Here is a 72089-nt window from a genome sequence, read left to right on the forward strand (position 1 = left end):
ATTTGAATGTCAAATATTCAAAACCAAACTGTAGGTTATGTCGCCATGGGCATCGCACCAGCTAGCACTGAAATTCGACAGTGTAGCAGTTCACCAAGACAGAATTGCAAGCTTTGCTAACCCTTGCTTTGTTACTTAGATAGCAGAAGCACACACAAAGCTCGTTTCAATTGTGTTAATGTTTTTTTTTCCATTTTGAACTTGTATGCCAGTTTTCCCTATTCATCCTCCTTACACTTACAGCTATGCCTTTCCTTGAGCCGAGAAGGCTCGCAGCTAGGTAGCCTGCTACAGCCAACAAATGCCAAAACTGCGTGGAACCGAAGAACAAAGTTCATTTGTACAGGAATGCTCAAGGTTTCACAATTGTGTCTAGAATATTCATACTATGGTTGCTGAAATGGGAATATACTGTAACAATTTCATAAACCTAGAACTTACCTCGATGTGTTTCTTTAGATTGGACGGGGAGTTTCTATAAGATAGAATTTCCATGTTTTTTGGAAGGCATAAGAGGCACTTCATTCGATAGGACGAATCTTTCACATCAACGTAAGAGAACATTGTGTTCAAATATGGCCAGGGGTGCTCATCATCAGGTTCCTCTTCATTTGTAGCCGAAGTAGCTGCTGTCTCCGTCTCCTCTTCCATCAGGGCTGTTGATTGCGAAGCTAGCTTTCTACTTACTGCATGAAGCCAACAGGTGTAGCCTATTGGTTGTCATGCGCAAGTGGTGAACAAGCCCAGGCACGTCCTGACTTCGTTGCAGTCAGTGGGGTTAAAACATGTTTTTTTTCCTTTCTTTTTTTGTAACGAGTAACTAAACGGCTCTTTGAAAATGTATCGGAGTAAAAGTATGCAATTAAGTTAAAAAATATAGTGAAGTAAAAGTGAAAGTTCTCAAAAATTTGAAAACTCAAGTAAAGTACAAAATCTCCCAAAATGTACTTAAGTACAGTAGTGAAGTATTTTTACTTCGTTACTATACAACACTGTTAGTTACACTAATAAATGGTTTTCTTTATGGCCATACAGGTGTTTAGTCCCAATCCTGTGAGTTCTTGTCACATTGTGAGTGTGGAAATGCTCTTAATTTCACTATTAAACAGGGTTGTGAGTTCTACTGTAGATTTTTTTTATGATTTGACTTCACCAAACATTTAAGTGATCTCTGATCATGGTCAGGATCTTTTTCCAACCACATTTTTTTCCACGAAGTTTACGGTTCATCTCTATCCTTCTAGGTTTTAATAATGCGTTGGTCAGTTCTTAATCCAATTTCAGTCATTTCAGCAATCTTCTTAGTTGTTTTCTTTGCTTGATGCAGGTCAATAATTTGACCATCCTGAAACACAGTAACGTCTTTTCCATGAGCATGGGACACATCTTCCAACATGTTTGTTTAAAAAAATGAGAAGCTACTCACTGCATCAGTTAGGGTTAAAAGAATTGTTGCCAGCTGAAACACATTAATCACTGCAGTAATTATATAATCAAAGGCAAATAAGCATTTGCTTATTTAAATCCAAATGGCAACTTTTTTTGGCTGGGCAGTGTTGAATATTAATCAAAATTTTCTGGCCAATCAGAATTTAGAATTCAACAGCGCTATGGTTTATGTATTATTAGAGTTCATATCTAAAAAAGTAAGCATTAAATACTCTGCTGTAATGCATTAATGAACTGAGTATTTGTAAATAGCATGGCCTGTTTGGCAGGAACTGATGTCATCTGTGGCATTTGTGTGTGGTGGGTGCTTCTTGGCGGATATCCACAGATTGTGCTTGTGAACCCTCGAGACTTCTTTTCTTCAGGTCTGCAGTCTGTTGCATGAAGCCCTGAAACAGAAACGTGTAATGTTTAACAGCGACTCCATGAATGCATGCACAAATTTCATCACAACAAAACTCTGCATGAGAGAAAATTCCAGAAAACAATGCACTAAAATATAAGCTTCCTCATTTCAAATGGTACATTTGGTTGCCATGGTAACTGACCAAAAAACATTGTTCATCTTTTTGTACAATGGCAACGGCACCTAATATCGACACTTTATCTCGAAATTTATGTGAAACCTTTGAACAGTGAAAAAAAGGATTATTTATTAAAACATTGTGTTGATGTTAATGCTATATATTTGACTTTCAGGCATAATTTTCATGCTACGTAATGAAACAATTTTATTTCTTGTGATCATCCAGAGAAATATCAGCGCAGATTTTTAGCTAGCTGGTATTTCACTAATGCCATGAACTAAGTGTTGTGATGATTCAGGAAATAAAACTGATTGATTATGTAAAATATTGGCTACTTTCAAAACATATACCTTAAATTAAAGTGTGGCATCAAGAAATAAAGAAAAGCATAATTTTATTTCATCAAAGTTTCATCATTTAAAATAAAAGTTAGTTGACTGAAATTTTGGTGCATCTCTAATGCTAAAATATTTATTTTTATACTGTATATTTATACATTTTAAAAACGATTAAAATATTCATGAAAACTGACATTTGCAAAAACTATATTACAGATGCTTTCATGCTTTAATGATTTTATTATGTTTTATGTTATTTGTATATTTTCTATTTTGCATATTTGTTTTACTTACATTTATTTACACATTTTCTTTTGGAGAGTGATGTCCTGCTTAAAGGAGATTGCAACATTAATTAATTAATTGACTGATTGATTTCCCTGAAAAGAAAAACAGTCCCAAAAATGTATGCAACCATACAAAAGGCTAAATAATAATAATAATAATAATTATTATTATTATTATTATTATTATTATTATTATTATAATCCAGAGCTTGGTTTTTGGCTTTTCAGTCTATTTATTTATTTATTTATTTAGTCTGGTGTATCCTGAATTTTTAATTTAAGATGGAATTTCAGAAGCACTCCAGTCACACCTCTCAGACCATTAAAGGAAATGAAGATTGAAGATTATATTCAGTCGATATCAGGTGTCGTGTCAGTACATTAGCATGCTATATGCTGTTATCCAACATGACAATGTTGTTTCTCTCCACAGTGGCGGGCGGACGGTTTCGCGTGGACTGGAGTGCTGAGAGTTCCTTATCCGACCTCGCACTTTTGGGCAGTAGCACACGCAGTGGTTTGTCACATCTCCTGAGTGTACCTTTCGAGGAGCTGGACCATTACCTCGAGGTGCCAGTGTTTCATTTTCAAAAGCTTTGTGTGTGTCAGAGTATCTGGAAATAGCAGCATCCTGAACTAGTGTTCTTTCAGCCGCCCACCACCAAGCCTCAAAGAGCTCCAGGAGCTGAGAGAACCGAACAAGTAGAAAAAGAGAACATCTCCCACACACCACTCGAGCCATTACAAAGAGCCACCAGAAATAGCAGTCTTTGTTATCTCACTGTGTGCACCAATCATGTGTCATTTTTGTTGTTCTGTAGTTAATTTATTTGCTAACGCTAACTTCGACACGTGATCAGTCACACTTACTGTTTCCTAGTAAACTACAAAAATAATTATTTGCTAAACTAAAAGTAGAAATTAATGAAATATTAGCTAAGAAATCGAGTTTAAAGCAAACACAGCACAGGAGATTTAGTAAACAAGATACTGTGTGTGGGCAGCATGGTGGTCTAGTGGTTAGCGCTGTTGCCTCACAGCAAGAAGGTCCGGGTTCGAGCCCCGTGGCCGGCGAGGGCCTTTCTGTGTGGAGTTTGCATGTTCTCCCCGTGTCCGCGTGGGTTTCCTTCAGGTGCTCCGGTTTCCCCCACAGTCCAAAGACATGCAGGTTAGGTTAACTGGTGACTCTAAATTGAGTGTGAATGGTTGTCTGTGTCTATTACCCCTTTTCCACAAAATCAGTTCCAGGGCTGGTTTGGGGCCAGTGCTGGTTCACAACTCGTTCAACTTGCAAGCCAGCTGAGAACCAGTTTGCTTTTCCATAGCTCGCGGTGCTAAGGAAAGCCACGTCAGTTACGTCATTGTATATGTCAGTTATGTCGCTACGTTTGCATAAACCTTGGCGCGAATATCGAAGCGAAAACAACACGGAAGAAGCAGCAGCAGCAACAACAATAATAATAATGGATGACTTCGCGTTTGTACAGCTGCTGCTTCTCATCGCTTAAAAATGGCAACCTTTCACGGTCTTGTTGTTGGTCTTAACAACTCGCCCCCCCCGCTGATGTAAGCAGTTCTTTCCTCTGGCCCAGCAGAGAATTGGTGCTAGCCTGGAACCGGTTTTTCTGGCCCCAGAGCCAGTGCTTTGTCAGTGGAAACAGAAAACCCGGTTCCAAACTAAGCACTGGCCCCGAACCAGCCCTGGAACTGCTTTGGTGGAAAAGGGGCATATGTGTCAGCCCTGTGATGACCTGGTGACTTGTCCAGGGTGTACCCCGCCTTTCGCCCGTAGTCAGCTGGGATAGGCTCCAGCTTGCCTGCGACCCTGTAGAACAGGATAAAGCGGCTAGAGATAATGAGATGAGATGAGATACCGTGTGTCTCAATTCACATACTCCTGTACTTACACTTGCTATTTTGAGTGTATCAGCGCAAGTATGACAAGTATGGAAACATGCCGTACCCAGATGGCGTACTCAAAACAGTCAAAATGTGTTGCACATTTCTCTCCCTCAGTGGTCACCATCTTGGCTACATAGCATAAGTGGAGGGACCATCTACTTATTTTCACTTGGTGGAGGGGCGTATTATCAACAATGATATCAACTTAATTTCCATGTCATGGGAAATATCTATACACAATACTAAATTATCATGTGATTGCTAGTAAATACCACATGATTTAGTGTTTAGCCTAAAAACCATAACACAAGAGACAGTTTATGGTTTAGTGCTTAGCCTAGCAAACAACAATATCATTTATAGCAACAGACAGTTTAGTGTTTAGCCTAATAAGTCAAGTTTATTTTTATAGTCCTTTTAACAATAAACATTGTTGCCAAGCAGCTTTACAGAATTAGAATGACTTTAAACATGAACTAATTTTATCCCTAATCTATCCCCAATGAGCAAGCCTGTGGTGATGGTGGCAAGGTAAAACTCCCTCAGATGGCATGAGGAAGAAACCTTGAGAGGAACCAGACTCAAAAGGGAGCCCATCCTCATTTGAGTGATAACAGACAACGTGATTATAACATTTTGAACAGTTTTAACATGAAGTCTGTTTTGTTGAAGTTATAAACTCTTCATTGATGGAAACTTGAGTGCAAAACTGTTCATGACAACTGCAGTCCTAAAGTTAGCAAGTCAACTGTAGTCCTCAGCCATAAAAGCATTACTGTAAGTGTCCAGAGCATCTTCTAAGTGTGACTTTCAACTGTCCAAATGGGGCCGTCCTCCACAGGGGCGATGTGATGAAACTCCAGCCAGACGTAGGGCATCAGGATGGATCAGGCAGATCCGAGGAGCAGAAGAGTCAGCATTTCAATCTCAGGATTGACATGTAACTCAGAGGGACGGGGGGGGGGGGACAGGTTGTTAGGTATGGCCAGTGTCACTGGATGAGTAAGAACAGTATACATTTTGCACTGAGCGCAAGCAGGGACTCAAGCAAAACTAACTATGACAGCATAACTAAAAGGGGAGAGCCACAGGCATGAGGGCGCCCCGAGACATAAAGCAGCCAGTCACTACACTGTCAACAAACTCAAGTGAGGGAGTGGGGGACTGACAGCATCCATACATCCCAGCTTACCAAAACACTCTATGCCTGAGGACCCTCCAGATTAGGGATGTTAACCGATGACCATTTGACCGGTGGTTGACCGAATCAACGTCAACCGGTTAATTTTTTTTTGGTTCTCGGTTAAAAAAAAAAAAATCAATCGTTTTGAAGCTGCTGATTTTGGAGCGGAGAACCTGGAATTCTGTGGTGTAAACGCTTGGGGCATGCCATGCGATGTAAGGACGACAGCTGACAAATCAGAAAAACCCATTCAGTCATGTCCCGCCGCCACTCGGCGAAAGAAAAGTGTAGACACAGGCTTTTTAGCTTACAAATTACTATTCTGTTTTTTTTTTTAATTATTATTAGAAGGCACATCGAGTTTAGTCCTGCCTTGGCCAGTGCATTCTGAAAGTATGTTTCGGTCTGTAGCCAACAATGCATGTTATTGCAGATCATATCTCTCCACACAAACTAAAGGCGCAGATGCCGACTTTTTCACGGCTCGGTGGTCGGTCAAGATTTTTTTTAGTTTTCGCCATCCCTACTCCAGATCTACTCCTTTACCTAATAGAATTAACAAAAAGCTTGACAAAACAGATATGTTTTCAGCCTAGACTTAAATGCTGAGATCGTGTCTGATTCCCGAACACTACTTGGAAGGCTGTTCCATAACTGTGGGGCTTTTTAAGAAAAGGCTCTGCCCCCTGATGTAGCCTTCACTATATGAGGTATCAGCAGATAGCCTGCACCTTTTGATCTAAGTAGGCGTGGTGGGTCATAAAGGACCAGAAGTTCGCTCAGGGACTGTGGCATGAGCCCATTCAGTATTTTATAAACAAAACAAAATTTGATTGGGAGCCAATACAATGTGGATATGACAGGGGTGAAGTGGTCATATTTTCTAGTTCTAGTAAGGACTGTTGCTGCTGCATTTTGAACTAACTGGAGCTTGTTTATACACTTATTGGAACATCCAGACAGTAAGGCATCACAATAATCCAACCTGGAGGTAATAAAAGCATAAACTAGTTTTTCTGCATCGTGTAGTGACATTAAATTTTTTAGCAATATTTCTGAGATGAAAGAAAGCTATCCGGGTAATTTTATCGATATGAGTTTCAAATGAAAGACTGGGGTCAATAATCACCCAAGGTCTTTTACTGTTGCACGTGAAGAAACAGAAAGGCCATCCAGAGTTACTGTATAATCAGAAAACCTACTTCTAGCTGCATGTGGTCCTAGTACAAGTACTTCTGTCTTGTCAGAGTTAAGCAGAAGGAAGTTAATAAGCATCCAGTGTCTCATGTCCTTTGCAAATTCCTCAATTCTACTGTTTCTCATCTGATTTTGCAGAAACATACAACTGTGTGTCATCAACATAACACTGGAAACTAATACCATGCTTACGAATAATATCACCCAGAGGTACAACCCCGATTCCAAAAAAGTTGGGACAAAGTACAAATTGTAAATAAAAACGGAATGCAATGATGTGGAAGTTTCAAAATTCCATATTTTATTCAGAATAGAACATAGATGACATATCAAATGTTTAAACTGAGAAAATGTATCATTTAAAGAGAAAAATTAGGTGATTTTAAATTTCATGACAACAACACATCTCAAAAAAGTTGGGACAAGGCCATGTTTACCACTGTGAGACATCCCCTTTTCTCTTTACAACAGTCTTGTTAGGGTTTTGCTGGGATTCGAACCTGGTTCGTTGGTGTGATAATCCAGCAAACCCCCACTAGGCCACCAGGGGGATGACTCAAATGCAGAGGCGTGAGGCGGAAGTAGAAAAAGAATCAAAAGGTTTATTTAAACTATATACACTATATACAGGGCAAAACAAAAGACAAAAAAAAACCAAAGAGTATAATCCAAAAGAAAAGCAAAGTGCAAAAATACAAAAGCTAAGAAGATCAAAAAACACAGTACAAAGGAAACTGGAGATAAACATAACAGCACAAAGACTCCGTGACAAGAGGACTGAACTCAGGGGTATAAATAGACAAACTAATTAAGGACACAGGTGAAGATAATTAGGCAATTAACACAAACTCAAAACACAGGAACAGTGGCGGCCTCTAGAGGCCAAAATGAACACGACATGAAAAGGAAATAACAGCGGCCTCTAGAGGCCAAAACAGTCCTAGTCCTAACAGGACCCCCCCCTCTAGGAGCGTCTCCTGACGTTCCCAGGGCGATCCGGATGGGCCGAATGGAAGTCCCGACATAGTTCTTTATCAAGGACATCCCGAGCAGGAACCCAGCAGCGCTCCTCAGGACCATAGCCCTCCCAGTCCACCAGATATTGCAACCCGCCGCGGACCCGGCGGGAGTCAAGCAGGCGATTCACAGTGAACACAGTCTGCCCCTGGAAGATGCGGGGGGGTGGGGGGTTCCTAGGGGCAGGGGCATACGTAGACGTCAGTACGGGCCGTAACAGGGAAACATGGAAAGTGGGGTTGATCCTCAGAGTCCGGGGCAACTGGAGCCGGTAGGAGACAGGGTTCACCCTGCGCACCACCTTGAAGGGGCCAATGTAGCGAGGAGCAAGCTTGCGGTTCTCCACCCGCAGTGGAAGGTCCTTAGTGGACAGCCAAACACGCTGCCCAGGGCGGAAAGCGTGTGCAGGTCTTCTATGGCGGTTGGCCTGAGTCTGGTTGGTTCTGGAGGTCTGTATGAGGGTCTTCCTGACCTTGCTCCAGGTCTTGCGACACCGTCTCACATATTGGTTGACCGAGGGCACCCCCGCGTCCTCCTCCTGGTCCGGGAACAGAGGTGGCTGGAACCCGAATTGGCACTGGAATGGCGACAGCTTGGTGGCCGATGACTGCAGGGTGTTGTGGGCGTACTCCGCCCATGGCAGCCAGGTGCTCCACGATGTCGGGTTATCCATAGCCAGGCCTCGCAGGGTGGTTTCCAGGTCCTGGTTGAGCCTCTCCGTCTGACCATTGGACTGTGGGTGAAACCCAGAGGAGAGGCTGGCAGTGGCTCCGATGACCTTGCAGAACCCGTGCCACACTCGGGAGGAGAACTGGGGCCCTCGGTCTGAGACGATGTCCTGTGGAAGACCAAAGACTCGGAAGACATGATTAAACAAAAGTTTCGCAGTTTCAAGAGCAGAGGGGAGTTTGCACAGTGGTATGAAGCGGCAGGCCTTGGAGAATCTGTCAACTAAGACCAAAATGACCGTGTTACCTTGTGACTCAGGGAGACCCGTGATAAAGTCGACTGCCACGTGGGACCAGGGACGCCGGGGAATGGTCAGAGGATGCAGGAGACCCTGGGGACGCTGTCGTGGGTTCTTGGTTCTGGTGCAAACCTCACAGGACAGGACAAATGACCTTACTTCCTTTTCCATGTTAGGCCACCAGAAGCGTCTTTTCAGGAAGTCCAGGGTCCTCCGAGCTCCCGGGTGGGCGGTGAGAGGGGAAGAGTGACCCCACTGGAGAACCTTGGCCCGGGCTTGATGTGGGACGTACAAGAGGCCTGGTGGCCCCGTCCCAGGACCGGGGTCCTGGCGTTGGGCTCGTCGGACAGCCTCCTCAATACCCCAGCGGACAGGGGCCACAATCCGGGACACAGGGATAATAGGCCCGACTTCATTCTCCCTGTTAGTGGCAGAGAACAGTCTGGACAGTGCGTCAGGTTTGGTGTTCTTGGAGCCGGGGCGGTATGAGAGGGTGAAGTCAAACCGACTGAAAAACAGGGCCCACCTAGCCTGTCGAGGGTTCAGTCTCTTGGCTTGCTGGAGGTACTCCAGGTTCTTGTGGTCAGTCCAAACCAGGAATGGATGTTGTGCTCCCTCCAGCCAGTGCCTCCACTCCTCAAGGGCCAGTTTGACCGCTAGCAGTTCTCGATCCCCCACATCGTACCGGGACTCAGCAGGACTCAGGCGGTGGGAGAAGTAAGCGCAGGGGTGCAGCTTTCCTTCCGAACGTTGAGAGAGCACCGCGCCGACACCACTGTCCGAGGCGTCCACCTCCACGATGAATGGTTGGGAGGTGTCCGGGAGAACCAGAATGGGTGCCGTGCAGAAGCGGTCCTTGAGGTCTTTGAACGCCTTTTCTGCCTGAGGAGACCAGCCATAAGATCCACCTGTCCCTTTGGTGAGGTCTGACATGGGTGCTGCCACAGAACTGAAGTTCCTGATGAACTTGCGGTAGAAGTTAGCGAATCCTAAGAACCGCTGAACCTCCTTAACGGACTTGGGAGTAGGCCAATCCCGGACGGCCAGGGTCTTGGCAGGGTCCATTTGGAGTTGGCCTGTCCGTACAATAAATCCCAGAAAGGAGACCTCGGGAACATGAAATTCGCATTTCTGGGCCTTGGCGAACAGATTGTTCTGTAGCAGCCTCTGGAGAACCTGGCGGACATGGTGGCGGTGCTCCTGCACGGTCTTGGAAAAGATAAGGATGTCGTCGAGGTAGACAAAAACGTATAGGTTAATCATGTCCCTTAAGACGTCGTTGATTAGGGCCTGAAAAACAGCTGGTGCGTTGGTGAGTCCGAAGGGCATCACCTGGTATTCGTAGTGCCCAGACGGGGTGTTAAAGGCAGTCTTCCACTCGTCTCCCTGTCGGATACGGATGAGGTGGTATGCGTTCCGTAGGTCCAACTTGGTGAAGACGGTGGCGCCTTGGAGCAGGTCGAAAGCTGTGGACATCAGCGGAAGGGGATATCGGTTGCGTACAGTGATCTTATTCAGGCCCCTGTAATCAATACATGGTCGGAGCCCCCCATCTTTCTTGCCGACAAAGAAGAAGCCGGCTCCAGCAGGTGAAGTGGAGGGTCGAATAAACCCAGAGACCAGGGCATCTTTGAGGTATTCCTCCATGGCCTTGCGTTCTGGCTGAGAGAGTGAAAACAGTCTGCCACGAGGAGGGGTAGTCCCAGGGAGCAAGTCGATGGCACAGTCGTAGGCCCGGTGCGGAGGAAGAACAGCGGCCCTGCTCTTGCTGAATACCTCCTTGAGATCCCAGTACTCTGTGGGAACTTGAGATAACTCGGTGAGATCAGGGGGCTCGGCAGGAGACACAGGAGAGCTAGAGAGCAGACAAGAGGCATGGCATGCAGGGCCCCATTCCACAACCTGGCTTGTTACCCAGTCTATGCGAGGGTTGTGGCGAGTAAGCCAAGGAAGGCCTAGAATAACTGGGAACTCAGGTGAAGGAATCAGGTGCAGGGATATTTCTTCCTTGTGACCTTGAGACTGGAGGAAAACTGGAGAAGTAACTTGGGTGACTCTTCCATCACCTAACGCTTGGCCATCGAGGGCAGACACAGACAGTGGGACTTCAAGAGGTGCAGTCGGAATATTGATGCTTTGGGCGAAGTGAATATCCATAAAGTTCCCAGCCGCCCCTGAGTCTATCAAAGCTTGGTGGCGTTCTCTCATCCTGTTGTCCAGACGAATAGCATGTGAGATGAGGGTTTCGAGGTCACTTGGGCATCCAATAGAGGCCAGACCGTCCTTGATGGGGTCAGACAGACCATGGTGGAAGGCTGACACCAGGGCAGTCTCGTTCCATCCACTTACTGCTGCGAGTGTTCGGAACGAGATGGCGTAATCTGCGACGCTTCCTCCTTGCCAGATGGACATGAGCTTTCGGGCTGCGTCGGTACTGATGTCTGCCTGATCGAAGACCCGAAGCATCTCTTCAGAAAACAGCTGGAAATCAAAGCACTCAGGTCCCTGTCTTTGCCAGATAGCAGTAGCCCAGGCTCGCGCCTTACCAGCTAATAAGGTGATCACAAAGGCAATCTTGCGGCGATCCGTAGTGTAGGTGGTAGGCTGAAGCTCAAAGGTGAGTTGACACTGGGTAAGGAACTCTCGGCACTCACTGTGCTTGCCGTCATACCTCTGTGGTGCAGGAAGGCTGGGTTCGCGAGGTGAAGAAGGCAGCATTGCAGGAGGCACTGGAGCAGGAGTGGGAGCTGGATCAGGAGCAGGAACTGGATCAGGAGCAGGAGATGCAGGCAGAGATGTCAGCTGTGCCAGGGTTTTCCCAATTTGCTGAAGCAGTTCCTCGTGGCGAGCGAGGGCCTCACGTTGGCTGGTGAGCGTACGTCCATGAGCGTCCATGGTCGCTCCGAAGCGTGTCAAAGCTGCCATAATTCCCTGAAGGTTGGCCGGGTAGACAGTTGAAGCAGCCTCTGCTGAGTCGGTCATGACGGAGTCTTTCTGTTAGGGTTTTGCTGGGATTCGAACCTGGTTCGTTGGTGTGATAATCCAGCAAACCCCCACTAGGCCACCAGGGGGATGACTCAAATGCAGAGGCGTGAGGCGGAAGTAGAAAAAGAATCAAAAGGTTTATTTAAACTATATACACTATATACAGGGCAAAACAAAAGACAAAAAAAAACCAAAGAGTATAATCCAAAAGAAAAGCAAAGTGCAAAAATACAAAAGCTAAGAAGATCAAAAAACACAGTACAAAGGAAACTGGAGATAAACATAACAGCACAAAGACTCCGTGACAAGAGGACTGAACTCAGGGGTATAAATAGACAAACTAATTAAGGACACAGGTGAAGATAATTAGGCAATTAACACAAACTCAAAACACAGGAACAGTGGCGGCCTCTAGAGGCCAAAATGAACACGACATGAAAAGGAAATAACAGCGGCCTCTAGAGGCCAAAACAGTCCTAGTCCTAACAAGTCTGTAAACGTCTGGGGACTGAGGAGACAAGTTGCTCAAGTTTAGGGATAGGAATGTTAACCCATTCTTGTCGAATGTAGGATTCTAGTTGCTCGACTGTCTTAGGTCTTTTTTGTCGTATCTTCCGTTTTATGATGCGCCAAATGTTTTCTATGGGTGAAAGATCTGGACTGCAGGCTGGCCAGTTCAGTACCCGGACCCTTCTACACAGCCATGATGCTGTAATTGATGCAGTATGTGGTTTGGCATTGTCATGTTGGAAAATGCAAGGTCTTCCCTGAAAGAGACGTCATCTGGATGGGAGCATATGTTGCTCTAGAACCTGGATATACCTTTCAGCATTGATGGTGTCTTTCCAGATGTGTAAGCTGCCCATGCCACACGCACTAATGCAACCCCATGCCATCAGAGATGCAGGCTTCTGAACTGAGCGCTGATAACAACTTGGGTCGTCCTTCTCCTCTTTAGTCCGAATTACACGGCGTCCCTGATTTCCATAAAGAACTTCAAATTTTGATTCATCTGACCACAGAACAGTTTTCCACTTTGCCACAGTCAATTTTAAATGAGCCTTGGCCCAGAGAAGATGTCTGTGCTTCTGGATCGTGTTTACATACAGCTTCTTCTTTGAACTATAGAGTTTTAGCTGGCAACGGCGGATGGCACGGTGAATTGTGTTCACAGATAATGTTCTCTGGAAATATTCCTGAGCCCATTTTGTGATTTCCAATACAGAAGCATGCCTGTATGTGATGCAGTGCCGTCTAAGGGCCTGAAGATCATGGGCACCCAGTATGGTTTTCCGGCCTTGACCCTTACGCACAGAGATTCTTCCAGATTCTCTGAATCTTTTGATGATGTTATGCACTGTAGATGATGATATGTTCAAACTCTTTGCAATTTTACACTGTCAAACTCCTTTCTGATATTGCTCCACTATTTGTCAGTGCAGAATTAGGGGGATTGGTGATCCTCTTCCCATCTTTACTTCTGAGAGCTGCTGCCACTCCAAGATGCTCTTTTTATACCCAGTCATGTTAATGACCTATTGCCAATTGACCTAATGAGTTGCAATTTGGTCCTCAAGCTGTTCCTTTTTTGTACCTTTAACTTTTCCAGCCTCTTATTGCCCCTGTCCCAACTTTTTTGAGATGTGCTGCTGTCATGAAATTTCAAATGAGCCAATATTTGGCATGAAATTTCAAAATGTCTCACTTTCGACATTTGATATGTTGTCTATGTTTTATTGTGAATACAATATCAGTTTTTGAGATTTGTAAATTATTACATTCCGTTTTTATTTAAAATTTGTACTTTGTCCCAACTTTTTTGGAATCGGGGTTGTAACATATATAAAGAAAAAAGCAGAGGGCCTAAGACAGAACCTTGTGGAACACCAAACTTTACTTCAGTATGTCTAGGAAAATCACCATTTACATCAACATACTGATAGTGATCAGTTAAAAAGAGCTGAGCCAGGAGAGGGCCATTCCCTTAACTCCCACAACATTTTCTCGTCTATCCAAAAGAATGGAATGATCAATGGTATCAAATGCTGCACTAAGGTCAAGCAACACAAGCAGCAAGACACAGCCCTGATCAGATGCCAATGGTAGGTAATTTACTACTTTAACCAGTGCTGTCTCTGTGCTATGATTAGGTCTAAATCCTGACTGATACATTTCATGGATGTTATTCCTATGTAAATATGAGCATAACTGCTGTGCCACAGCTTTTTTTGGATCTTGGAGATAAAGGGGAGGTTTGATATTGGCTGATAATTGGGCAGCTGACAGGGATCAAGGTCAGTTTTTTTTTTTATCAGGGGTTTTATAACTGCAAGTTTAAAGGATTTGGGTACATAGCCAATCCTAAGAGAATAATTTATTATTTTTAGAAGTGGTTCAATTACTTCAGGTATTATTTGTTTGAATAGACGTGTAGGTAAGGGATCTAGTACACAAGTTGAGACTTTTGATGCGGAGATTAATGAAAGTAGTTCAATTTCTCTAAGGGGAGTAAAACATTCTAATTGCTGATCTGATACAGTTATATTGTTAACTACAGGGTCACTTACATTGTCTGACCTTAAATTAGTAGTTTAAATTTATTGTTGGATATTTTCAATTTTGTCATTAAAAAAATTAATGAAGTCGTTGCTACTACATACTGCAGGTGTGCATGTGTCTGTAGTGGACTTATTCCTGGTTAATTTTGCTACAGTATTAAATAAGAATCTAGGATTATTTTTGTTATCTTCTATTAGGGGAGAGCGATATGTTGATCTAGCAGCACTAAGAGCTTTTCTATACTTCAGGAAGCTCTCCTTCCAAGCTAATTTGAACGCTACCAATTTTGTTTGACACCATTTACATTACAATTTTCATGTAGTCTGTTTTAAAGTGCGAGTGTCATTATTATACCAGGGTGCTAATTTTTTCTCTCTGATCATTTTCCTTTTAAGAGGAGCCACACGATCTAACGTATAGCGGAACTTTGATTCTAAGCATTCAGCTGCCTGATCAAGTTCTGTGGGGGCTGACAGTGACCCAATCAAAGTTGATAACTCTGGGAGATCATTTATAAAGCTCTGTGCAGTAGTTGATGTGAATGTACGTTTAATACAGTAGAGTGGTGAGGTGCATATATTACTCAGACATATTTTAAATGAGATGAGATAATGATCTGAGATTACTTCAGACTGTGGAAGTGTGACTATATTTTCTATGTTTAACCCGAATGTTAGTATTAGATTGAGAGTGTGGCCACCATCATGGGTCGGTCCTATGACACTCTGATTAACCCCTACTGAATCTAAAATGGACACAAGGGTTTTCTGGGTTATCAAAGTGAATATTAAAATCTCCCACAACTAAATCTTTGTCTAAGGAAATAACCAGATCTGAGATAAAATCTGCAAATTCAGAAAGAAACTCAGAATATAGCCCCGGGGCCTGTAAAAAATAAGTCATGGAATTAACTGGGTAGACTTATTTTTCAAGGCTACGTACATTATATTAGTATGAAGAACTTCAAATGTATTAAATTTATAACCAGGTTTTTGTGTTACACCTGGATAATCATTATAAATAACCGTGACGCCTCCTCCTCTGCCAGTTAGATGAGGCTGATGTATATAACTGTATCCAGGAGGACTAGCTTTATTTAATGCTTTATTTAATGCTTTTATTCATTTGGCTTCATCCATGTTTCAGTCAAACACAGTACATTGAACTCCTGATCAGTAATAAGTTCATTCACAATTAGTGCTTTAGATGTAAGAGATCTAGTATTTAATAGCCATACCTTTAGATCAAAGGTGCTGGCAGCAGCTGTACAGTCAGTATGATTTAATTTTATATTGATTAGGTTACTGGAACAAACTCTCTGAAAATTTCTACCTTTTTGTTGAGCTTGGGGAACAGACACAGTCTCGATGTAGTGGACCCTGAGTGACGACTCTGTGCAGCTAGCAGACAGTTGATTTAGTCTGTTCATCTGCTTCCTGGCCTTGGCTCTGGATTGTCAGAAGTTAACTAGACCTGTTCTGAGACTATGAGCTATACTGCAGAAAATGAGAGCAGCACCTTCCCAAGTGGGATGGATACTGTCCCGCCCTAACAGGCCAGCAATGCCCTTAAAATTAGTCCAATTGTCTATAAAGCCCACACTGTTTTCAGAGCACCACCTGAACAACCAGCAGTTTCGTGACCATAACCTGCTGTAAGCTATATCGCCACACCACATTGGGATGGGGCCAGAGCATACTACGGCATCGGACATCGCCTTCACTAATTTAAACACCTCTACAAAGTTACTCTTAGTAACCTCAGACTGATGAAGGCATATATCATTCGCTCCTACATGGATAACTATTTCTGAGAACCTGTACTTGCCTGGGACCCTAAGATTACCTGCTATGTCCAGCGCCCTGGCTCCCGGTTTATACCTGACTAAAGCTGCTGGTGCCCCTAAAGGCCTAGCTACTTTCACATGCCATATGATAGAGTCCCCTATAACCAGTGCTCTTTCAGGTTTCTCAGCAGGTGCATCACTGAGGAGGGCAAACCTGTTCGACACATGAAGCGGAGAGGAGTGTTGCTTCCGTGGGTGAGCCTCAGCAGTAGCTTTGGCTCTACGCTTATACCGCCGAGTTGTCACCCATTCGCCCTGCTGTGATGGCTCTAATGCCGGAGTTGGGGGATTACTAACTCCACCTAGGGCATCCAGACTTTCCCCTGCAGAAACTACACTGTTCTCATTCTCACTAGCCCTCTCTAAAGCCTTGCCATGTAAAGCCTTGTACAATACTCAGCCCAGCATTTCTGGATGGTCTCTAAGTGTTATACCTTTGCTGTCGTTGATAACATCTGATCTTGCTGTCCATCTCCCAGGCATTTCCTTGAATAACTTGAATACCTTTTTTTAGGTTTCCTTTTTCTCGTTCCAGATCTTCACAATTGTTTTCCCGGAATTCTCGCATGTCCCTTCTTGTTTCTCGGTTGAAGTCTCTGTTCAGTTGGGTCCATTTTTCATGATCACCAGATGCTTTTGCTGTTCTCCTCTCTCTTGCTATCTCTATGGTGTTGTCCTTAAGCCAAATTTTTTCTTTCTTTTCTCCTTGGGATATATTCTTTAGCGACCTGGCGACTTGTCCAGGGTGTACCCCGCCTTTCGCCTGTAGTCAGCTGGGATAGGCTCCAGCTTGCCTGCAACCCTGTAGAACAGGATAAAGCGGCTAGAGATAATGAGATGAGATGAGATATATTCTTTAGCGACCTGGCGACTTGTCCAGGGTGTACCCCACCTTTCGCCCATAGTCAGCTGGGATAGGCTCCAGCTTGCCTGTGACCCTGTAGAACAGGATAAAGCGGCTAGAGATAATGAGATGAGATAATGAGATATATTCTTTAGCTGTCTTTTTGATGACCTCTGACATCTTGCCCCAAAGTTCCTCAGGTGTGCATTCCTCTTCCACGTATTCCAGCAGAGGACTGAATCTGTTGCAGATCTCATTATTGAATTTAGGTGGTATGGCTTGTACATCAAATCTTATTGGTATTGTTTGATTTGACTTGGTTGCTTTTAGGTGGCTCTTCAATTTTGCCAGGAGCAGTTGATGGTCACTGCCACAATCTGCACTTGGTCTGGTCTTTACATTCTCCAGAGTGGATCTCCATCTTCTGTTTATTAGGATGTAATCAATCTGATTGGTTTTTCTATTGCCTGGACTTCTCCATGTAAAAAGTCTTCGTGGATGGTGTTCGATGAGGGTGTTGCCAATCATTAAGTCATTGCTGTTGCATAAGTCGATCAGTTGTTCTCCTCAATCATTTTGATCTCCCAGACCATGCTGACTGACTGTTTGGGATGGAGTTGTTAACTTCCCAACTTTGGCATTTCAGTCTCCCATTATTATGAGCATATCTCTTGCTGGTAGATGATCGATGGTTGTCTGCAATTTCTCATAGAATTCATTCAGGATGTCTTCAGGTGTATCTGCTGTTGATGGGTAGCTTTGAACAAGTGAGATGTTGATTGGGTTTGGTTTCAGCCTTGCTGTGATGATTCTAGGGCTGATTGGGCTATAGCCAATGAGTGATTTTGCCATGGTCTTATTCAGGATGAATGCAACTCCTTCTCTCCTTGGGCCAGTGTCTTTACCTGAGTATATCATGATGTCTCCACTCTCTGTCTCAAAGTGTCCTTGGCCCATTATCCAATGTTTGGCAATTCCCAGGATTTTGATGTTCATGCATTTAATTTCACTTGTAATGATGTTAAGTTTGCCTGTTGTCAAGCTTTTCACATTCCATGAGATGTAAGGTTGTCAGAAGGCAAACCCTGCTTCTTCCTGTGCTGAGACCTTCCAGTTTGGAAATTCCCTTATTGGGCTTTGTTTCCGAACCTTCATCCTTGTCAGCCCTCTTGGAAGCAGGTGCTGCCTCTTCCCCAGTCACTCTTTGGACGTCAACCAGCCTGCAGGGCACACCGGTTGACATCATATCACAAATGTTGTGTTGAGCCTTCATTTGACTGACAAAACCAACATAGTATGGTGGGTGGTCAGGTCCTTCCATACCGCAGGCCCTCCTAACTGGGGCATGATCCTCCTTACTCGGATCTGAGATTGCTTACCATTGTCCTATATCTTGGAGGACCTCTGCCAACCGTCTCTGACATTCACACTGCTGCCTGTGTATGTACTATTTATGCCATGGCTGGCTCCCTGAGCAGGTGCTACCCCTCTGGGACAGAGGGGACCTGGGAGTAGAGGCGACTAAGGGGCCACTCCACTTTCCCCAAAGCCACAGCTGCCATACTAGGCCTCATCTCTGGATGCGGTTTAAAGTCTTACCCAGGAGTACGTGATCAAATTAAACAGTTTGTATTGGTTACAAAAGGATTATTTTTCAAAATTCCACAACATGAGTGTAGAATACTGCAGTATAAAGTTTGAGTGGAGTGTGAAGTTATAATATTTTCTACTTTTAAAAAGTAAGGAGACATGGAGAGATTAGATTAGATTAGATTAGATTAGATTAGATTAGATTAGATTAGATTAGATTAGATTAGATTAGATAAAACTTTATTCATCCCTTTGGGAGGGTTCCCTCAGGGAAATTAAGATTCCAGCAGCATCATTACAGATAAACAGAGAAAAGAAATAGAGAAAAACTTCTAGATAAATTAAGTATTTACATATACAAATATAAAAAGAATAAGATACGGTATGGGGAAGAGACGAAGGGGGAGAGAGAGGAGGGAAAAAAAGGGAAGGGGGGCAGCAGGAGAGATATTGCACTTTATATTGCACATTGTCCGGTATTGCTTATTGTTAGGCTAGGCTACTGCTCCTTCCCATCCTCTGTCCTCCTGTTACCCCTCCTCCCCCCCAGAGAGGAGTTGTACAGTCTGATGGCATGAGGGACAAAGGAGTTTGAGTCTGTTCATCCTGCACTTGGGAAGGAGCATTCTGTCACTGAACAGACTCCTCTGGTTGCTGATGATGGTGTGCAGAGGGTGACTGGCATCGTCCATGATGTTCAATAGTTTGTCCATCGACCTTTTCTCTGTCACCATCACCAGAGGGTCCAGCTTCATGCCGACCACAGAGCCAGCCCGCCTGATCAGTTTGTCCAGTCTGGATGTGTCCTTCTTGGATGTGCTGCCCCCCTCAGCACACCACGGTGTAAAACAGGACACTGGCGACCACAGACTGATAGAACATCCACAGGAGTTTCCTGCAGATGTTAAAGGACTGCAGCAGAGCTGGTTCCGACCTCCATGGGGCCCTAGGCAAGATTCTGCTAAGGGGCCCTCTTAACTGAACCCAAAAATGTTCAACAGTCGCACCTGACACCCAGTGCTTCCACTCATCCCCCCCTTTAAACATATTGCACTAGTGTCGCCACCTGTTGGTCTAACTCCAAATAAATACAGACCAAATCAAATCGAACTAAATGTGTAACAAATTACTCACCATTAAAAATGTCCCTTTCTGCACTTTCTGGATGCAAAATCATCAATAATGTCATCATATGATATTTGCTTCCCCACATCATGGTTGATGCTCATGATGGCCAAACCACTCAGACGTTCCTGAGACATGGAAGATCTCAGATAGTTTTTGATCATTTTTAACTTGCTGAAGCTCCTCTCAGCTGAGGCAACTGTCACAGGCAGAGTGACAGCAATTCTCAGGGCTATCCAAAGGTTAGGATAGAGTTCCTCCAGCTTTTTCTCACAAAGGAAAGAAAGCAGCTCAAAGGCAGTCATATTAGCTGATGGTAGGTCAGGTAAATTCTTGATTTTGTTTGCCAGATCAACTCCACTGATGTCACAGTCTTGGTTGAAGGTCAGAGTTTTCTCAAGTTCCATACACTGAGCCTTTAAGGAGTCACTGGACATCTGACATGCAGTGCTGAAGTTCAGCACTACTCCATATTTAGTCTTCACCTCAGAGCATTTTTTAAGGATTTTCCACTAGGAGACCAACTGGTCTGGGCAATACAATCACAGGCCCCAGAATCCATGTGGCTGCACCACTGCGGCATATTCTGTGATGCAAAATGGTTCACCAATCACCATACAGACAAACACACTACAGTGACTACACAGCTATCAAGAGCAATACCAAGCACAAATGTTATGTCAAAGACACTCAAAGTTACACAGTAATGACATCAGATTCTGACATCAGCCATCTCAGTAACCAAATTTTAGTTTTGTTTTTCTTAACCAACATGATCTTGTGTGTATATCTTATAACATAGATCTTCGTTTTCCTTGTTAAATGTATACTTACATGGTACTTGGTTAATTAATTGCAACTGATTGAACCAAATGATAAGACATAACTTGGTTTAAAATTTGGTCTCCCAGTGAAGCTGGTTTGGCATTGACTAGGAGACCAAATCTGGCCACTGGGAGACCATTTGGTCTCCCAGTAACTATGTTAAAAAATGCTCTGCTTCACCTGGTTCAGAGTTTCAAATCGTTCATCAATGGATGCTATTGTGGAGTCAACCACAATGTTGAAGAAGTAAAATATAGATAAGGCTACTATTAATTCAGCTCCATCAAATTGGCTGCACTTGTTTTACCTTCAGATACTGTACTTAAAATGTAGGTGATTTAGATTATTATTTAGCCTATTTAGCACCATTGTCATAATATTTCACGAGTTTTATTTATTCACTAATATATTTGCATCTATATTTGCCTGTGGGCTATCCAAGCAAACAAAATTCAATCTTAGTAAATATTTATCCATTACTTTCCATTTTGTATAAGTGCAGTTGTAACTACACTCAGAACGATTGATATAATACTGAAATTGTAGAAGCCAGCAAGACACACACGGAGACCGTCCGGGGTTCACCCAGGGCTCACCGCCTTGTTATGTAGGTCAAACACCGACTAGCCCTGTCCCTCCCACCCGGAGAGGAGAGTTACCTGACTGCTGTTCCCGCTGTTCATTTTCATGCAGTTTCTTTTTCCTTTTTTCACTCCCCAAGGGATAACTCCGCTTCATCTTGCTAGGTTGATGCACATGCACTGGGAATCTGATGTGCGCGAGCAGCGCGACGGACGGTCACGTCGTCACGTTTTTTTTCCCCCCACGGGGCCTCTATGAGTTTGCGGGGCCCTACGCAACGTGCGTAGTGTGCGTATTGGGTGAACCGGTACTGGACCGCAGCCTCCTAAGGAAGTATAGCCTGCTCTGTCCCTTCCTGTATAAGTGACTGGTGTTGCAAGTCCAGTCCAGCTTGCTGTCCAGCCACAACCCAAGGTACTTGTAGGAATCCACAGCCTCCACCTCGACTCCCTCGATCAGAACTGGTTGTGACTTTGAAGATGCAAACTCCACACAGAAAGGCCCCGGTAGACCAGAAGGTTCGAACACAGAACCCACTTGCTGTGAGGTGAAAGTGTAAACCATGCCACCCTGATTAATTATTAATTCATATAAATTAATTAGGATAGAGCCAGGAGACTTGGGATGAGGGAGACTTGGGACAGTTTGTATTCCCATAAATTAATTTCAACCAATCAAGTTTTAGATTCCATCAGAAGTTAGATGTTGCCCCTTAGAGAAACCGACTTCCTTTCGAGCCATGAAGTGTGACACTGCAGTAAGGTTTGTGCAGTTCAATATTTTATCAACCAAAAACTTGTATTTTCTCCTTCACCTCCACCTCCATTCTATGGTGTAATGTATGTTGGAGAATTGGGGATTTGTTAGGAATTAAAGTGTAGCCCAGAGTTACCAGATATAGTATAATTTATTAAACTTAAATTCTGGGGAGGAACATTTAAGGATTTATTTCATGTTACAGGTTTTTCCTTGTGGTTTGCAAATATAAAATAGTTTAAAAATGTTGTTAAAAATGTGGGCGTGTCTCTGCATAAGGATTAAACATTTCATTCCTTGAGAACGGAACTGTACTGTCTCATCAGGTTTTGGGTAAACTGACATTTTTCTCTTGCTGTATCAGCATTGTGTGTTCATACAGTTCATATGGTACAAATTTTGCTAATAAATAAAAAATTAACATGTAGGCCTAGGTATTTTATTTTTGTCCCATGTTTCCCCTCAGTGTCCCATGTCTCTCTACAAAACATAATGACAGAAAAAGTGAAGCCTGAAGGTCGGTATCTGTGACAAGCCGATAAACTAATGTTGTGCTAAGAGTGTACAGTAAATACTGAATGTGACGCTCCCTGCCAGGGCTTAATTTGAGCCGGAACATGACGGAACAAAATCCGGAACCTCCGTCGTCGGATCCGGCAGCTATTTTCATTTCATTCGATGTTCCGGCAGCTATTTAAATGGATCAGATCACCTCCATGACCATCACAAAGGGAAAAAAATCAAACAATAAATTAAATAAATAAGTAAATAAAAATGGGCGGCACGGTGGTGTAGTGGTTAGCGCTGTCGCCTCACAGCAAGAAGGTCCGGGTTCAAGCCCCGTGGCCGGCGAGGGCCTTTCTGTGCGGAGTTTGCATGTTCTCCCCGTGTCTGCTTGGGTTTCCTCCGGGTGCTCCGGTTTACCCCACAGTCCAAAGACATGCAGGTTAGGTTAACTGGTGACTCTAAATTGACCGTAGGTGTGAATGGTTGTCTGTGTCTATGTGTCAGCCCTGTGATGATCTGGCGACTTGTCCAGGGTGTACCCCGCCTTTCGCCCGTATTCAGCTGGGATAGGCTCCAGCTTGCCTGCGACCCTGTAGAAGGATAAAGCGGCTAGAGATAATGAGATGAGATGAGTAAATAAAAATGGGCGGCACGGTGGTGTAGTGGTTAGCGCTGTCGCCTCACAGCAAGAAGGTCCGGGTTCGAGCCCCGTGGCCAGCGAGGGCCTTTCTGTGCGGAGTTTGCATGTTCTCCCCGTGTCTGCTTGGGTTTCCTCCGGGTGCTCCGGTTTCCCCCACAGTCCAAAGACATGCAGGTTAGGTTAACTGGTGACTCTAAATTGACCGTAGGTGTGAATGTGAGTGTGAATGGTTGTCTGTGTCTATGTGTCAGCCCTGTGATGACCTGGCGACTTGTCCAGGGTGTACCCCGCCTTTTGCCCGTAGTCAGCTGGGATAGGCTCCAGCTTGCCTGCAACCCTGTAGAAGGATAGAGCGGCTAGAGATAATGAGATGAGATGAGTCAATAAAAATGTGTTTAGTGTTCGGTTTTGATTTTGATATCTGTTGTTGATTTCTCTCCTATGACATCCACAAAATCTATGCGGGGGGGACATGGGGTATATACTTCCGCTCAATAGAACACCGGGTTTTTTTGTAGCCGTTAGCTTGCGCTGTGGAAAAAACAAAGAAAGCTTACTAAAATTTTTCAAAGTCCCAGGACAGCCGGATCCTAAACGACCTAAAATGGACGACGTTGGACACAGTGACACTGCACTAGCACCTGCTGCAAGTGTACCAGACTCATACGTAAAAATGCATTTTAGTTGTATTCAGCGTCACTTTTTATATATGGCTCTCACGAAAATGTATTTGAAAATATGTGGCTTTCATGGCTCTCTCAGCCAAAAAGGTTCCCGACCCCTGCCTTAACGTATGTGTGGAGAGCGAGAGTGAACTTGAGTGCCTGTTTGGAGAACATTCTGAGCGTTGTCCATTGTTGTTCAGGATTTGATAACTGGTGCTGTTGCAATACATGTCATGCAATAGGCGTGTGTGCGTAAAGTTATAGTAAACCGCCTTTTTTTTTTTTTTTTTGAGTCGCCGGACCCACCCACCTCGTGCGTTCTGGCCCGGGACCTCCCACTTCACAAATTAAGCACTGCTCCCTGCACAGAATTTCACACAATCTACAAAAGCTGAAAACTGGTCCCAGGTCTCCCCGCTCTCTCCTACATAATAAAAACACGAGTCTGACAAAAAGCATCTAAAATACAGCATCAGCGTGCAGCAGGGAGCAGTGCTGCTCTCTGAGGACAGAGAGAAGAGATTTTGATTTGGAGCCAAAGAATTGAACTGGGGGTGGCACGGTGGTGTAGTGGTTAGCGCTGTCGCCTCACAGCAAGAAGGTCCTGGGTTCGAGCCCCGGGGCCGGCGAGGGCCTTTCTGTGTGGAGTTTGCATGTTCTCCCCGTGTCCGCGTGGGTTTCCTCCGGGTGCTCCGGTTTCCCCCACAGTCCAAAGACATGCAGGTTAGGTTAACTGGTGACTCTAAATTGACCGTAGGTGTGAATGTGAGTGTGAATGGTTGTCTGTGTCTATGTGTCAGCCCTGTGATGACCTGGCGACTTGTCCAGGGTGTACCCCGCCTTTCGCCCGTAGTCAGCTGGGATAGGCTCCAGCTTGCCTGCGACCCTGTAGAAGGATAAAGCGGCTCGAGATAATGAGATGAGATGAGATGAGATGAGATGAGAATTGAACTATAACCGTTCGATGTGACGTGACGTGACATGCGTGACGTCATTCCGGGCATCGCGGCGACACGAGTTGTCCCAGAGACGTCTCTAACCAACCCCCCCCCCCCCCCCCCCCAAATCCCCGTCAACCCCGGGGAGACATCTGTTCCATGGTGACTGGTTGCTATAGAAATGCTCGTTTTTCGGAGACAGAATTAGAGACCGGGAGGGAGGGGGGACGGGTCGTTAACCGAACGGCGACGTGGCATGTCTGCTGTGAGGAGCGATCTGGTCTCGTGCTGCCGGTTTGCACATGGAAAAGCTGCTGTTTTTCTGCGGCGAACCGGCCACCGCGGTACTCTATTATTTTCTCTCTCTTTAAATTCTACTTTGTTCTATATTGTGCACTCTCTCTCTCTCTCTGTTCATTTCATTCATCGTTATCATTTATTTGCTCGTGCGCATATATGAGGTCGCTATCCAGGTGCTGGGCATAACAGCGGCTTGCGCGTGCGTGCGTGCGTGCGTTCGTGTGGGTCTGCTGCAATGTTTCGCACACACTCTCAAGCAACTCTGCTTCTCTTTCTTTTATCTTGCATTAATGCGCGTCTCTGTAACGTGTGTGGGGTGAAGACAGCGAAGTAGCGCGCGTTCGGTCGGCTGTGCCGTTATGAAACCTGTGGCGCGCGCGCTTGTTGCTGTGAGAGACACCGGGGGGGAGATCGGCTCGCGCGCTAAATAATAGCAAAATAGCGGATGTCAGTGAGAGTGAGGTGCCGCTCGAGCTCACCGGAACTTCAGCTACCGTCGTGATGATGCTCTCACAGGGTTTGTTGTATTTGATATGCTCATTATTTCAGGTGCGCGAAATCTAGTTGCACACAAGCAGGCCTACGAACAGATTTGTGTGTGTGTGTGTGTGTATAAGTGAGATCGCGCGCGCGTGTCGTGTGCGCATGTGCCACACGGTCGACGAGACTATAAAAAGCAGCGTGCTGCCGTCAGCAGGCGACGGAACTTCAGAGAGTGCGCGTGCCAAATAGGAAGATCACAGACTAATCCATCCCATCTCATCTCATTATCTCTAGCCGCTTTATCCTTCTACAGGGTTGCAGGCAAGCTGGAGCCTATCCCAGCTGACTACGGGCAAAAGGCGGGGTACACCCTGGACAAGTCGCCAGGTCATCACAGGGCTGACACATAGACACAGACAACCATTCACACTCACATTCACACCTACGCTCAATTTAGAGTCACCAGTTAACCTAACCTGCATGTCTTTGGACTGTGGGGGAAACCGGAGCACCCGGAGGAAACCCACGCGGACACGGGGAGAACATGCAAACTCCACACAGAAAAGCCCTCGCCGGCCACTGGGCTCGAACCCAGAACCTTCTTGCTGTGAGGCAACAGTGCTAACCACTACGCCACTGTGCCGCCCCCACAGACTAACCCATTGCGTTAATTGTTATTCCTGTCTTATCTCATCTCATCTCATTATCTCTAGCCGCTTTATCCTTCTACAGGGTTGCAGGCAAGCTGGAGCCCATCCCAGCTGACTACGGGCGAAAGGCGGGGTACACCCTGGACAAGTCGCCAGGTCATCACAGGGCTGACACATAGACACAGACAACCATTCACACTCACATTCACACCTACGCTCAATTTAGAGTCACCAGTTAACCTAACCTGCATGTCTTTGGACTGTGGGGGAAACCGGAGCACCCGGAGGAAACCCAAGCAGACATGGGGAGAACATGCAAACTCCGCACAGAAAGGCCCTCGCCGGCCACAGGGCTCGAACCCAGAACCTTCTTGCTGTGAGGCAACAGTGCTAACCACCACGCCACTGTGCCGCCCCCACAGACTAACCCATTGCGTTAATTGTTATTCCTGTTTTATCTCATCTCATCTCATTATCTCTAGCCGCTTTATCCTTCTACAGGGTCGCAGGCAAGCTGGAGCCTATCCCAGCTGACTACGGGCGAAAGGCGGGGTACACCCTGGACAAGTCGCCAGGTCATCACAGGGCTGACACATAGACACAGACAACCATTCACACTCACATTCACACCTACGGTCAATTTAGAGTCACCAGTTAACCTAACCTGCATGTCTTTGGACTGTGGGGGAAACCGGAGCACCCGGAGGAAACCCACGCGGACACGGGGAGAACATGCAAACTCCACACAGAAAGGCCCTCGCCGGCCACGGGGCTCGAACCCGGACCTTCTTGCTGTGAGGCGACAGCGCTAACCACTACACCACCGTGCCGCCCCTTCCTGTTTTATATACAACTGAAATGAGCTGGACTTAAATCATGGAGAATTTACCTGCTTCTTCTTCTTCTCCTCTTCTTCTTCTTATTATTAATTTCACATTTTTGTCTATTTTTCACCGACACTGTTAGTGTCATTGCTGATCAAGCAACACTCAAATCATTTCATTAAGTTTTGGTCGCCTCTTGTTCTCATCTCATTATCTCTAGCCGCTTTGTCCTGTTCTACAGGGTCGCAGGCAAGCTGGAGCCTATCCCAGCTAACTACGGGCGAAAGGCGGGGTACACCCTGGACAAGTCGCCAGATCATCACAGGGCTGACACATAGACACAGACAACCATTCACACTCACATTCACACTCACGGTCAATTTAGAGTCACCAGTTAACCTAACCTGCATGTCTTTGGACTGTGGGGGAAACTGGAGCACCTGGAGGAAACCCACGCGGACACGGGGAGAACATACAAACTCCGCACAGAAAAGCCCTGGTCGGCCACTGGGCTTGAACCCGGAACCTTCTTGCTGTGAGGCAACAGTGCTAACCACTACACCACCGTGCCGCCCCCACAGACTAATCCATTACGTTAATTGTTATTCCTGTTTTATATATGACTGAAATGAGCTGGACTTAAATCGTGGAGAATTTACCTACTTCTTCTTCTTCTCTTCCTCTTATTATTAATTTCACATTTTTGTCTATTTTTCACTGACACTGTTAGTGTCATTGCTGATCAAGCAACACTCAAATCATTTAATTAAGTTTTGGTCGCCTCTTGTTTTTCAGTAAAATACTATACATTATTTCTCTGTGTAGAATTTCACTAAATTGAGTTGAAATTCGGGCGGTGCAGTGGTTAGCACTGTGGCCTCACAGCAAGAAGGCACGCCTCACCTTTCTGTGTGGAGTTTACATGTTTTCCCCGTGCCTTTGTGATTTCCCTCCCACAGTCCAAAGACATGCGAATTAGGTGAACTGGATAGTCTAAATGATCAGTGTAACAATAAATTGGTGCCCAGGGTGCCAACCTGCCCAGGATGTACCCCGCCTCTCGCCCAGTGTCAGCTGGGATTGGCTCCAGCTTCTTCCGTGACCCTAATGCATAAGTGGTATAGATAATGGATGAATTGAAATTTCCAAAAAGTTGTTTCAGTTGTGCTCAGAAAATCAGCACATAAATTGAAAATTTCATGGTAAATAAACCAAAATTTTCTTACTTACTTACTTACTATTTCCTTCAAGGAGAAGCCGAAATCCAATGTGGTGTAACTTTTAAATGTATATTTTTTATTCATTAAAGCCTTGAGCAGCATTAGGAAAATCAGGATGATGGCAGAAGATGATGGCAGGATGATGTGATCACTACTGAATATTTACCAGACCCTCTGTTTTATTAGCTCTGCCCACTGCTTCCTATTGGCTCATATTTTTAACGTTGGTAGGTTTGCGATGTTAAATTTCACCCCCAGTACCTAAAAATTATCCACTTCTGGGAGCGAACTGTCCACTTTTTTTTTTCCTGCATTTCCACATCCTTTCACATCCCAGTGAAATTTGAAATATTGTAGAATATTCTCCTATCATCCTCATCAACATCCTCCTCATCCTCAATACCATCCTCATCACCATCATCTTCCTTCTCATCCTCCTCACCACATCCTCCTCCACATTCTTATCACCATCATCATCACCATTATCCTCCTCCTCCTCTACATCATTATGATCTTTATCACCATCCTCCTTCTCCTCCTCCACATCATCATATCCTCCTCATCATCACCACCCTCTTCCTCATCATTATCCTCCTCATCACAATCATCTTCCTCATCATCTTAATCCTCATCATCATCATCATTAACATCCTCATCCCCTCTCATCCTTCTCATCACCATCACCATCCTCCTCCTATTCCTCCTCCACAACCTCATAACTATCTTCCTCATCATCATCATCCTCACCATTTCATGTCTTTCTCTTTTTCAGGTAAATGTTGAGGACCCTGTCACCATGTTGCCCAAATCCAGAAGAGCTCTCACAATTCAGGAGATCGCAGCACTTGCCAGATCCTCACTTCACGGTATACCAACACACACACTTTTATTCTACATATCCACCCATTCCTCTTGTACATTTCTGCATTTCTTCCTCCATATATGTGTGTGTGTGTGTGTGTGTGTGCGCGCGCGCACGCATGCAGGTATCTCTCAGGTGGTGAAGGATCACGTGACGAAGCCAACGGCAATGGCACAGGGACGAGTTGCTCACCTGATTGAGTGGAAAGGATGGTGCAAACCTACAGACGCTCCCAGTGCCCTCGAGTCTGACTTCAACTCCTACTCAGATCTGTCCGAAGGCGAGCAGGAAGCCCGCTTCGCTGCTGGTCAGTCTGTGTGTGTTTGTGTTTTTGTATTGTAGCTAACAGCCATATTTGTGTTAGCATATTACCAGAAGTCGCTCTCTAGTCAAAATTAACCAGCTCATGTAATGAAACACAAATTTAAAAGAGTATCTAGCAAGCTTACAAATTTACTTTTAGTCACTCGTAGGTTTAGCGAGCTACAGTTGTTGCCTCTCAGGTTGTGTTACTTTAGCTAGCTAACTAAATGTAGCAACCTAATGTGACCAAAGAAAAATAGCTACTAGAGACGGTTAGCGTTGTTTAAAATCTCATCTCATCTCATTATCTCTAGCCGCTTTATCCTTCTACAGGGTCGCAGGCAAGCTGGAGCCTATCCCAGCTGACTACGGGCGAAAGGCGGGGTACACCCTGGACAAGTCGCCAGGTCATCACAGGGCTGACACATAGACACAGACAACCATTCACACTCACATTCACACCTACGGTCAATTTAGAGTCACCAGTTAACCTAACCTGCATGTCTTTGGACTGTGGGGGAAACCGGAGCACCCAGAGGAAACCCACGCGGACACGGGGAGAACATGCAAACTCCACACAGAAAGGCCCTCGCCGGCCATGGGGCTCGAACCCAGGACCTTCTTGCTGTGAGGCGACAGCGCTAACCACTACACCACCGTGCCGCCGTTGTTTAAAATATTTTCATAGTATAGTATATTATGAAAAGATTAAGTGAACTAACATAGCTACTAAAATTAGGTACAGTGCTCAGCATAAATGAGCAGAGGCGATTCTAGAGTCTGTTGTGGCCCCAAGCAAAAATTTCCAGGGGGCCCTTCTGACCAGTGTTCATCACCAATATGTTATAAATAATCTGACACCAACGAAAAATGTATGAAACCAAAGTTTTTTAAATTCCAAATGTGAAAATACAATGGTAAAGAACAATAAAAATAAAAAAAATAAAAAATAAATAAGCCCTCAGGCCCCGACTCTCAGGGGGCCCCTGGGCCAGGGGGCCCCAAGCAGTTGCCTGCCTTGCCTGTTCACAAGCTGCACATCTGTAAATGAGTACACCACCTTTGAAAAGTAACATTTTAAAGAAGATCTCAATGAACACAATTTCCAAAATAATGACAAGACAAAGTTTAATATAACATCTGTTTAACTTATAACAGGAAAAAGTAAGGTTAATAATATAACTTAGATTACACATTTTTCAGTTTTACTCAAATTAGGGTGGTGCAAAAATGAGTACACCCCACAACAGAAACTACTACATCTAGTACTTTGTATGGCCTCCATGATTTTTAATGACAGCACCAGGGCTTTACATTAGCACCCGCCCACCCGCCAAAAGCGGGTAAAATTCGGCTTTGGCGGGTAATAACTTTAGTCTCACTAGCCACTTTGGCGGGTGGTTTATTCTGTGGTATGACAATATATTTTAATTATGGTTTTCTCTGAAGGCATCTGATATAATAAACATATTGCAATGTAATATTACGCACCTACAACTCCCATGAGCACCTGCATAAACATTCTGACAACATGTTAGAATTGTTTAGAACGTTCGTTAACGTCTCAGATAAAATCAGTGATACGGTAACCCGCAGTTAATAAACGAAGCAACAAAGTTGCTGATGACTGACAAGCGCACTATGTGGCGGCATATAGCTGGAGTTTCAAACCCTGCTGCTCAGGACAAAAGGGGCAGAGATGAGCAGGGCCGGAGCAGCATTTTAAAATCCCCGCGGTCCGTGACGCGCAAAGCGCACGCCGAAAAATGTTCGCCATATTTAAATGAGAGGGGTGAATTACACACCACACAAGAGCTCTATTCCTGAAATTACTTTTAATGGTGTTTGAACTGAATATCATCAGTTTTGAAAAAAAAATCCTGTATGTGGCAAGTGTAAGAATAATTTAAACTTGTTTAATGGTTTGATCTGGCCCAAGCAATAAGGACAAAAGATACCTTAACCATGTAGCCTATGGAACTAAGATACATTAACAATCTGGCATCCATTACACCTACACAAAAAAAAAAAATTCTGGGAAAAAAAAAATCAGTATACACCACCATCTTTTAGGCAAAGTTATCCAAGGCAAACATAAGTTAAAACTTTCCACTCTATTGCTTTGGCTTATCGAATGATTTATTTTTAAAATCACAAACAAGGTAGGCTACAACTGCGCTGCTTCGAAAATGGAAATTGAACAGTTTGATGAAAGTGTGTTGATGGTGACCATGAAAAACCCGTGTCTGACAGAATCAACGTTTAACATAATTAACAATGCACTTTTTATGGAGACGTTTTCATGTTATTCTTTATTTTTTTATCCAGTTGAATATTTAGCGTACAAATGTATTTTCAGCTCTTAAAAATGACCGAGGTCCGGACCTCAGTGGCCTCATAGCTGGCTGCGGCCATGGAGATGAACAAGACGCTAATAGGAAGATAAGACAGTTCAATGACAAATGGAAGTTAGGGCAAGATTGGCTAGTTCATAGCAAAACCGAAAATACCATGTACTGCGAAGACTGTAGAAAGTATGGCAAAGACAGGCACCAGTAATTTTAAACTTGAAACTATAAAGGACCACGAAAAGTCAAATGCACACATTGGTACTATAACATCAAAACAGGCGAAGGCGGCTGGTTCATTACAGGACAGCATTGCTTTCAGTCCCTGGCTGTCATGAAGTCGGCTGAGCTGGAGAGGATGAAGCTGCTGTTTAGAAACGTTCAGGCGATTGTAAAGAAGTTGATCCCGCCCCAGCTATCAACTTATGGCCTGCTGGAAGCCTCAGGTCATGAAGACCATTTTTCATGGACCATTCAGACTCATCTGATGATGAATGTCATGAGGACATTTAGGTGGGGTTTACATTAGACCGTATCAGCGGATCATCAGATTAACGTTTTTAAAACGATTAGCGTGCACACAGCAACGCCAATACACGATTCGCGTGCACACAGCAACGCCAATACACGGATACGCTCGGCTCCGCAGGCATCCTGCGCTCCAAATCACTCCGCCCTGAACAGCGAGTGCCCTCTGGAGGGTGCGCACTCCGGCCCTGCGCAGCTCACAGAGCGCGCAAGTGAAGCGCACAAGCAGTGATTCAGGACTGAGCCGCTGTGTGTGTGATCCCAGTGCATATCGGGCATGCGCGTCACTTACCACTTGCAAGTGGAAGGATGGCAAGCCTAAAGACAATCATAACTACACAATGGGCAGTATTTGCATCAATATTTGCAGTATTTTCATACTTTTATACTCTTTAATGAAAGGTGATACAAGGCGGAAGTCCGCGCCGTTTTTCAGCAGTCGCGTCACATGACCAACGAACGCCAGCGAATCAGGAAGGTGGATGTCACAGTGACGTTGTCCAATGACGACGCCAGCTAGAGCTCAGCACAGCGTATCCGCGTATCCGCGTATTCTCAATGTTTACACAGCACCGGACCAGACACGATCTGGATTGAATACGTGGACCCTGGCGGATTCCCATTTCCCGGCGTTTCCAGGCGTTTTAATGTAAACGGACAGTGCATCCGCGAAGAAAACGAGACAGATACGGTCTAATGTAAACTTGGCCTTAATGTCTCTCTCTACACTTGTTCACACACACACACACACACACACACACACACACACACTATTAATAGATGATACATCATATACATAATAATATTTGATAATACACATAATACTTGAATATCAAAACATCAAATGTTTTTCAATGATAAATGTTTTGAATTGGACTTTTAATATTAGAATCAATTCAGTTGTACTGAATGTTATTTTTCAAATTATATGATATTTCATATTGTAAGGGGCTTGAATTTGAGTTCAATAAACAGAATACTCTGTTTATATTTTTGTCTGAATTGGTTGCATGTTTTCATATAGGGAGCGACCTTAACAGCACTGAATACTTGAGTGCTACTGTAGAGATACATTATACACTGCCATTCATAATTAAATCTAGAGCTTCCGAACTTTAACATATCATGGTGAAGAAAAAACTGCGATTTCCTAGCAACAAAATTTTGGCTAGTGAAAAGGCTGAATGGCTAGTGACTCGGGAAAACCACTAGCCACAGTGGCCGGTGAGCAAAAAAGTTCATGTAAAGCCCTGGACAGCACCAAGTCTTCTAGGCATGGAATGAACAATTTGGTGACATTTTGCAACATCAATCTTTTTCCATTCTTCAACAATTACCTCTTTTAGTGACTGGATGCTGGATGGAGAGTGATGCTCAACTTGTCTCTTCAGAATTCCCCAAAGAATATAATTTATTTACACCACAAAGGTGAAGACTACAAGAAGATCAGCAAAGCTTTACTTATCAGTCAGAATACTGTAGCAAAAGTGGTACAAAAATTTAAGAAAGATGAAATTGCAACCATCTCACGGAGACGTCCAGGTCATCCATGGAAGTTAACACCTCGACAGGAGCATCTTCTGATGAGAAGGGTTGAAGAAAATCGGCATGCAAGTTCACTGCAGTTATCTAAAGAAATAGAAAGCCAAACTGGGGTGACTATTTCCCGTGGCACAATACGTGTACACTGCAGAGGAATGGCATGCATGGATGCCGTCCACGAAAGAAGCCTCTCCTAAAGCCCAGGCACAAAAAAGCCCGCCTAGAATTTGCCAGGGCCCATGCTGACAAAGATGAAGACTACTGGGACTCTATACTCTGGAGTGATGAGACCAAGATAAATGTTTTTGGAACTGATGGCTTCAAAACTGTATGGTGTCACAAAGGTGAGGAATACAAAGAAAAATGCCTGGTGCCTACAGTGAAACATGGTGGTGGCAGTGTCCTTATGTGGGGCTGCATGAGTGCTGCTGGTGTCGGGGAGCTGCATTTCATTGATGGCATCATGAATTCACAGATGTATTACTCTATACTGAAAGAGAAGATGCTACCATCACTCCATGCCCTTGGTCGTCGTGCACTTTTCCAACATGACTAAACACACATCTAAGGCCACTGTTGGATTTCTGAAGAAGAACAGGGTGAAAGTGATTCAGTGGCCAAGTATGTCTCCTGATCTGAACCCAATCGAACACCTATGGGGAATTCTGAAGAGACAAGTTGAGCATCACTCTCCATCCAGCATCCAGTCACTAAAAGAGATCATTGTTGAAGAACGGAAAAAGATTGATGTTGCAAAATGTCGCCAACTTGTTCATTCCATGCCTAGAAGACTTGGTGCTGTCATTAAAAATCATGGAGGCCATACAAAGTACTAGATGTAGTAGTTTTTGTTGTGGGGTGTACTCATTTTTGCACCACCCTAATTTGAGTAAAACTGAAAAATGTGTAATTTAAGTTATATTATTAACCTTACTTTTTCCCATTACAAGTTAAACAGATGTTATATTAAACTTTGTCTTGTCAACATTTTGGAAATTGTTTGTGTTCATTGAGATATTGCTTAAAATGCTACTTTTCAAAGGGGGTGTACTCATTTACACTGAGCACTGTAGCAGCAATGGATATCATGGAAACAATTTCTGGTGAGCTACAAAAATTAATGTAACTTTTAATCAAGAAAAACATATGACCAAAGAAGAGTCTACAATTATAGCCTAAATCAGGGGTCACCAAACTTTTTTCTCTGGGGGCCACATTGTCATTCCTGACTGTGATGGGGGGCCGGGGTCAGGTCAGCTATATAACATAGAATTGTACGACCCAGACAAATATGACCACCAGCAGGCCTCATTGTGTAGTAGAGATTACTAGCCTGGCACAGCCATCCCCACTACCATATCAACACTACTATATCAACACTTGATTCCTGGCACATATTTGTTTATCTTTACTAGTGGTTTGCAAAAATAGTAATCGAGTCTTCACACTTTGTTTTAATTTGAAATACCACAGATATTCCATTTATTTATTTTCTAATAAAAATAACATCAAAGCTGTCAAGGTAAGAAACATCTGCCTAGTTGAGGTGATTGACACTGGCAAAGGTGAGTGGAAAATTATAAATTATAGGTAGGCCTGTTGATATTATTAATAATATTAATAATAATTGTGTGCAGCACTTAATAAAGGTCAAATAAATAGGCCTATAAAATAAATACATTTTTAAAAAACAGTGAAATTATAATATGAGCAATAGATCATAGCAGTTGTGCTGTGTCCTGCACGTCATTGCTCTCATCCATGGCCAAAGCAAAAAATTCGAATTCTTTCTCATTCAGCTGGTCATACACGTTGTCCCCCAAATCTTCGGTTCGCCTGGTCATTGTAGGTGCAGAGAGACTCACCGCGTTGAGCGCATCCTTCTTGTCGGGACACACCTCCTCAGCCACAGCAAGCATGCATACTTTAACAAAGTCCCCATCAGTAAACGGCTTTCCATGGGTAGCTAGTAGGTGAGCTACCTTGTAGCTAGCTCGGACAGCAGCCTGATTGATCTGGGTTTGGTGAAGGAATACATTCTGTTGTGCAGCCAGTCTGCATTTCATCCTCCGAATCCTGTCTTCTCTTGTTTGCCCTTGAAAACTAGCATACTCTTTGTGGCGGGTTTCGTAGTGACGACGCAGATTACATTCTTTGAAAACCGACACACTTTCTTTACATACAAGACAAACTGCACTGTCCTTACACTGAACGAAAAAATAATCGGTGGTCCACTGTTCTTTAAAAACTCTGCACTCTCTGTCAACTTTTTGCTGACCGCTAGCCATTTTGCTGTCCTGAACACTGATAGTTCTCTGTGCATGCGTTGCCTGTCACTGCTTGATTGCGAGCATATGACGAAAATTCGGAAAATATGAATAGTTCATTTTATAACTAAATATCAATTTTAATTGATAAAATCAACAAAAATACAAGATGGAAACATGTTATTATTTGCCAAAAAGCAATTTAAAAAAATAGGCCATGACCACTTTTGGGGATTGCCTCATAGGGCCGGTTCAAGTGGTGGGGGGCAGAGGGGCTGGGGGGCCGGTCAAAGGGGGGTGGCGGGCCGGAGTTTGATGACCCCTGGCCTAAATGATCACCATGGTTTAAGTGTAATTAGCATTTTTAGTGTCATCATGAGTGGAATCATAACTAGCCAACTCACATGTTGGATTAATGAGACAGAGATAACATATAAGATTTATAACCACTGCAAAGAGAATGTTAGTTAAGTTGTAGTATTATTTTAAAATATTATCATATTGTATTAAAAGATGAGATGAAATGTTGACTAGCAAGCTAAGCAACTAACTACAACTAGCTATGGCCTATCAGGTCAAGTCACATTAACTAGCTAACTAGATCACTTGTTAACTTAGCATGTAATTCAACTTTTAATAGGATATTTATTATCAGAACACATTAGATCAGATTGACTATAAATACATAGCTAGCTGGGTAACAGCTCAACACTAGCTTACATTAGCTAGCCAAGTGTAATCATGAAAACGACTGATGGTCTGACAACACTGTTAGAAAATAAAAATAATGGCCAAAATAAATGAAATAAGACAGGCAGATTGTACTTTCAGATTGTAAACACACTCTGTGAAGAGAATTATGGGATGTCTGTATGTTGCCATGAGAACAGGACGGATTTTTACCTCAGGAGCACAAACAGTGTTTAAAGGTACTTTCTAGCCACTACACATGTAATGATTCACCCAATTCACGATTTGATTCAAGTCGATTCATGATTTTGGGTTCACAATGAAATTTTCCCCACAATATTTTTTAGAAAAAAAATTAAATGAATAAAATTTTATTACCAAAAAAAAAAGCAAAAAAAAATCCTATTCTTTTTCAACTTAAATATTCCTTTGGTTAAATTTAAATTAAAAAAGTTTTGTTTCATTTTCTTAATAAAAAGCAATAATTATTGACCCACATTTGTTAAAGGTAAAATATAATAGACTATTAACTAAAATATTGCTTTTATTAAAAGTGAAAAATGTTAATAACAAACAGGCCTTTTCTTAATAAACTTTTCTGAACATTTGTACTGCCTCTATTTGCTTCTACTTTCTTGATCTTTCAGCAGTATGTAAAAAGAGAACTCTGATTTCTTGTTAACTTTATTTGTACACTCAATCACAGAACAGCTCTTTCCCATTTTCAATCTATTTGTGTGTGTGTGTGTGTGTTTTCATGGCATTAGAGCAGAGTTACTTCTGCCTAGTGTGAAGCCATGTGTATTCCCACTATTGTACATGATTGCTCCCTCTGCTATCTAAACAATGCAGTTAGATCTAGGAAAAACTAAGAGATTACCCCGCCTGATAATAATTGCGATTTATTTTTTTATTTCATCGATTCAAAACATCATAAATTTTTATCACAATTTGTCATTGCACAAAATATTGTTACAGTGGGGCAAAAAAGTATTTAGTCAGCCACCAGTTGTGCAAGTTCTCCCACTTAAAAAGATGAGAGAAGCCTGTAATTTTCATCATAGGTACACTTCAACCATGAGAGACAGAATGGGGGAAAGAATCCAGGAAAGAACATTGTATGATCTTTAATGAATTAATTGGTAAATTCCTCGGTAAAATAAGTATTTGGTCACATACAAACAAGCAAGATTTCCGTCTCTCACAGACCTGTAACAACTTCTTTAAGAGGCTCCTCTGTCCTCCACTCATTACCTGTATTAATGGCACCTGTTTGAACTCGTTATCAGCATAAAAGACACCTGTCCACAACCTCAAACAGTCACACTCCAAACTCCACTATGGCCAAGACCAAAGAGCTGTCAAAGGACACCAGAAACAAAATTGTAGACCTGCACCAGGCTGGGAAGACTGAATCTGCAGTAGGTAAGCAGCTTGGTGTGAAGAAATCAACTGTGGGAGCAATTATTAGAAAATGGAAGACATACAAGACCACTGATAATCTCCCTCGATCTGGGGCTCCACGCAAGATCTCACCCCGTGGGGTCAAAATGATCACAAGAACGGTGAGCAAAAATCCCAGAACCACACGGGGGGACCTAGTGAATGACCTGCAGAGAGCTGGGACCAAAGTAACAAAGGCTACCATCAGTAACACACTACGCCGCCAGGGACTCAAATCCTGCAGTGCCAGACGTGTCCCCCTGCTTAAGCCAGTACATGTCCAGGCCCATCTGAAGTTTGCTAGAGAGCATTTGGATGATCCAGAAGAGGATTGGGAGAATGTCATATGGTCAGTTGAAACCAAAATAGAACTTTTTGGTAAAAACTCAACTTGTCGTGTTTGGAGGAGAAAGAATGCTGAGTTGCATCCAAAGAACACCATACCTACTGTGAAGCATGGGGGTGGAAACATCATACTTTGGGGCTGTTTTTCTGCAAAGGGACCAGGACGACTGATCCATGTAAAGGAAAGAATGAATGGGGCCATGTATCATGAGATTTTGAGTGAAAACCTCCTTCCATCAGCAAGGGCATTGAAGATGAAACGTGGCTGGGTCTTTCAGCATGACAATGATCCCAAACACACTGCACAGGCAATGAAGGAGTGGCTTCGTAAGAAGCATTTCAAGGTCTTGGAGTGGCCTAGCCAGTCTCCAGATCTCAACCCCATAGAAAATCTTTGGAGGGAGTTGAAAGTCTGTGTTGCCCAGCGACAGCCCCAAAACATCACTGCTCTAGAGGAGATCTGCATGGAGGAATGGGCCAAAATACCAGCAACAGTGTGTGAAAACCTTGTGAAGACTTACAGAAAACGTTTGACCTCTGTCATTGCCAACAAAGGTTATATAACAAAGTATTGAGATGAACTTTTGTTATTGACCAAATACTTATTTTCCACCATAATTTCCAAATAAATTCTTTAAAAATCAGACAATGTGATTTTCTGGATTTTTTTTTCTCATTTTGTCTCTCATAGTTGAAGTGTACCTATGATGAAAATTACAGGCCTCTCTCATCTTTTTAAGTGGGAGAACTTGCACAACTGGTGACTGACTAAATACTTTTTTGCCCCACTGTATATGCCAACTAGCTAAGCAGCTTTGAATTGAAGGTGATAATATTTTTATAAAGCATTGGAACTGAAATAAAGACCACAAATGTATGTGTATGTGTGTGTGTGTGTGTGTGTGTGTGTGTAAAAGTAAAATCAGTTTAGGAGTGTGTCTGTGAATATGAGAGGGTTTGCGACATCACCTACAGGATACTGGCTGTCTGCCTGCATTCTCACACACACACACTGCAGCCTTTTCTACTGGAGTTTGGCAGTTTTCCCAGGAGTGGTGTGTGTGTGTGTGTGAGAGAGTGATGAATGGACTGAACTGGTCTTCACAGTACAGAACAGATTGAGGGGCGGAAGGGGGAGGGGCTGCTCCACTCTGATTGGTCAATTATATGGCTGCAGGAAATTGATCGTAACTTGCTGAATCATTCAGCCAATCACATGTCAGTGTATATTGCAGTGTGTGTGTGTGTGTGTGTGTGTGTGTGTGTGTGCAAACTGATGATTTTGTGTATGTGACAGTAAGGTCACGTAGGTAGAGGACACTCACGTGTGATGTCATCAGCATGCGTCATTGTGCTGTCAGTCAAACACCAGAATGCGTCATGTGCCATAAAATTAGACCATCTCCATGGCAATGTCATGCCCTCTACTGGAATGTACCATTAAAATGTTGAAATGGAGTGTGTGCGCACGTGTGTACAGTGTAGAAGTGTGTTATGAGCCCATGTGCTAATTATATAGGATATAGGGCTACTTGACTGTGTTTGCTATTGATCTCTGTGTATGTTTGTGTGTGTTTAGGTGTGGCAGAACAGTTTGCCATTGCTGAGGCAAAACTTCGTGCCTGGTCTTCAGTAGATGGAGACGAATCGAATGATGATTCATACGACGAGGACTTTCTGTCTGCTCATGAGCCCACCACACAGAGTACAGGTATACACACACGCCACTTGAGTCAAAAGTAATTAAAAAATGTGTATAATTATTCATGATTAATTTCACAAATAAGACAGGAGATGTGAATATCTTAAAGGGACAAGGTAAAAATAATAGGTTTTTTTAAAGGGACAGTATGTATTAACAAGCTGAAAACAGCAGAGCGAAAAAGATAGCTAATAGTCTATTTTTAATAGATAATTAAAAATAAACAAACACTGATACTACTCCTAATAATAATTAAATAAACAAATATTACTACTACTAATAATAATAATAATAATAATAAGTTGGTACTAATATCACGAATAATCGATCTGAATACAAAAATTAGTAAAATTAGACTTATTTCTCTCTACACATCGTTTCATAGCCAGAAAAAATCTTGAGTTCAACCAGACACAGTCTTTTATTATTTTTTATTTTTTTTTATTTTTTATTATTATTACTCCATTTTTCATTCCTAATTGCCCTTTTCAAGCTCCTCAGTCTGTGGTTCTGGCTTCAAGTTTGGCTGATGATTGTGGTTTCCATTCACATGTTCCAAAGAGTGCATTATACAACACAAATCACACCAATTGAAATGTAAAATAAAGGTTTGTGTGTGAATAAAAGGATGAGGAGACTGACATTGCGAGCGAGTGTTCCAGTGTTTGGGACGTGACTGTGGACTCACACTGACTCAGGACACATCCTTCTGTCCCAGTGCCTGACTTTCACTCACAGATATTTTCAACAAGCACCAAGCAGAAATAATAATAATAATAATAATAATAATAATAATAATCTTGTCCAGGGTGTACCCCGCCTTTCGCCCGTAGTCAGCTGGGATAGGCTTCAGCTTGCCTGCGACCCTGTAGAAGGATAAAGCGGCTAGAGATAATGAGATGAGATGAGATGAGATAATAACAATAATAATAATCTCATCTCATCTCATTATCTCTAGCCGCTTTATCCTTCTACAGGGTCGCAGGCAAGCTGGAGCCTATCCCAGCTGACTACGGGCGAAAGGCGGGGTACACCCTGGACAAGTCGCCAGGTCATCACAGGGCTGACACATAGACACAGACAACTATTCACACTCACATTCACACCTATGGTCAATTTAGAGTCACCAGTTAACCTAACCTGCATGTCTTTGGACTGTGGGGGAAACCGGAGCATCCGGAGGAAACCCACGTGGACACGGGGAGAACATGCAAACTCCGCACAGAAGGGCCCTCGCCGGCCACGGGCTCGAACCCGGACCTTATTGCTGTGAGGCGACAGCGCTAACCACTACACCACTGTGCCGCCCGATAATAATAATAATAATAATAATAATGTGTTGCAAGGCAAAACAAACCTCTCCTGGCAGCACTTATTTTATACCTATATGTTGATAATGGTAGTATTTCTCAATCATCAGCTGTCAGGTTATAGTCCTATGAAAATCCATAACCTTGAGTTTGACATTTCAAAGTCATTCAAGGTCAAAGGTCATGGCAGCAACTGAAAGCCCATATGGGACTTCTTATTCAGTTAGGTCCATATATATTTGGACACTGACACAAATTTTGTTTTTTTTACCTGTTTACTGAAACATATTCAAGTTATAGTTATATAATGGACATGGACATAAAGTCCAGACTTTCAGCTTTCATTTGAGGGTATCCACATTAAAATTGGATGAAGGGTTTAGGAGTTTCAGCTCCTTAACATGTGCCACCCTGTTTTTAAAGGGACCAAAAGTAATTGGACAATTGACTCAAAGGCTATTTCATGGGCAGGTGTGGGAAATTCCTTCATTATGTCATTCTTAATTAAGCAGATAAAAGGCCTGGAGTTGATTTGAGGTGTGGTGCTTGCATTTGGAAGATTTTGCTGTGAAGAAAACATGCGGTCAAAGGAGCTCTCCATGCAGGTGAAACAAGCCATCCTTAAGCTGCGAAAACAGAAAAAACCCATCTGAGAAATTGCTAAAATATTAGGAGTGGCAAAATCTACAGTTTGGTACATCCTGAGAAAGAAAGAAAGAAAGAAAGAAAGAAAGAAAGAAAGAAAGAAAGCACTGGTGAACTCATCAATGCAAAAAACTTGGACACCCACAGAAGACAACAGTGGTGGATGATCGCAGAATAATTTCCATGGTGAAGAGAAACCCCTTCACAACAGCCAACCAAGTGAACAGCACTCTCCAGGAGATAGGCATATCAATATCCAAATCTACCATAAAGAGAAGACTGTATGAAAGTAAATACAGAGGGATCACTGCATGGTGCGAGCCACTCATAAGCCTCAAGAATAAAAAGGCTAGATTGGACTTTGCTAAAAAACATCTAAAAAAGCCAGCACAGTTCTGGAAGAACATTCTTTGGACAGATGAAACCAAGATCAACCTCTACCAGAATGATGGAAAGAAAAAAGTATGGTGAAGGCGTGGTACAGCTCATGATCCAAAGCATACCACATCATCTGTAAAACACGGCGGAGGCAGTGTGATGGCTTGGGCATGCATGGCTGCCAGTGGCACTGGGTCACTAGTGTTTATTGATGATGTGACACAGGACAGAAGCAGCCGGATGAATTCTGAGGTATTCAGAGACATACTTTGTTCTCAAATCCAGCCAAATGTAGCCAAACTGATTGGTCGGCATTTCATAATACAGATGGACAATGACCCAAAACATAAAGCCAAAGCAACCCAGGAGTTTATTAAAGCAAAGAAGTGGAATATTCTTGAATGGCCAAGTCAGTCACCTGATCTCAACCCAATTGAGCATGCATTTCACTTGTTAAAGACTAAACTTCAGACTTAAAGGCCCACAAACAAACAGCAACTGAAAACTGCTGCAGTAAAGGCCTGGCAGAGCATTAAAAAGGAGGAAACACAGCGTCTGGTGATGTCCATGAGTTCAAGACTTCAGGCAGTCATTGCCAACAAAGGGTTTTCAACCAAGTATTAGAAATGAACATTTTATTTACAATTATTTAATTTGTCCAATTACTTTTGAGCCCCTGAAATGAAGGGATTGTGTTTAAAAAATGCTTTAGTTCCTCACATTTTTATGCAATCATTTTGTTCAACCCACTGAATTAAAGCTGAAGGTCTGAACTTCAGCTGCATCTGAATTGTTTTGTTCAAAATCCATTGTGGTAATGTACAGAACCAAAATTAGAAAAATGTTGTCTCTGTCCAAATATTTATGGACCTAACTGTATGTTGATAATGGTAAACATCTGGCTATCATGAACCATTTTAAAGTTATAGCCCTTTGAAAACCCATAACCTTCCATTTGACCTTTCAAGGTCACTGAAGGTCAAAGATCATGGTGCCAAATGAAAGCACATATGGTACTTCCTATAAGATAATAATGGTAAGTATCTGTCTATCATCAACCATTTGCAAGTTACAGCCCTCTGAAAATCTGTGACCTTGAGTTTGACCTTTCAAGGTCACTCAAGGTCAGAGATCATGGTGCCAAATGAAAGGCCATATGGGAGTTCCTATATGCTCATAATAGAAAACATCTGTCTATCGGCAACTGTCTTTGAGTTATAATGGAAAATATCCTATTTTGGCCAAAAGGTTGACCTTTCCAGTGACCTTGACTTTCACCTTGACACGATTATCCCCAAAATTTAATCAGGTAATCTACGGACCATTGCCCACCTACCCTGAAAATTTGAAGTCAATCAGTGCAACCATCTAGACGCTAGATTGTTAAAAGACAGACACACACACAAACAAACAAGGTCACTCAAGGTCAAAGGTCATGGTGCCAAATGAAAGCCCATATATGACTTCCTATATGTTGATAATAATAAACAGCTCTTTATCTTATCTATAGCTCTTGCTCCTCCTACTCAAGCGAGTAGGACGCTTTTTGCTTTGCTCCTGCTTGAACTTCTCTTTTCTGCTTTTTTCACTATTTCTCTATTTTTTCTTATTTGCTTTCTTTTTACTTACATTCAACAAGATAACCTAGAAGTTAGACAAAGCAACTGACACAGAAGACTGGATTATAGCAAAATGGGGAAACCAAGGAACTCTAGTAACAAATGGATTGAGCTTGAAAAAAGAATTTCTAGCCTGGAATCTATGATTAATGCCCGTCTATTAAGGATTGAAGGGAGTCCAGCAGCCGATACCGCTAAAGGGAATGCGGGGAATGTTCAGCATCTGAATGATGGGAACTTGGATGAATCGGTTGACTTCACAAAGCAAAATGTGAGTACTGATTGCTGGAAAAGACAAGGTGCTAGACCCAAAAACAAAAGGGCATTAACTTCAACTCCATTGCGGTCTGATGCCGTCAAACCTACAGTCTATGAATACCACCGGGCTGAAAACTACAGATATACACAGCCCATTACACTCCAGAACAGATTTCAGTGCCTTACAGACATGGAACCAGTAGTTCCTAGAAAGTGGCAGAATTTGAATAACAAAAATAAAGCTCGCAGTAGAGGTAGAAAGCAGCCGCCAACACTTGTTAATCCTACAACCCTTGTTGTGGGTGATTTCACTGTGGAAAATATTGGAGGAGAGTCCATGGTTGTGTGCTGTTTTCCTTACGCTTCCATCTCAGAGACTACAGACAACATTTCAAAAATGCTGTCAAACTACAAATCAATTAAACACATTATTGTGCATGTTGGAGCAAATGATGTTTTCAGGGAACAGCTCACTGTGAGGAAATCTTTCAAAGACCTTTTTTCTGCCCTAAACGGACTTGGAATGCCTTTTTTTATCAGTGGTCCATTACCAGGATCTGTGATCGGCAATTACGGGTTTTCCCGACTGCTCAGTCTCAACACCTGGCTTGCAAAGACATGTTTTTCCTCTGGCATTAATTTTATTGACAACTTTAACCTTTTCTGGAAACACAAAGCCTTTTTCAGCCCAAATAGCACAGAACTCAGCTGAACTGGTGCCAAAGTCTTGGCAGACCATTATCAACACTCTGTCCACCATTCCATGCCGACCTTGGGTACACTCTCTGATAAGCGCTCTGTAGCTGCACTGAAAGGAGCTAACAACACTGATATGAACTCTGTTTGGGTACAAACTGAACCTCCCAGGGACATCAACAAAGGCTCAAAAACAGTACGGAAACACACTGTTGAGGTTCAAACTCAAGCAGTGAATCTGCAGGCAGAAAGAAGCGGGACTAACGCTCACTCTGATGGATTCAAGCAAAACTCCTTGTCACCAACGAAGGCAACTAAGCCCCCAGCAACTACAGAGGATCATGCTGACTCATCTGCCCCCAATACAGTTCAGGAAAATGATCAGAGGGTGGCTCTATCACCACACACATCCCCGTCACTTTCCAAGGCTAGCAACATGATATCTGAGCTAACGGGTAAGCTGGCAGAACTATCAGAAAGACAATCAGATAAACAAGCATCAACACAACCTCCTGAGACTGGCAATAGGCAATCACCAACAACAGCAGTGGATGTAACCCCAAGCCCCTCTGTATCTCCTTCACCCCCCAGACTGCGTTTTGCTGAGAAAATGGAGAGACTATTGTCTTTAAGCCGAGTGTCTTTGGCAAGCCCAAGAGGACACTCAAATCAAATACCGTACACAGAGCTGTCTCATGGTCAGGCCTTGTGTACCCCAAAATCTCTAATGATATATCCAACTGCCACAGCACCCAAGAAACAGAGGGCACCACCTCCTCCTGTGATTACAGATAAGACTCAAGGACCATGTGCACAGCTACAGTTCACCAGCAGCAGTGAAGACCTTCATGTTGGAACGAACTGATATAATCTGGGTCCAGATGGTAGTTTTGAAAATAAGCTGGGACCCACGACGTACTTTTCTATTCCTGTGCTAACAAGAAGGAGAGGTGTTCTTATTCATCCTATCAATGGGGTAAACTCGTCAAATCTCCTTCCAGTTCCAAAACAACCACAGAACGCTTCTGTGGAAATTATCCCCACATTCACTGTAAAACTGGCTCTTCAGAATGTAAGATCACTTAATAAGCCTTTTTTAATTAATGACTTCATCGGTACACACAAACTGGATTTTATGCTTCTTACTGAAACTTGGCTTGAACAATCAAGTAACTCTATTACTCTTATTGAAGCAACTCCCCCACTCTTTGATTTCATGAGTGTTGGAAGAGCCAATAAACGGGGAGGAGGAATAGCAAATATATACAAGGCATGTTTTCAGTACAAACAGACAACTCTTGGTGATTTTACATCTTTTGAATACCTAAGTGCAATCCTAAAATGTTCTTCTAACATATTAGTGTTGACTATTTACAGGCCACCAAGACTTTCTGCACCACTGTTCCTACAGGAGTTTGGGGAACTGTTGTCAAATATTTGTTTAGAGTTTGACAATCTTATTATTTCTGGGGATTTTAATTTCCATGTTGATAATCCAGATAACACATATGCAAATGAATTTCTTACACTGATTGATGCCTTCAACCTAACACAACATGTACAAGGGCCAACATGTCTGTGAATATTCTCAGTCATCCAGGTCATAGTAACTATGGGTGGTAAAAGAGAGCAACTGGACTTGCTTGAAGATTCTTGAAGACGTTTCACCTCTCATCCGAAAGGCTTCTTCAGTTCTGTCTGACTGGTAGGGAGTATCAGGTATTTATCCTCTCATGGATGAAAAGCTCATCTAAGGTGTCAGTCACTACGTTTACATGCACATAGAGAGAATCGAATTTCTGCCATTGCTCGACTGAAATCGAAGTTCAAAATGCCATGTATACACCTTAATTCGGCTGAAATTGAACCGAACTTGATTTCTTGGAATCGAGCTACACGACCTAGATTATGCGATTTCTGCCGAGCTACTTAGTGCATGTATACCCTATTGAGCTACGTATTCGAGCTACTTACTTCAGCACTGCCCCTTCCGGAAGTGACAAGACCACAAGGGAAACACAACAGCCTCGGTTGGCATGACAACGAATCATGACAACGGCATGAATCTTTTCTTTTTGTGGCATTGTTTGCACTGTTAAAATTTAGCTCACTTACTGTATCACCAAATACATCTGTACAGCTGTTGCATAGCTGTGAATTGTGTCGAAAAAACAGCCTCGGTCGGCATGACACTTCACCTTAGCCGCCCACTTTATTGGGAACACTTCTGTTCGTACATACAAACTACAAACACTCTTCTTAGAGTTTAGAGTTTATTTTATTTTTAAAAGGGACAGTGTACAAATTAAACATTATCCTTGTGGTAAGGACAGATGTCTGTACCAGGTTATAGCAGTGCATGCTAATTTCCGCCTGTAGTCACTTTGTTTATACTCTTGAATAGCTCTTCTTCATGACGACAACCGGAAGTGTACCAACACGATGGGGCGTGTAGCGCCACCTGTGGCTCGGGTGCACAATGCACCTCATAACAATAGCTCGATTTAAAACTGTGCATGTAGGATTGGATTTCTCTGGCACCCTGCTGGGACCTTCAGCTCGATTACCGACAGCAGCTCGATTTGGATGTGCATGTAAACGTAGTCATTGAGTCATCCTGTTGGTGTGGGTCACTGGGGGCTGAATGTGAATGGCCTCCAGAGTCATTAGGGTGATCAATGGATTGCCCGTTAAGGTGATCAATGGAATGCTGATTCTCTCTGTCCTCCTGTGAGCCACTGAAAACAGCTGGGTTTTGGTGTGCATTCAGTTGTCTGGGAAGTGTGCCAAGGACTGCATTGTAGGTGGCTGATAAATTATGTCTTAGACCCCCACCTCTGTTCAGTGATGGCCATTCCAGGTTGACAAAAATGGCTTCTTTAACTCCTCGCTCATACCAACGATCCTCTCTGGCTAAAATGCATACGTTGGAATCCTGAAATGAGTGTCCTTTGTTGTTAAGATGAAGGTAGACAGCAGAGTCCTGGCCTGAGGAACCGGCTCTCCTGTGTTGAGCCATACGCCTGTGAAGCGGTTGCTTGGTTTCACCAATATACGAGTCCGTGCATTGCTCACTGCACTGAATTGCATACACCACGTTGTCCTGTTTGTGTCTGGGTATTCTGTCCTTAGGGTGGACCAATTTCTGCTTCAGGGTGTTACTGGGTCTGAAACGTACCAGAATGTTGTGTTTGTAGAAGATCCTCCTGAGTTTCTCAGATAGACCAGAAATGTAGGGAATGACAATGTTCTTGCGTTTGTTCCTGTTATCCTCCTTGTCCGTTACGTTCCTTTTCCTGCTCTTGAAGAAAGACCAGTTGGGATACCCACAGTTCTGAAGTGCTTTCCTGATGTGATTCTGCTCCTTCTCTTTTCCCTCTACCGTTGTAGGGATGTTCTGAGCCCTGTGCTGCAAGGTCCTAATGACCCCCAATTTGTGTTCCAGCGGGTGGTGAGAATCGAAGAGTAGGTACTGGTCCGTGTGTGTGGGTTTCCGGTAGACCTCGATGCTAAGGCTTCTGTCTTGTCTAATGTGTACATCACAATCCAAGAAGGCTAGATTATTCCCACTTACGTCCTCCCGAGTGAAATTGATGTTGATATCCACTGCATTGATGTGTTTAGAGAAGGCTTCCACTTCATGGGCTTTGATTTTAACCCAGGTGTCATCCACATATCTGAACCAGTGGATACCAGAGCGGATACCAGTGGTAGATCTCATCACAGCCACAGAGTCAGCCATCAGAAACAACAACCTGACCAACACAGAGGCAGAACAACTTAGACTGAAGGTATCAGCTGCTCTGTCCGGTGCAAAAGCACCCCCCTCCAACCTCACCAGCCAAGAAAGGAGGGCTCTTACATTGCTTCAAAGAGACCGGGACATCACCATCCTTCCTGCTGACAAAGGGAGATGCACAGTGGTGCTAAACACAGCGGACTACCACTCAAAGATGACCAGTCTCCTCAGCGACACAACCACCTATGAAACCTTAAGACGGGACCCCACCAGTTGTTACAAAAAGAAAGTTGTTAGCTGCCTGCAACAACTAGAAAAGGACCAAGCCATCAACCGATCTCTGTACTACAGATTGTACCCCGGGGAAGCCGTTCCTCTCATATATGGACTCCCCAAGATTCACAAGGAAGGAGCTCCACTCAGACCTATCATCAGCAGTATAAACTCTGTCACCTATAGCATTGCCAAACACCTAGCCACCATCCTGGCTCCTCTTGTTGGGAATACGCTACATCACGTCAAAAACTCCCAAGATTTTGCTACTAAAGTTGCAGACCTCAAACTAGACTTAGATGAAACCATGGTTTCTTATGATGTCACTTCTCTTTTCACCTGCATTCCCACCACAGAAGCAGTTGAATCTGTTAGAAAACGACTCCTTCAAGACAACACCTTACTGGATAGAACGAACCTCACCACGGACCAGATTTGCACCCTGCTTGACCTCTGCCTGACTACCACTTATTTCCAGTTTAATGAAAGTTTCTACAGACAGAAGCATGGATGTGCCATGGGCTCACCGGTGTCCCCTATTGTGGCCAATCTTTACATGGAGGAAGTGGAACATAAAGCTTTGACCACTTTTTCAGGAGTTGCTCCCAGCCACTGGTTCAGATATGTGGATGACACCTGGGTTAAAATCAAAGCCCATGAAGTGGAAGCCTTCTCTAAACACATCAATGCAGTGGATATCAACATCAATTTCACTCGGGAGGACGTAAGTGGGAATAATCTAGCCTTCTTGGATTGTGATGTACACATTAGACAAGACAGAAGCCTTAGCATCGAGGTCTACCGGAAACCCACACACACGGACCAGTACCTACTCTTCAATTCTCACCACCCGCTGGAACACAAATTGGGGGTCATTAGGACCTTGCAGCACAGGGCTCAGAACATCCCTACAATGGTAGAGGGAAAAGAGAAGGAGCAGAATCACATCAGGAAAGCACTTCAGAACTGTGGGTATCCCAACTGGTCTTTCTTCAAGAGCAGGAAAAGGAACGTAACGGACAAGGAGGATAACAGGAACAAACGCAAGAACATTGTCATTCCCTACATTTCTGGTCTATCTGAGAAACTCAGGAGGATCTTCTACAAACACAACATTCTGGTACGTTTCAGACCCAGTAACACCCTGAAGCAGAAATTGGTCCACCCTAAGGACAGAATACCCAGACACAAACAGGACAACGTGGTGTATGCAATTCAGTGCAGTGAGCAATGCACGGACTCGTATATTGGTGAAACCAAGCAACCGCTTCACAGGCGTATGGCTCAACACAGGAGAGCCAGTTCCTCAGGCCAGGACTCTGCTGTCTACCTTCATCTTAACAACAAAGGACACTCATTTCAGGATTCCAACGTATGCATTTTAGCCAGAGAGGATCGTTGGTATGAGCGAGGAGTTAAAGAAGCCATTTTTGTCAACCTGGAACGGCCATCACTGAACAGAGGTGGGGGTCTAAGACATAATTTATCAGCCACCTACAATGCAGTCCTTGGCACACTTCCCAGACAACTGAATGCACACCAAAACCCAGCTGTTTTCAGTGGCTCACAGGAGGACAGAGAGAATCAGCATTCCATTGATCACCTTAACGGGCAATCCATTGATCACCCTAATGACTCTGGAGGCCATTCACATTCAGCCCCCAGTGACCCACACCAACAGGATGACTCAACGACACCTTAGATGAGCTTTTCATCCATGAGAGGATAAATACCTGATACTCCCTACCAGTCAGACAGAACTGAAGAAGCCTTTCGGATGAGAGGTGAAACGTCTTCAAGAATCTTCAAGCAAGTCCAGTTGCTCTCTTTTACCACCCATAGTTACAAGGGCCAACACACTCCCATGGCCACACCCTCGACCTTGTCATCACTAAGGGTCTTAATGTATCTACTAGTGTCATGGACCTGGGTATATCTGATCATTTCTGTGTTTTCTTTGATGTTTCCATTTCCCCTCACTTTCAAAACAAGTCTGTGACTGTAAAAAAGAGGGTAATTACCAATGGCACAGCAGCTCTTTTTGAGCAGGCACTCTCAGAACTCCCATGTCAATCTTCAGATTGTGCAGATGATCTAATGGAAATTTTTAATTCAAGAATGAATCATATTATGGATGCTATTGCTCCTTTAAAAAACAAAAGAGTCATAGACAAAGGAAAAGCACCCTGGAAACTAAATCCAACAGTTAAAATGTTAAAGAGGGAATGTAGAAAGTCTGAAAGAAAATGGCGTAAATCTAAACTCCAGATTCATTATCAAATCTACAAAGGGATGTTATGTAAATACAACTTAGAAATTTCTAAAGCAAGACAGTCTTTTTTTGCTGACATTATTAATAGGAATATCAACAATGCCCGTGTGCTATTTTCTACAGTTGAAAAGCTAACAAACCCATCAAAACGAATGCCTTCTGAATTTCTCTCAGTTAATACATGCAACGACTTTGCATCTTTTTTCAAAGGAAAGATTGATAAAATACGTATGAATATAGCCACACAGGTGCAAACACTTCAAAATCTGGAACCATTGGATAACGAGAGAGGGGGTCGTAATACAATGTCAACATTTAGTTTAATTGATGTTGAGACTCTGAGAAAAACAGTACAAAGTCTCAGATCCTCCACATCTGAACTGGACATTTTACCTACAGTCTTTTTCAAATCTGTTCTTCACCTAATATCAGACGAGGTACTTCAGATTATCAACACCTCCTTACGAACTGGCATGTTTCCCTCATCTCTGAAAAAAGCGGTTGTAAAACCCCTACTGAAAAAGAATAACCTGGATGTCTCAGTACTCAACAACTACAGGCCCATATCCAATTTGCCATTCGTTGGTAAAATAATTGAAAAAATTGTTTTTAATCAATTAACTGCCTTCCTGACATTAAACGGATGTTTTGATAAGTTTCAGTCAGGTTTTCGTGCCAATCATAGCACTGAAACAGCTCTTACTAAAGTCATGAATGACCTACGTCTTAATTCTGATGCTGATAAAACATCAGTCTTGCTGCTTTTAGACTTAAGTGCTGCATTTGACAGGGTAGATCATTCCATACTGTTACATCAACTGGAGCATTGGGTTGGATTTACTGGTATAGTAATCAACTGGTTAAAATCTTACCTACAACAAAGATTTTTTTATGTGGCCATTGGAGGCCACAGTTCATCACCCGTGTCCTTGAACTGTGGGGTTCCCCAGGGCTCAATCCTGGGACCATTACTATTCAACCTTTATATGCTCCGACTTGGACAAATTAAGAATAACTCAATAAACTTCCATAGCTATGCAGATGACACTCAGCTTTACTTAGCTATGTCACCTAATGACTATGCCCCTCTTGAGTCTCTTCATAGATGCATTGACCAAATTAACAAATGGATGTCTCACAATTTTCTTCAGCTGAACGCAGATAAAACTGAAGCAATTATATTTGGCAAAAAGGAGGAAAGGCTTAGGATTGCCACTGTTCTTGAGACTAAGGGGCTTAAAGCAAAGGATACTGTCAAAAACCTTGGTGTCCTTATTGACAGCGAACTTAACTTCAACAGTCATATGAAAGTGGTAAAAAAGTCTGCATTCTATCACCTAAAAAACATTTCTAAACTCAGGGGTCTCATGTCAAAACATGATCTAGAAAAACTTATTCATGCTTTCATCTCCAGTAGGGTTGATTACTGCAATAGCCTTTTCACAGGTCTTCCAAAAAAGACCATCAAAGAGCTTCAACTAATCCAAAATGCAGCAGCAAGGGTTCTTACAAGAACAAAAAGGGTAGTCCATATCACTCCAATCCTAAGGTCTCTGCACTGGCTCCCAGTGAGCTATAGAATTGACTTTAAAGCACTACTTCTTCTATTTAAAACATTAAATGGGATGGGACCCAGCTACCTACTGGATATGTTTCAATTATATGCACCAACTAGGTCTCTAAGATCACAAGAGAAAAACTTGCTAGTAATACCAGCTGTCAAAACGAAGTGTGGTGAAGCAGCCTTTAGTTGCTATGCTGCTAAGCTTTGGAACCAACTTCCAGATGATATCAAAAATGCTCCTACTGTTGTTAGTTTTAAATCCAGGCTCAAGACAAAGCTGTTTTCAGATGCTTTCACTTGATTAATTTTTACCTAAGTAATTAATTTCCTTTAAAATAATTTCTTTTAATTTTAATGATTTTACTTTCTTTATTTTAATTTCTTTTTAATCTTGGATTTTAATGATTTTACTTTTACTTTAATTCTTTGTTACTGTGATCCTCGTAGATTTTGTCTGCGGGATGATTTTTGGTGATCCTCGTAGATTTTGTCTGCGGGACGATTTTATTTGGTGATCCTCGTAGATTGTGTCTGCGGGACGATTTTTGGTGATCCTCGTGGAAGAGCCACGGGAAGAGCACGCTTTATGAGTTAAACCCATAATAATAATTAATCTCGAGGCTGATTAACTTTATTTCATTTTATTATTTTATTTCTACTATCGTTTAATTCTTATTATTTTTCTTCCCCAATTATTTTATGTAATTTTATTTTCTATTGTTTACTGTTCTGCTTTTACTTCTGTAAAGCACATTGAACTGCCACTGTGTATGAAATGTGCTATATAAATAAACTTGCCTTGCCTTATCTCTAACCGTTTTCAGGTTATAATGGAAAATATGCAAATTTTAGCAACAACCTTGGACCCCCCCCAGCCACTAAGAAAACTATGAGAGATACCCCATCATGTAGCATATCAATGGAAGCAGAATTGAAAGTTGAACATTTTGGAATTGGTTTGAAGTAAATATGATGAATATGAAGGAAGATATCGCAAAAAAAAAAGATTTTGACCCTTTTTTTTGGTGACCTTGACCGGATGACCCTCAAAATGTTGGAGGCTCTGTTTGAGACCAATACCCATCTATCCTGAAAGTTTCATGAATATTGGTCCAGTCGTTTTCCCATAATGTTGCTCACAAAAAAAAAACAAAGAAACCCCACCGAAAACAACACCTCGACCCCTGGTGGACTCCATCCCGGGCGAGGTGGTAATCTCATCTCATCTCATCTCATTATCTCTAGCTGCTTTATCCTGTTCTACAGGGTCGCAGGCAAGCTGGAGCCTATCCCAGCTGACTACAGGCGAAAGGTGGGGTACACCCTGGACAAGTCGCCAGGTCATCACAGGGCTGACACATAGACACAGACAACCATTCACACTCACATTCACACCTACGGTCAATTTAGAGTCACCAGTTAACCTAACCTGCATGTCTTTGGACTGTGGGGGAAACCAGAGCACCCGGAGGAAACCCACGCAGACACAGGGAGAACATGCAAACTCTGCACAGAAAGGCCCTCGCTGGCCACGGGGCTCGAACCCGGACCTTCTTGCTGTGAGACGACAGCACTAACCACTACACGAGGTGGTAATAGTAATAATAATAATATCAGTACATTACCGTCTCGCTTTTGTACAAAGTCCAATTCTTTGGGTTGAAATGTGAGTTTCTTTAGACAGCAGCGTCTGACTCATGGCACATTTATTCATTCATTCTTTCATTCTCTCTCTCTCTCTTTTATTTTGCTCCATGGTGCAGTTTGATATTATAGCTTCATTTCTCCTGCAAGTTTAATGTGCAGACAGAAAGAAGAAGAAGAGTTGAGGAGGGAGAAAAAAGCAATAAAAAAGAGAGATGGAGCTGAAAGACAGAGAGAAGTATATAAATGTTACACTTCTCTCTTTAAAAATGTAAGCATCATGGTTGATCATGTTTACTAAAATTATAATAACGCTAAAAATATTATTTTATTAAAATTTGTGTTAAAGAATGTCAAGCTTTGTGAGCAAAATGAAAAAGAATATGTGGAAGTACAAGGCGAAATTATTTCCCTTTTGTTATATTTTCGACAGCAATATTTAGAAATAAAAAACAAAACTAAACATCAGAGCACTGTTGAATCCTGGATTCTGATTGGTCAGAAGGTGTTGATTCATAAAAAGTATAAACTTTTTACATGCACACTCACACTGTGTCATCTTTCTGCAGATCTCTCTTCGTACCCTCATTATCTGCGTGACCTCATGCACACTCGAGTTTGCGAGGCTCGGCTGCGTGAGGCTGAAAGTGGCGTGGCTGTCGACCTTTCACCTTCAGCAGGGTTACCAGGGTCGCCGCCAGACACACTGGGGTCCAGCACATGCAGCCTGGACGAGACACACCCACTGCTGCGTGACCTCAGTCGCTGTGGTGATGACCTCACTGCTAAGATCCTGGGTGCTCTGCATGGCAGAGAGGACCTCCTACTTTTGGCACGCCTCCAGCGGGCAGGGCAAAGGCAGGGCCACTCATTCTCTGAGACATTTGAAGATGATGATGCGCCTTCCAAAGACTGCAGGGGCGGGGCTTGGTGCACACCAGAATATTCTGCACGGAGGAAAGTTTCAGATGTTGCTTCATCCGGCGTTGTGTCACTCGATGAGGAAGATGAAGAAGAAGCAGATGAAGATGCAGAGGAGGAAAGAGAGCAGTGAGCGTCCGCCATTCCATTTCGGTCTCACTCCAGTTTCTGTTTGGAATGTTTGATTCAGCATGTTTGTTTTAGACTCCACCCCTTGCATTTGCAAACACACAGTTGTCTGGTGTGGACTATATATTTTTTTTTACAGCGTCTCAACAATCTTTTCTGCAGCACGATGGAGAGGAAGATGTTGAACTTGAACCGGAGGTCATGACTCTAAAAGCATTTACAAGAAAAAAAGATGTTAAAAATGAACAGTGACAAAAATGTCATAAATAAAAGATGGAGGAATGAAAGACTGAAAATTCTCTTCTGCATGTGTCGCAAGTTGAATGCTCGAACGCTCGGATTTGCACTGTCCAGTCTCTTTTTGCACGGTTTTGTGAAATTTTGGCTGTCCCGTTTAGCTCTGCCCTTTTTCTCAAGCTCTCAGGCCCCATTGCATTCTGGGTCCTGGTTGCACATCCTTTGGGCATGGCTGCTTGCTACAAAAACTATTAGCGTAATCTGCCAAACTGACCGCCGTCACAATCAGCGCTGAGAAAATGCTTGAATGTTGAATGTTTGTACTGTGACGGAAAAATGTATTTCAAAATCAAGCATAAAAAAGATTGGTTTTTTTTTCCTGGACTAGTTTTTTAATTGATTATTATTATTATTATTATTATTACTGAATCACAGTATTTTTTTTTTTTTTTGCCTTAAAAACCTACATGCGATGTGAAGAACGGGAAAGCGTCGTATCTGCCCGAGGATTTGTGTCGAGGACATTTCAGGGTTTGTGGGAAAGTCATTCTATTTTTGTACGTGATTTTTTCACAGCATGTCCATGAGCGTGTGAAGCATCAGAAACGCTCTTCTCTCTTTCTTTGTGACAGAAAAAAAACAACATGTTTATTTAATTGTTTCCTTCAGCTTTATTTCTTTTGAGAGGAACAATGTGACCGTTTTCGATGTGCCCTCTCTGAGAAACGTCTCATTCTTCTCTTTATCCTCCGTAAATGTCAAGTACTCTCTCTCTCTCTCTCACACACACACACACACACACACACACACACACACACACACACACACACACACACTCATACACGTATGCATGCAGTGGCTAATTTGGGCTAATTTTGTTTGCTGACAGTTGTTCTGCCGTTACCATGGCAATCCAGGCTTGCCTCAGACTACGTTACCAGGACTGTTAGTCTGTCTGTGAAATCTAATTGACTCAGACGGATGGGTGAAATACCGCCCACCTGTTCACCTGTCACTTAAAAATGACAGCAGAGTATGTATGCATGTTGGACAATAACCCCACCCGTGTGTGTGTGTGTGTGTGTGTGTTTGTCTGTCTTTGTAACTGTCACTTATAGCTTTCCAATTTCTCCGTCAATTCACTGATTACGGTCGAGTGCAAAAGTTTGTCTGCCCTTTGAACAAAAAGGGGAACTTGAATGTAGATTTTCCAGCATCTTCTGCACCTGCATTCAAACTATTCTCTTTTTTATTTTTTGGACACACACACATTACATTCCTTTGCAGATTAATCACAAAATAGAAATTTTACTTCATAGAGAACTTTATCCTCATTCAAAAACAAACTTTTTCACCCAACACTGTTCTATAATGAGAAAGTTCTTTGTTCAAGTTCACTAATACTGTGATACATGTATTGAGCTCTTTGTGGGGACTGAATTGTCAGCCATGTTGATAATACATGATGTTTTTGACAGTGGTTAGTCCCCATAAAGAATAGTATTGTTTTATATAAGATACACACTCCACACCTGTAATAATAACTTTAACTATAAACTATCCTCTGTGTGTGTGTGTGTGTGTGTGTGTGTGTTGGGTATCGCGCAGGGCTTTCTGGCACCTCAGGGCATTTTACCACATTGTGCCTTTAATGCCAAGCGTGCCATCGACTACACATCAGTTACATTAACGCTGCCATTTATATGATAATGTTGGCGATTGTTATGTTCTTAAGCTTTTCTCTCCATCTCTCTCTTTTCTGTCTTTCTGTTCTACCTAATAGTCTTTGTACATCTCTGTTTCTCTGTCTCTTTGTTAAGCTCTCTTTGTGTCTCTCTGTCTTTCTCTATCTCCATCTTTATTTGTATCTCATTCTAACACTTTTTCTGTTCTTTATGACTTTCTTTTAATTTCTGTATGTCTCTGTCCGTCTCTCATTCTGTCTTCATCTCAGTCACTCTCTCCCTGTCTATCTCCAGATGCCCCTTTCTTTCTTTTCACCTTTTTAGAATTTACAGTTTTGTGGGTGGGGCCTCAGCTCATCATCCAGCTCTTCTGTGATTGGTGGTCTATGATGCCTGTCTGTGCTAGTGATTGACTTAGTTTTTGGCAGTTACACCAAGTCACAAGTGGCCTCGTTACACACAACTAGGTCGACATTGAGCGTGTGTGTTTGTGCATGTGTGTGTGTGTGTGTGTCTGATGGTGGTGGAGTTGTGTCCAAAATGTCCGACCAACATGATGGAAAGCGAGAAAATGGAATAAAGGAACGTAACGTCTCAACACACATCAGTCTTAACTGTGCATACACACTCTTAATTAAGATGTCCTGTGATCCTCTAAGGTCTCAGCCATACGCACACACACACACACACACACACTGAAAGAAGTGCAAATCTACAAGTGAGTTCTGACAAACGATGACAAACTCAGCTTTGTTTTTTTTTCTTTATTTAATTGCTTTTATTTTTCATGAAATGAAGTATTTGAATGCTGGTTGTTTTGAAATATAATGACTTTCTTTCTGCATCTGCCTTGTTTTAAATTTATCAATAAAATGATCAATGTTATTTGCAAAAAAAAAGTGTCAGATATGACTTTCATAGCATCACATAAACAAAAATTATATGGGGAAAAAACCTGATGCTTAGTGAGCTGCATCCCAATTTTAACCAGCCACTGGGGACAGTCTGACCTGTGGTAAAGGAAGGGCTGTGTCCATATTCTTTAGTGACATTAAGGGAACCTTAGTATCCAGTACTAAGAGAGGGTTGTGTCCCCATCGATAACTGACAGAAAGGGAAGGTCATGTCCCAATTCAAATTTTGTCCAGCTAATAATGGCAAGAAGAGTAAACAATCAAATCAGTGATGCAGAATAAGGGAAGATCATGTCCCAACTAGTGATTGATGGGTAAGGAAGGGGTAGTGTACAAAGGGAGATCTGTGTCCCAGTTAATGACTGAGATAAAAGAGAGATGTGTTTCAATTATTGATCACAGTAAAGGAAGGCTGTGTCCCAATTTTTGTCCGGCAGTAATGAACAATCTGACGTATGGGAAACAGAGGGCTGTGCCCCAATTTTTGACCGACAGTAAATGAAGATTGTTTTTAACTTGTGGTCAACATTATTAGCGTAATGTGCTCCAATTACTGTCTGATTCTAAGAGATGGTTGTGTCCCAATCTGAAATCATCAGTAAGGGAAGGTTGTGATCCAATTATTAACCAGCAATAAGTGTGGGATCAGTAACCAGTGGAATACAATAAGGGAATGTCATGTCCCAAATAGTGACTGACAGGTGAGGAAGTGAGGAAGGGGTAATGTACAAAATGTACAAATCAGTAATCAACAATAAAGGAATAATTTGATTGAAACACAACATTGATGACAGTAATGGAGGGCTGCATCCCAATTTCAGGTCAGCATTAGGGAACACCCTGTAGCAAATAATGACCCGCAGTAAACTGCTGGCTATGTCCTAATTAGTGATTAACACTAAAAAAGTGCTGTGTTTAATTTATTGGCCAACAGTAAGGGACGGTTGTGTCCCAGTTTTTACCCAGCAAATAAGGCTGAGATCAGCAACCAATGAAATAACCAATGAGATGAGGATGCAGTACAATAAAGTCCTGTGTCCAAATTAGTGACCAAGATTAAAAGAAGGCTGTGTTTCAGTAAACAGATGTTATATTAAACTTTGCCTTTTCAACATTTTGGAAATTGTGTTCATTGAGATATTGTTTAAAATGTTGCTTTTCAAAGGGGGTATACTCATTTATGCTGAGCAAAAAAAAAAAAATATATATATATATATATATGTGTGTGTGTGTGTGTGTGTGTGTGATATATATATATATATATATATATATATATATATATATATATATATATATATATATATATATATATTGTGGCAGCGGGGGCGTGGTCTAGCATCAGTCTGTGACAGGAGGGCGGAGTCGGGGAAGTTAAGTGGCAGAATCATTACACCTGTTGTTAATTGATGTGTTTGTGTGTCTTCCCAGTGACCGCGCCCTTCTTAAGGAGAGAGAGTGAGAGCAGAGGGAGGCTCTCCACAGCAGATAGCTGATGTGTGTGCGTGTGTGTATTTACAGCTGAAAAGCTGAATAAAGAGTTTTTTTGTATTCTCAGTTCTGTCCTGCCGTCCTTCTGTGCTCCACCCATTTACACGAACTGCCACAGTGGTGCTGAAACCCGGGAAATGAGCACAGAAGACAACAGCCCCATGGAGTCCTCCACCTTCGCCGACCTGATCCACGCCCTCGCCACGGCCCAACAGAGCCAGCACCAGGGGCTGCTCGCCCTCCGAAAGGAGCAAGAACAACGGTTCGAGGCCCTGGTGCTGGCGCAACAGGAAGATCGTCGGGCGTTCCGGCACCTCCTCGCGTCGGCGGGGTCCACCAACCCCACCGCCGCGGGCCCTTCCCCCCTCACCCTCACGAAGATGGGCCCGCAGGACGACCCCGAGGCATTCTTCACGCTCTTTGACCAGGTAGCAGAGACCTTGGGGTGGCCGGTGGAACAGCGCGCGGCGCGCCTCCTCCCCCTGCTAACGGGAGAGGCGCAGCTGGCCGCGCTACAGCTCCCCGCCGACCGCCGGCTGGCCTACGCGGACCTTCGCCGGGCCGTCCTCCAGCGGGTGGGACGCACCCCGGAGCAACATCATCAGCGTTTCCGCGCTCTGCGCTTGGAGGAAGTCGGCCGGCCGTTCGCGTTTGGCCAGCAACTCCGGGACGCCTGCTGGCAGTGGTTGAGGGCCGACAGCTGCGACGCCGAGGGACTCATTGACCAGGTGGTACTGGAACAGTTTGTCGCGCGTCTACCAGCAGGAACCGCAGAGTGGGTCCAGTGCCACCGCCCGGCGTCGCTGGATCAGGCAATCGAGCTGGCGGAGGATCATCTGGCGGCTGTCCCGACGGCAGGACAGCAGACGACCTCTTCTCTTCTCTCCTCTCTCTCTCTCTCCCCCCTCCTTCTGTGTCTTCTCCTCGCCCCATTCCCCCACCGCGGAGACGGGGGCCGGCGCCACCTCAGCCGGCCCGCCGCACCCGCGGTGCCCTTCCGCGTCTCCCGTCTGTGTCTGTCTCTCCCCCCCCTCAGGTGAGTGAGCCCCAGAGCACTAGTGCAGAGAGGAAGCCCGGGCCGGGTTGCTGGCGCTGCGGGGAACCGGGCCACCTCCAACAGCAGTGCTCGATAATGGAGGTGGGCGCGGTGGTTCGGATCCCCAACGCGCCAGGAGCCGCCCTCGATCGGGCCGGAGCGTATCGCATACCGGTGAGTATCCAAGGGGCTACATATCAGGCGTTGGAGGATTCGGGCTGTAATCAGACCTCAATCCACCAAAACCTGGTGCAAGACGAGGCATTGGGGGGAGCACAATTGGTGAAGGTGTTATGTGTGCACGGGGATGTTCACAACTACCCTTTAGTGTCGGTCCACATTATTTTCAGAGGGGAAAAATTTATAGTAAAGGCGGCGGTTAATCCTCGCCTTACCCACTCTTTAATTTTGGGGACGGATTGGCCGGGATTTCGGGGTTTAATGACACACTTAGTCAAGAGTGGGTCCTGCCATTTGACAGGGGGAGGTCCCAGTGTCGCTTTGGCGGGAGCAGCTGTCACAGAGCTGTCTACGTCATCTCTGCGCCAGAGTGAGGAGCCGCTGGCTCCTCCTCTCTCTATTGGGGAATCCCTCGCGGATTTCCCATTAGAGCAATCGCGAGACGAGACTCTGCGGCATGCTTTTGACCAAGTGAGAGTAATCGATGGTCAAACGCTCCAGCCGAATGCCACCCTGTCCTTCCCCTACTTCGCGATTATGAAGGATAGATTATACCGAGTGACACAGGACACTCAAACGAAAGAGCGAGTCACGCAGCTTTTAATTCCGAAGAGCCGCCGGGAATTGGTATTCCAGGCGGCTCACTTTAATCCCATGGCTGGACACTTGGGGCAGGATAAAACACTAGCCCGAATAATGACCCGATTCTATTGGCTGGGGATTTGCGGCGATGTCCGTAGGTGGTGTACGGCATGCCGCGAATGCCAGTTAGTAAACCCAGCGGCCATTCCAAAAGCGCCTTTGCGCCCTCTACCGTTAATCGAGACCCCGTTCGAAAGAATTGGCATGGATCTCGTCGGGCCATTAGATCGGTCAACACGAGGGTACCGCTTTATATTAGTTCTGGTGGACTATGCAACGCGATACCCGGAAGCGGTGCCGCTTCGCAATATCTCAGCACGCAGTATTGCGGAGGCACTCTTCCACGTCATCTCCCGAGTTGGAATCCCGAAAGAGATTCTGACTGACCAAGGCACCTCGTTTATGTCACGAACACTGAAGGAACTGTATGGGTTATTAGGTATTAAGCCGATCCGCACCAGCGTTTATCACCCACAAACGGACGGCTTAGTGGAACGGTTTAATCGCACCCTTAAAAACATAATTAAGAAATTTGTAAGTGAGGATGCGCGTAACTGGGATAAATGGCTCGAACCCTTGCTCTTTGCAGTGCGAGAAGTCCCCCAAGCCTCCACGGGGTTCTCCCCGTTTGAATTACTATATGGGCGTAAGCCGCGCGGCATTTTAGATGTGCTGCGAGAAAATTGGGAGGAGGGACTTTCACCAAGCAAAAATGAAATTCAATATGTTATTGACCTGCGCGCAAAACTCCACACACTCACACAACTAACCCAGGAGAATTTGCGGCAGGCCCAAGAACGGCAAACCCGCCTGTACGACAAGGGTACGCGCCTTAGAGAGTTTGCACCGGGAGAGAAAGTACTCATACTCTTGCCCACATCGAGCTCTAAATTAGTCGCCAAGTGGCAAGGACCCTTTGAGGTCACACGGTGAGTCGGGGACGTCGACTATGAGGTGAAACGAACGGACAGGGGTGGGGCGCTACAGATTTACCACCTCAACCTACTCAAACTCTGGAATGAGGAGGTCCTCGTGGCGTTGGTGTCGGTGGTTCCAGAGAAGGCGGAGCTGGGGCCGGAGGTTCAAAAAGGAACATTGGCATCACGTCCCTCTCCGGTCCCCTGTGGAGACCACCTCTCCCCGACCCAACTCGCGGAGGTTGCCCAGTTGCAGACCGAGTTTTCGGACGTGTTCTCACCCCTGCCCGGCCGCACTAACCTCATAGAGCACCACATTGAGACGCCCCCGGGGGTGGTAGTGCGTAGCCGCCCTTACAGGTTACCCGAACACAAGAAAAAGGTGGTTTGGGAAGAACTCGAGGCCATGCTCGAAATGGGCATCGTCGAGGAGTCCCACAGTGACTGGAGCAGCCCGGTGGTCTTGGTACCCAAGGCCGACGGGTCGGTCCGGTTCTGTGTGGACTATAGAAAAGTCAACGCGGTGTCTAAATTCGATGCGTACCCAATGCCTCGTATTGATGAGTTGCTCGATCGGCTAGGCACGGCTCGTTTTTACTCGACACTGGATTTAACAAAGGGTTATTGGCAGATCCCCTTGACTCCATTATCCCGTGAAAAAACGGCCTTTTCCACACCGTTCGGCTTACACCAATTCGTCACACTTCCTTTTGGGCTGTTTGGGGCGCCTGCTACGTTTCAGCGGCTGATGGACAGGGTCCTCCACCCCCATGCCACCTATGCGGCCGCATACTTGGATGATATTATTATTTATAGTAATGACTGGCCGTGGCACCTACAACACCTGAGGGCCGTCCTTAGGTCGCTGAGGCGGGCGGGTCTCACGGCCAACCCAAAGAAGTGTGCGATTGGGCGGGTGGAAGTACGGTATCTGGGCTTCCACTTGGGCAACAGGCAGGTGCGTCCCCAAATTAACAAGACTGCAGCGATTGCGGCCTGCCCGAGGCCCAAGACCGAAAAGGGGGTGAGACAGTTCCTGGGGCTGGCTGGCTATTATCGTAGGTTTATACCTAATTATTCGGACGTCACCAGCCCGCTGACTGATCTGACTAAAAAGGGGGCACCAGATCCGGTCCAGTGGACGGAGCAATGCCAGCGGGCTTTTTCTAAGGTAAAGGCTGCACTGTGTGGGGGGCCACTTTTACACTCCCCTGACTTTTCTCTCCCTTTTATGTTGCAGACGGATGCGTCGGACAGAGGGCTGGGGGCCGTTTTGTCCCAGCAGGTGGAGGGGGAGGATCGCCCTGTCTTGTACATTAGCCGCAAGCTGTCGGTGCGTGAGGGGCGCTACAGTACCATCGAAAAGGAGTGCCTGGCAATCAAGTGGGCGGTCCTCGCCCTCCGGTACTACCTGCTGGGACGCCCTTTCACCCTCTGTTCGGACCATGCGCCCCTCCGGTGGCTTCACCGCATGAAGGATGCCAATGCGCGGATCACCCGTTGGTATCTGGCACTCCAACCCTTTAACTTCAAGGTGATCCACAGGCCGGGGGCACAGATGGTCGTGGCGGACTTCCTCTCCCGTCAAGGGGGGGGGGGGGGGGGGGGAGTCAGCTGCGGGCCGGACGACTGCCCGGCCTGAGTCGGGCGGTGGGGGTATGTGGCAGCAGGGGCGTGGTCTAGCATCAGTCTGTGACAGGAGGGCGGAGTCGGGGAAGTTAAGTGGCAGAATCATTACACCTGTTGTTAATTGATGTGTTTGTGTCTTCCCAGTGACCGCGCCCTTCTTAAGGAGGGAGAGTGAGAGCAGAGGGAGGCTCTCCACAGCAGATAGCTGATGTGTGTGCGTGTGTGCATTTACAGCTGAAAAGCTGAATAAAGAGTTTTTTTGTATTCTCAGTTCTGTCCTGCCATCCTTCTGTGCTCCACCCATTTACACGAACGGCCACACACACACACACACATTATATATATATATATATATATATATATATATATATATATATATATATATATATATATATATATATATATATATATATATATATATATAAAAAAACAAACAGGCGGCACGGTGGTGTAGTGGTTAGCGCTGTCGCCTCACAGCAAGAAGGTCTGGGTTCGAGCCCTGTGGCCGGCGAGGGCCTTTCTGTGCGGAGTTTGCATGTTCTCCCCGTGTCCGCGTGGGTTTGCTCCGGTTTCCCCCACAGTCCAAAGACATGCAGGTTAGGTTAACTGGTGACTTTAAATTGACCGTAGGTGTGAGTGTGAATGGTTGTCTGTGTCTATGTGTCAGCCCTGTGATGACCTGGCGACTTGTCCAGGGTGTACCCCGCCTTTCGCCCATAGTCAGCTGGGATAGGCTCCAGCTTGCCTGCGACCCTGTAGAAGGATAAAGCGGCTACAGATAATGAGATGAGATAACAAACAAGCACACACACAAATTCATATTTTTTTTTCACGAGCCAGCCGGACTAGTTACCTTCCTAAGTAACTAGCCAAACAGAAAATCAACTAGCCAAAATTTGTTCAAGTATGAATTTTACTTCTGTCAAAAATAACACAAGAGAGTAGTTACCATTGTTCATGACTAATATGCATTTATTTCAAGACCCGAGTATTTTGATACTGTTGTTAAATACATAAATGAGAACAACACAGAGCACCATAATATAATATCAACAAATAATAATATATTGGAAAACTTGGCAACTTGGTGTATGAGTATTGAAAACAAATATACTTACTATCATGACTATAGCACCCAAAATATGTCCAACATGCTTTCTGTATTTAACCATTTATGATAAAGAAAGCATTAGAAGCTTCATATTGACTAGGAATCAACTTGAAAAAAATTAATTATTCCATAAAAATCGTATCGCAGCCAAGGCCTACCCTGCTCCCACGTTTGCTTACAAGTCATTTGTCGTTTCTCCTTCTCATACGCTTTATCGGCGGCCTTTTTCTCCTCTTCAGACCGAGGTCGCTTTGTTCCCGTCTCTGGCGGTTTCTGTACACCTTTCAGAAAATTCCACATCGCAACATAGCTTTGGCAGATGTAGATGTAAACAACAACAAAAACGCGTGTTTAAATGGGCAATAATGTGGCCACATCTATTGAATTTGATAATGTGATTACCGCGATATTCAACGAGACGCATTATATGCATGCGCAGTAGTGAAAAAACCAACAGTCTGACTCGTACACGATATGATTCAGAATTCTTCGGTATTTTCCGTCCTGCCGATAAACACATCGATTAACACAGACACAGCACACGCTTAATATGTGGCGGCTTTAGTTGATGGTGTGTCTGAATCTTCGCTTCATATATATATATATTTTATTTTCAACTAGCCAGCCGGGCTGGCTAGTGACAGTAATTACCCGCCAAATGACAAATTAAGTCGCCTCGGGCGACCGGACCACCGTAAATTTTGAGCCGTGATATATATAAACTAAAATGGGGGTGTTTTCCTCAAGCTCAGGTCCTCAGAGGCCTGGGAGTTTGAGGGTTCTGCATGAATGGACATGAACATACCTGGACATAAATGTCAAGGCAATATTGGACTTTCAGTAATTTATTTTAATCATTCTTTCTCTGTGGCAGAATGACTGCACAGACTTTGGTGCAAAAGCTGTAATTTATTTTGGGCTTTCTGAAATCAATGCAGTCAAAATTATGCATATAGGGTCAAAGTATATACACAGCACACCTAACATCTAACACCTAACCTAACTAAATGTTTCTTATCAAGTTTCACCTTGACCAGACGCTTTTGGAAGCCATCAAGAAGCTTCTGGCAGAATTTTGGTTGAATATTTGACCACTGTTTTGGCAGAATTGGTAGAGTTCATTTAAATTTGTATGTTTCCTGGTACAGACCCAACTTTTAAGCACAATCCATCCATTTTCAAGATTTCAAAATTTGTTTCACACTTAAATGTTCGCCTGCTTTATCTATTCCACAACCAGCTTTGATGTGTGTTTGGGGTCATTGTTCTGTTGGAACAAACAATTGTGTCCAAGTTTCTGATGGTTTGAGGGAATGCTTAAGAATTCTGAGGTAGTCCACCTTCATTATTCCATCCACTTGAAATGCAATGCAACAGGTGCAATGCACCAGTTCCACTGGCAGCACAACAGCCCCAGAGCATGATACTACCACCACCATGCTTAACAGTTGGTACAGTATTCCTCTGTACCTCTGGTCATTGTGGCCAAACATTGCGTTGATTTTGGAGCAGGGACTTCTTCTTGGATTGCATTCTCTCAGGCCAAGATGAAATAAAACTGACTTGACTGAAGACAGTGTTCCAGCAGCTTCCAGTTCATGGCAGACCTGTGTCTTGATGGTTCCTGGGTTGTTCTTCACCATCTGAACCAATTTCTTCTGTTTTTCTATTAAAAAAACAAAAAAATTGGTGCACAAAATTCTATTAGATGTATATTGTACAATCAGCATGCCATGCCAATGCTATGCCATTGATGTCTATGATGACATTCATGTCTGTTTATGCAAACTTCTGACCACAAGTGTATACATCATATCAGTGAGTGGTAAAACATATGAACCATTACTTTCAGTATTTGTTGTGACTCCCTTGTGCAGCAATAACTAAACCTAAATGTTTGTGATAACTTTTTATCAGCTTGGAGGAATTTTATCCTGTTCCTCTGTACAGAACAGCTTCAGCTCTGGGATGTTGTTGGGTTTCCTCACATGAACTGCTTCTACAACATTTCTATTGGATTAAGGTCAGGACTTCGACTTGGCCATTCCAAAACATTAACTTTATTCTTATTTAACCATTCTTTGGTCAAACAGCTTGTATGCTAAGGGTCGTTGTCTTGCTGCATGGCCCATTTTCTCTTGAGATTCAGTTCACAGACAGATGTCCTGGCATTTTCCTTTAGAATTGGCTGGAATAATTCAGATTTCATTGTTTCATCAATGATGGCAGGTCTTCCTGGTCCAGTTGCAGCAATGCAGGCCCAAACCATGACACTATTGCCATCATGTTTTACAGATAGGATAAGGTTATTATGCTGCAATGCAGTGTTTTCCTTTCTTCAAATATCACTTCTCATTGAAACTAAAACATTCTATTTTTGTCTCATCCATTCACAAAATTTTTCAAATAGCCTTTAACAAACTGCTGTTGAGCAGCAAAGTTCTTTTGGAGAGCAGTAACTTTCTCCTTGTAACCCTGCCATGCATACCATTGTTGTTCTGTCTTCTGATGGTGAGCTCATGAACATTAACATTGGCCAATGTGAGAGAGGCCTTTAGTTGCTCATACTTTACCCTGGGTTACTTTGTGACTTTGTGGACCATTATATACCTTGCTCTTGGAATGATCTTTGTTCGTCAACCACTCCTGGGGGAGGGTAAGAGTGATCTTGAATTTTCTCCATCTGTCTGACTGTGGATTGGTGGATTCCAAATGCTTTAGAGATGGTTTTGTAACCTTTTCCAGCCTGATGAGCATCAACAACTCTTTTTCTGTAGTCCTCAGAAATCTCCTTTGTTTGTTCAAGGATACTCTTCCACAAACATGTTGTGAAGTTGAGACTTCAAAAGATCTATAAAACAGGGCAAACACTCAACAGAAGTGAGATACAAAAGGAGCGTCTACCAAAGACTCAGTCTTGTCAAACAAGAATTGGGCATGGCTAATCACTTTGTTCCAAATTTTGTGAGAAAGTTGTCAAATCAGTTCAAAAAGAACACTAATCAATGCACAATTGCAAATAATTTACAACTACAATTCCAAAAATTTTCGACAAAATAAAAAACAGAATATGATGATTTGCAAATCATGAAAACCCAATATTTCATTGAAAATAGTACAAAAACAACATATCAAATGTTGAAACTGATAAACTTTTGTTTTCTGAAAAATATATGCTCATTTTGAATTTGATGTCAGCAACATGTTTCATAAAAATATACACATCGTCATATTATGTTTTTATTATTTACATTTTACACAGTGTCCCAAATTTATGAAATCAGGGTTGTAGGTCTTTGACCATCTACAGCATATATACTGTATTGTGAAAAGATTCAGGGAATCCAGAGAAATCTCAGTCTGTGTTGGGCAAGGCCAGAAACCACTGCTGAGTGTGCATGACCTTCAAGCCCTCGCACAGCATTGCATGAGAAACCGTCATGCTCCTGTGATAAATATAGCCACATAGGCCCAGGATTGCCTTCAAAAACCATTGCCACTGAAGACAGTCCACCGCTGCATCAGGAAATACAGCCTGAAACTTTATTATGCAAGGAGAAAGCCATACATTAATTCTATGCAGAAATGCCACTGATTTCTCTGGATCGAAGTTCGTCTCAGATGGAACAAAAGACAGCAGGAACCTGTGGTGTGGTCAGATGAGTCCATGTTTCAGCCATTTTTCAGGAAAAATGCTGCGTTCTCCATGCCAAAAACAAAATAGACCACCCTGACTGTCATCAGCGAAAGGTGCAAAAGCCAACATCTGTCATTGTATAGGGATGCATCAATGCCCATGACATGGGTGACTTGCATATGTATGAAGGTACCTTTGGCATGGAGGCATATACTGGGATTTTAGCAAGACATATGCTGTCATCAAGGTGGCATCAGCCCCTAGGAAGTCCATCATTACAGTATTTCAGCAAGACAATGCCAGGCCTCGTTCTACATGTGCTACAACAGAATGGCTTCATAGACACAGAGTGCATGTGCTTGACTGGCCTGCCAGCAGTTCAGATTCATTTCTTATTGAGAATGTATGGCACATCATGAATCAGACAACAGCAACCATGGACTAGCCTAGTAAACTAGACCCACCCGCCTAGCAGCCAAAAATATTTTTTGCCTAGCGAATAGGTCTAGCCTCGCACCATATAAACAAAAACACGCCGGGCATCAAATCGTGCCTGCCAATCACAACGCAAGGTTTTTGTTTGGATTCTTTGGGCGGGCTTTTGCAGGAGTGACAACAAAGCTGCGCGACGCTGGAGAAAGCGCAACAGGGAAGATGGCTACGGGCTAGTGAACAGCACGTGTTTGACTCCGCTTTGGAATCAGTTTTAGAAGAATTAGACTTGGAGTTTTCGTTGAAACATGAGCAGGAAGAGGCTCTCCGCTCATTCCTTTTCAAGAAGGACGTTTTCGCTGTTTTGCCGACCGGCTATGGCAAAAGTCTGATCTACCAGCTGGCTCCGCTGGTAGCCAAAAGAATGGGCTAGTTTGTGCAGTACGAAGAATTAATAAACAGCTTTGAAACATTACTTTTTGATTGTTTCTTATTTTCCCGTTATTTTAAATTTAAGGGAAATTATTTCACCAAACACCACTAAATAAAAACTCTCAAAAACAGTTTAAGCAAACCCTTGAAAAACACTTGGAAAAAAATGTGTATGTGGTACAGACTCCAAACTTGTGGTCATTATCTCCAAACTTCTTAATATCTAGAACCTGTTTATTAATTAATACGCATTTTGAAAAATTATTTATTTCAAGGCCTCCCCCACTGCTTTCTGTCTCTCTGACTACGTCACAGTCACTGTTGCGCTGATTGGTCAGAGCGTTGGCCTATACGCACAGAGACAGTTTGACAGACAGCGGTCTGTTCCTCCTACCTGCTTCGGAAATGTCTACGGATCGAGGCCAGACTAAATATTCACATTTAGTCTGGCTTGCCAGGCTAACCATGGACTGTTGAGCAGCTGAAAACTTGTATCAAGCAAGAATGGACAAAAATTCAAATTGCAAAACTGCAACAATTAGTCTTCTCATTTCCTAAATGATTAAAAAGTGTTATGAAAAGGAACAGTGAGGTAAGACAGTGGTCTCTGTCCCAACACTTTCTTTTGAGTGTGTTGCAAGCATCAAACTCTAAATTTGTTTATACTGACAAAATATATTTATGTTGGTTAGTGAAAACTTTGAAAAGCTTTTCTTTGTACTTGTATCAGTTATATATAGAAGAAAGGTTCAAGATAATTAACAAATCACAGATTCTTGTTTTTATTGCATTTTAGAAAATATCCCAAATACATGCAGTTGGGTACATAAATAATGACAGTGATACAATTTTTTTTTTTTTTTTACCTCTGTACATCACCACAATGGATTTGAAATGAATCAAGATGAAATTGAAGTGTAGACTTTCAGGTTTCATTCAAGGGTTTAACAAAAATTTTGCATTAACCATTTAAAAATTACAGACCTTTTTATATAGTCCCTCCATTTTCACAGACTGAAAAGTATTTGGACAAACTAATATAAATATAAGAATTATTTGTAACACTTGGATGCAAATCCTTTACTGCCTGAAGTCTGGAACCCATGGACATCACCAAATGCTGAGTTTCCTCCCTTTAGATGCTTTGTGAGGCCTTTACTGCAGCTGCTTTCAGATGCTACTTGTCTGTGGTCTTTCTGCCTTTAGTTTCGTCTTCAGTAAGTGGTCACCATTAAAAGTTGTTTCTTATATTATATATGAAAGTGATCTCTTATTATATATATACACTGTATATATAAAAAGAGTAGGAAATAATGTATTCTTGAATTGTTTTTCATAATGGGAATCAGGCCTTTAGACCTGAGTGTAGAAATAGCAGGTTGTTGGAGAATGTTGAAGAGATATGATGGTCGGTTGGTTCCTGTGTATCTCCCGCTCTTTTTGAAGAGTCTTCTGAAGAGCTTTTTCCACATCTTATCAGCTCTTTGGTTATTCTGGGAGTTTCAGTGCCAGGAGCAAGACCATGTATGGAGATGGGAAAAGCACTATTTAGACCCACAGTGCACTGAGACATGGGTTAAATCAGATCTGAAAAGATCTCCTGCTCCAACAGTCCAACTTCTGGTGCATCCAGCACAATGACCAGCTGCTCTTCCTCTCGCTCATCCATGTTCCGTTCTTCAGCGAGGTACAGCTGCAGCAGCGTCACTTCTATCCAAACTGAAGCTTCCTCTTCTCCTCCAGATCACCTCTTCATGCCTTTCCTGAGTCAGAAAGTGACAGCGCTTTTTGGGGGTCGTGAAGGTGACTCAGAGTCATTCATGAGCGAGAGAGAAACATTTGCAGGTTGCCAGGGAGACAGGACATCTCACACTGGGGGTTACCCAGGTGACTGGAGCCATGGAGACAAACACGGTGAGGCATGTGGTTGATAAACGAGACAAAGCTTGTTCAAATTTTTAAAGCTGATCTAAATTGATCATAAACTGACAACAAAGCAGACAAAATTATAAGAAAAGGTTTGTAAAATAGCTATGTGAAAAATCCACAGATAAATTGGATGCCA

At 43.5% G+C, this 72089-nt stretch overlaps 2 protein-coding genes across 2 annotated transcripts in view; both read left to right on the forward strand.

Moving 5' to 3' along the window:
* The first annotated feature begins 3042 nt into the window (after positions 1-3042).
* On the forward strand, positions 3043-55688 carry fam131ab (family with sequence similarity 131 member Ab). Its single transcript, XM_060942225.1, has 5 exons — positions 3043-3171; positions 28979-29072; positions 29193-29375; positions 40114-40245; positions 55204-55688. The coding sequence occupies exons 2-5, from the start codon at positions 29003-29005 to the stop codon at positions 55686-55688; spliced, it is 870 nt and encodes a 289-aa protein (XP_060798208.1). The 5' UTR covers positions 3043-3171; positions 28979-29002.
* A 15674-nt stretch (positions 55689-71362) lies between these two features.
* Positions 71363-72089, forward strand: part of LOC132900285 (uncharacterized) — a 24483-nt gene continuing 23756 nt past the window's right edge. Inside the window, exons 1-2 of the mRNA XM_060942285.1 lie at positions 71363-71511; positions 71637-71938. Of these exons, the coding sequence (XP_060798268.1) occupies positions 71363-71511; positions 71637-71938 (451 nt within the window). The remainder of the gene's footprint in view (positions 71512-71636; positions 71939-72089) is intronic.

Source organism: Neoarius graeffei, chromosome 16 (genome assembly GCF_027579695.1).
Source record: "Neoarius graeffei isolate fNeoGra1 chromosome 16, fNeoGra1.pri, whole genome shotgun sequence".
Classification (NCBI taxonomy): domain Eukaryota; kingdom Metazoa; phylum Chordata; class Actinopteri; order Siluriformes; family Ariidae; genus Neoarius; species Neoarius graeffei.

Excerpts from the sequence above, each read along its gene's own strand:
- fam131ab (XM_060942225.1), top strand. The coding sequence starts at position 29,003 with ATGTTGCCCAAATCCAGAAGAGCTCTCACAATTCAGGAGATCGCAGCA. Across the intron at positions 29,073-29,192 it reads TGCCAGATCCTCACTTCACG|GTATCTCTCAGGTGGTGAAG; the intron begins GTATACCAACAC and ends GCACGCATGCAG. Across the intron at positions 29,376-40,113 it reads GGAAGCCCGCTTCGCTGCTG|GTGTGGCAGAACAGTTTGCC; the intron begins GTCAGTCTGTGT and ends GTGTGTGTTTAG.